The sequence below is a fragment of the Triticum aestivum genome, chromosome 5B, assembly GCF_018294505.1.
Source record: "Triticum aestivum cultivar Chinese Spring chromosome 5B, IWGSC CS RefSeq v2.1, whole genome shotgun sequence".
Lineage (NCBI taxonomy): Eukaryota > Viridiplantae > Streptophyta > Magnoliopsida > Poales > Poaceae > Triticum > Triticum aestivum.
In genome coordinates, this window is record NC_057807.1 from 626302399 (window position 1) to 626374487 (window position 72089).

At 42.8% G+C, this 72089-nt stretch overlaps 4 protein-coding genes across 5 annotated transcripts; all 4 read left to right on the forward strand.

Moving 5' to 3' along the window:
• The first annotated feature begins 17428 nt into the window (after positions 1-17428).
• Positions 17429-19940, forward strand: LOC123113736 (protein RTE1-HOMOLOG). Its single transcript, XM_044535043.1, has 3 exons — positions 17429-17612; positions 18980-19257; positions 19354-19940. The coding sequence occupies exons 2-3, from the start codon at positions 19024-19026 to the stop codon at positions 19732-19734; spliced, it is 615 nt and encodes a 204-aa protein (XP_044390978.1). The 5' UTR covers positions 17429-17612; positions 18980-19023; the 3' UTR covers positions 19735-19940.
• Positions 19941-24327: 4387 nt separating this feature from the next.
• On the forward strand, positions 24328-28577 carry LOC123113738 (chromatin remodeling protein EBS). 2 transcript variants are annotated; one of them, XM_044535045.1, is made up of 5 exons: positions 24328-24583; positions 25326-25674; positions 26403-26471; positions 27310-27463; positions 28291-28577. In XM_044535045.1, exons 1-5 carry the CDS (start codon positions 24496-24498, stop codon positions 28318-28320), a joined length of 690 nt encoding a protein of 229 aa, XP_044390980.1. In that variant the 5' UTR covers positions 24328-24495; the 3' UTR covers positions 28321-28577. The 2 variants fall into 2 exon arrangements, with proteins under 2 accessions (XP_044390980.1, XP_044390981.1); XM_044535046.1 differs by having other exon boundaries at positions 28294-28577.
• A 273-nt stretch (positions 28578-28850) lies between these two features.
• LOC123113737 (probable GTP-binding protein OBGC2) lies at positions 28851-34214 on the forward strand. Its single transcript, XM_044535044.1, has 9 exons — positions 28851-29539; positions 29649-29740; positions 30601-30684; positions 31551-31628; positions 31894-32094; positions 32204-32311; positions 32933-33007; positions 33148-33332; positions 33651-34214. The coding sequence occupies exons 1-9, from the start codon at positions 28900-28902 to the stop codon at positions 33733-33735; spliced, it is 1548 nt and encodes a 515-aa protein (XP_044390979.1). The 5' UTR covers positions 28851-28899; the 3' UTR covers positions 33736-34214.
• Positions 34215-36012: 1798 nt separating this feature from the next.
• LOC123115134 (uncharacterized) lies at positions 36013-36790 on the forward strand. Its single transcript, XM_044536384.1, has 4 exons — positions 36013-36056; positions 36176-36229; positions 36322-36468; positions 36589-36790. The coding sequence occupies exons 1-4, from the start codon at positions 36028-36030 to the stop codon at positions 36788-36790; spliced, it is 432 nt and encodes a 143-aa protein (XP_044392319.1). The 5' UTR covers positions 36013-36027.
• The last annotated feature ends 35299 nt before the right edge of the window (positions 36791-72089 follow it).

Below are 72089 nucleotides of genomic sequence, written 5' to 3' on the forward strand. Positions count from 1 at the left end.
TGCAAATGCTAAGGAACAAAACCGAAGCAAGAGGAGATAACTCTCTAACCTTCTCCGCAAAACTCTCTGAAACTTCTCCCCCATTGGCATCGATTGCTAAAATGGGCGAAAAGCTAAGAAGCCCAATATAAATTGTGGTCCTCCATAAATTGTGTATTTCTCAACAAGAGAGTGGAATGCAATACACATATCCAAAGGTAAATACTTGGAGGAACACAAACTATATTGAGGCACAAAGATTGCTAAAGAATGATATGCCATAAAGACATAACAAAGAGAGACACAAGCAATAAAGCAGTCAAAAGATACCAATTGAAGTAAGCAATCAAAGGATATCAATTGAACCAACTAGACCAAAGATCCTACGATCCACAAGAATAAAAGATATTATGATATGAGCATAGAAGTGTTCTAAAGAAACTAGAGAAGCTCCCCATGATTTGTGCATAAATAAGAATATTTGTATTTGAATACAACGGGCACAAAATAGGATCATCACTCCCCCAAAATCAATAGAAACTCACAACAAATGCAAGTGAGCATATAGGAAACAGAGCCTAGTACTTGCAACAAACAGATGGTTGAGCAACATGCAAAATAGGCAACTTAAGAAAAGGCTCAACCAAAATGATGTGTGTGAGTCATGACAAAGCACTTGAGAAGACTAATATAAGGATGAGCATAGAGCATCAACATAGTCTTGGATAAATGAGATACACGGTGCATGACATGTCCTCCCCACATACATCCAACAAGCAAATATGGGTTCACAAGCTCACTAAAATGTGAGGTAACAACACGGCTTGCGACCACCCATGGTGAAGAAATAAAAAGAAAGCCTTATCAAGATGAGGGATACCAATTAAGATGGCAAAGCCTCGTAAAGACAAGCATGAGGAAAAATAATCTTCACCACACAAGAGTGCATCAAGATGCAACAAGATATAAGATCCGCACTCAAGACAAAAGCTTTCATGGAGCCACCAAAGAAATAACATAAGAAAGACAAGGTGGACGTGAAAGGAAGGGCATCATCTAGAGATGTAATTTCTCTCAGGTGTATAAGGTTCTAGATAGACGAAATCATGATGATATATGTCTACAAAGAAGGATGTATACCCGACATAGTTACAACACGAAGGAACAAGATATCCAAAAGGAAGTCATACATATACCAATAAGATATTTGCTTGGAAGCATAGCACATGGCTAGATAAGGTCTTATTGTATATAAATGAATTCCTAACACACAACCATCAAAGACATCACAACTAGCAACATGAGATCATCGTTGAGATGCTTTGAGAAAGGAAACAAGTATCACACGAAAGAATGAATTACATGCCATGATACAACCTACACAAGGTTGATGCAAGAAATGTGTGAAGTAGATGGTGATACTTGTTACCGAGATACCATTGGAAGGATGTAGTAGATACCAATTGAAGGTAGATAGTAGTTCATTGATCATCCTAGCTTGACTCCAATAAGCACATGGTGACAACACCTTCCTTGTGAGTGAGCCAAGCATCCAATGCATCTCCAAAGGTTCCTAGAAGAACACACAAACTAAACGGTACCCAAACTCATTGGGACCAAAGAGTTAGAAACACCAATACATAGGACAAACTCCACATAAATATGTGCATATAGATATGAAAATAAATATCATGCACATCTCATCCAATTTGAGACTTGGCAGAGTTTCTCTTATATATTGGGTCAAAGAAAGAAAGCATGCCAAATAAAATACATGAAGTAAATATGCATGATCGAAACTTTCAAGAACCGAAACCAAATGAAAATGAAATGCCAAGTGAAAAGGGATACCAAATGGAGAAATCATCACGTGGAATATATCATTAAAGATACATCAAGGAATGAGATATACATTGATACACACTAAATTAAAGATGTCAAACTCCCAAATATAGGATGGTTCCAAACAAACCGAGCTCTCAACAAAGTTTCATGATGGCACAAGGTACCAAAAAGAAAACGGCTTACCTTCCACCAACACACACTTGATAAGGATCACAAGATGAGCATTTTATAGAAGATAGGATAGCTCCCCCGCGAGTTGTGCATTATAGAGAATTTGCATTTGAATACAAAATGCACAAATTGGGATCACCACTTTCACTATATCTAGAAACACTAGACAAGAACAAGAAATTAACAAGATCCACAAGTGGTATGGAGACAATGGGAGCTGACACAATCCTTGGCAAGAGAAAAGGCAAATAAAAACAAAAACCAATGTAAAGATGATCAATAGATTTTACCACACATAAGTGAAGACTAATTGTCAAAAGACAAGAAGTATTTGGAAATCATTCCCGGTGGTAGATAACAAACATATCCAACATCATCTTCACAACAAACACAAGCAAGCTGCAACTTGTAGAGCTAACATGTCACGTAGGAACAATATAATTACAATATCAACTCTAAGTGACAATATCTCAAATGTACACATTTTCTAGGCTTATAATATGCCCGTAGCATATTACTCCCCCATAATGTGATACCAAAGAAAACTTAACAAGAGGCAATAAGAGGATCCAACGAGAGATAATCAATGGACTTTTAGAATTTGAATTTCTCATGAGAGATATACCACCTAGCGACTAGATAATCTTGTAATATCAATACTAGATGGTATTCCTCATGTACACACATTTATAGGATTGTGAGGTGCACAAAGCACATCACTCCCCCAAAATGTGATGTTCCATTAATCTCTCACACGAGCCAACTAGGATACAAACAAGAAGCATAAAGGCTCAACGCACGACACACGCGTACATGATGTTCAACCCAACACACACATACTTGATTGCTCAAGATAAGCAAGTTGGAAGCACAACATATACAAACACATGCAAGGAACAAAACCAAAACATGCAAGGGGCAAGTAACTTTCAATGTAATTAAGTACAAGTTACCGCAAGGAGGCACATTGGATATAAGATAGAAACTTGATAATCAAATTGACTTGGCTTGAGACAATAAGAATGATGAAGTCCCCTTAATTCTTCATAATGTAGCCAAGTCTCCAATGCCCTCCAACAACACCTATTGATCAAGTTTGGGCTTGGTGGCCCCAACCAAGTTGGGTCCTAAGAGGTTAGTCACAATAGGCTTCGCTAGCCAAATGGTTCTTTTCTTGACACCACTTTGAGTACCAACAAACTTCAAACACATTGCCAACCTTATCGTTCCCAAGAGAATAGATTGTTGGAGAACGTAGCAGAAATTCAAAATTTTCCTACGTGTCACCAAGATCTATCTATGGAGAGACTAGCAACGAGGGGAAGGAGAGTGCATCTACATACCCTTGTAGATCGCTAAGCGGAAGCGTTCAAGTGAACGGGGTTGATGGAGTCGTACTCGTCGTGATTCAGATCACCGATGATCCTAGTGCCGAACGGACGGCACCTCCGCGTTCAACACACGTACAGCTCGACGATGTCTCCCACGCCTTGATCCAGCAAGGAGAGAGGGAGAGGTTGAGGAAGACTCCATCCAGCAGCAGCACAACGGCGCGGTGGTGATGGAGGAGCGTGGCAATCCTGCAGGGCTTCGCCAAGCACCTACGGGAGAGGAGGAGGTGTCACGGGAGGGAGGGAGGCGCCAAGGGCTCAGGTATGGATGCCCTCCCTCCCCTCCACTATATATAGGGGCAGGGGAGAGGGGGGAGGCGCAGCCTTGCCCCTTCCTCCAAGGAAGGGGTGCGGCTAAGAGGGGGGGAGGAGTCCATCCTCCCCAAGGCACCTCGGAGGTGCCTTCCCCCTTTAGGACTCTCCCCTTTTTCCTATATCTTGGCGCATGGGCCTCTAGGGGCTGGTGCCCTTGGCCCATGTAGGCCAAGGCGCACCCCCTACATCCCATGTGGCCCCCCGGGGCAGGTGGCCCCACCCGGTGGGCCCCCGGGACCCTTCCGGTGGTCCCGGTACAATACCGATGACCCCGAAACTTGTCCCGATGGCCGAAACAGGACTTCCTATATATAAATCTTTACCTCCGGACCATTCCGGAACTCCTCGTGACGTCCGGGATCTCATCCGGGACTCCGAACAACATTCGGTAACCACATACAAACTTCCTTTATAACCCTAGCGTCATCGAACCTTAAGTGTGTAGACCCTACGGGTTCGGGAGACATGTAGTCATGACCGAGATGTTCTCCGGTCAATAACCAACAGCGGGATCTGGATACCCATGTTGGCTCCCACATCTTCCACGATGATCTCATCAGATGAACCACGATGTCAAGGACTCAATCAATCCCGTATACAATTCCCTTTGTCTAGCGGTATGGTACTTGCCCGAGATTCGATCGTCGGTATACCGATACCTTGTTCAATCTCGTTACCGGCAAGTCTCTTTACTCGTTCCGTAACACATCATCCCGTGATCAACCCCTTGGTCACATTGTGCACATTATGATGATGTCCTACCGAGTGGGCCCAGAGATACCTCTCCGTTTACACGGAGTGACAAAATCCCAATCTCGATTCGTGCCAACCCAACAGACACTTTCAGAGATACCCGTAGTGTACCTTTATAGCCACCCAGTTACGTTGTGACGTTTGGCACACCCAAAGCACTCCTACGGTATCCGGGAGTTGCACAATCTCATGGTCTAAGGAAATGATACTTGACATTAGAAAAGCTTTAGCATATGAACTACATGATCTTGTGCTAGGCTTAGGATTGGGTCTTGTCCATCACATCATTCTCCTAATGATGTGATCCCGTTATCAACGACATCCAATGTCCATGGTCAGGAAACCGTAACCATCTATTGATTAACGAGCTAGTCAACTAGAGGCTTACTAGGGACATGGTGTTGTCTATGTATCCACACATGTATCTGAGTTTCCTATCAATACAATTCTAGCATGGATAATAAACGATTATCATGAACAAGGAAATATAATAATAATCAATTTATTATTGCCTCTAGGGCATATTTCCAACAGTCTCCCACTTGCACTAGAGTCAATAATCTAGTTCACATCGATATGTGATTAACACTCAAGGTCACATCCCTATGTGACTAACACCCAAAGAGTTTACTAGAGTCAATAATCTAGTTCACATTTACCATGTGATTAACACTCGATGAGTTCTGGGTTTGATCATGTTATGCTTGTGAGAGAGGTTATAGTCAACGGGTCTGAACCTTTCAGATCCGTGTGTGCTTTACAAATCTCTATGTCATCTCCTAGATGCAGCTACCACGTTCTATTTGGAGCTATTCCAAATAACTGTTCTACTTGGAGCTATTCTAAATTGTTGCTCCATTATACGTGTCCAGTATCTCTACTCAGAGCTATCCGGATAGGTGTTAAGCTTGCATCGACGTAACCCTTTACGACGAACTCTTTTACCACCTCCATAATTGAGAAAATTCCTTAGTCCACTAGTTACTAAGGATAACTTTGACCACTGTCCTGTGATCCATTCTTGGATCACTCTTGTACCCCTTGACTGACTCATGGTAAAGCACACTTCAGGTGTGGTACACAGCATAGCATACTGTAGAGCCTATGTCTTAAGCATAGGGGACGACCTTCGTTCCTTTCTCTCTATTCTGCCATGGTCGAGCTTTAAGTCTTAACTTCATACCTTACAACTCAGGCAAGAACTCCTTCTTTGACTGATCCATCTTGAACACCTTCAAGATCACGTCAAGGCATGTGCTCATTTGAAAGTACTATTAAGCATTTTGATCTATCCTTATAGATCTTGATGCTCAATGTTCAAGTAGCTTAATCCAGGTTTTCCATTGAAAACACTTTCCAAATAACCCTATATGCTTTCCAGAAATTCTACGTCATTTCTGATCATTAATATGTCAACAACATATACTCATCAGAAATTCTATAGTGCTCCCACTCACTTCTTTGGAAATACAAGTTTCTCATAAACTTTGTATACACCCAAAATCTTTGATCATCATCAAAGCATACATTCCAACTCCGAGATGCTCACTCCAGTCCTCAGAAGGATTGCTGGAGCTTTGCATACTTATTAGCATATTTCAGGATAGACAAAACCTTCCGGTTGTATCACATACAACCTTTCCTCAAGAATCGTCGAGGAAACAATGTTTGACATCCTATCTGCAAGATTTCATAAATAATGCAGTAATTGCTAATATAATTCCAACAGACTCTTAGCATCGCTACGAGTGAGAAAGTCTCATCGTAGTCAACTCCTTGAACTTGTCGAAAAACATCTTAACGACAAGTCGAGCTTTCTCAATGCTGACACTTACCATCATTGTCTGTCTTCCTTTCAAAATCCATATGTACCTAACAGCCTTACGACCATCAAGTAGTTCTTCCAAAGTCTACACTTTGTTTTCATACATGGATCCTCTCTCGGGTTTTATGGCCTTGAGCCATTTATCGGAATCCGGGCCCACCATCGCTTCTCCATAGCTCGTAGGTTCATTGTTGTCCAGCAACATGACTTCCAAGACAGAATTACGTACCACTCTGAAGTAGTACGCATCCTTGTCATCCCACGAGGTACGGTAGTGACTTGATCCGAAGTTTCATGATCACTATCATAAGCTTCTACTTCAATTGGTGTAGGTGCCACAGGAACAACTCCCTGTGCCCTGTCACACACTAGTTGAAGAGACGGTTCAATAACCTCATCAAGTCTCCACCATCCTCCCACTCAATTCTTTCGAGAGAAACTTTTCCTCGAGAAAGGACCCGATTAAAGAAAAACAATCCATATTGCTTTCGGACCTGAATTAGGAGGTATACCCAACTGTTTTGGGTGTCCTATGAAGATGCATTTTATCCGCTTTGGGTTCGAGCTTAATCCTGAAACTTCTTCACATAAGCGTCGCAGCCCCAAACCTTTAAGAAACGACAACTTAGGTTTCTCTAAACCATAATTCATACGGTGTCATCTCATCGGAATTACGTGGTGCCCTATTTAAAGTGAATGTGGTTGTCTCTAATGCCTAACCCATGAACGATAGTGGTAATTCGATAAGAGACATCATGGTACGCACCATATCCAATAGGGTGCAACTATGACGTTTGGACACACCATCACACTATGGTGTTCCAGGCTGTATCAGTTGTGAAACAATTTCCACAATGTCTTAATTCTGTGCCAAACTCGTGATTCAGATATTCATCTCTATGATCATATCATAGATCTTTTATCCTCTTGTCACGACGATCTTTCAACTTCACACTGAAATTACTTGAACCTTTCAATAATTCAAACTCGTGATTCATCAAGTAAATATACTCAACATCTACTCGAATCATCTGTGAAGTAAGAACATAACGATATTCACTGCATGCCTCAGCACTCATTGGACTGCACACATCAAAATGTGTTACTTCCAACAAGTTGCTATCTTGTTCCATCTTACTGAAAACGAGGCTTTTCAGTCATCTTGCCCATGTGGTATGATTTGCATGTCCCAAGTGATTCAAAATCAAGTGAGTCAAAACGGTCCATTTGCATGGAGTTTCTTCATGCATATACACCAATAGACATGGTTCGCATGTCTCAAACTTTTCAAAAACGAGTGAGCCCAAAGATCCATCAATATGGAGCTTCTTCATGCGTTTTATACCGATATGACTTATGTGGCAGTGCCACAAGTAGGTGGTACTATCATTACTATCTTTTGGCATGAACATGTGTATCACTATGATCGAGATTTAATAAACCATTCATTTTAGGTGTAAGACCATTGAAGGTATTATTCAAATAAACAGAGTAACCATTATTCTCCTTAAATGAATAACCGTATTGTGATAGACGTAATCCAATCATGTCTATGCTCAACGCAAACACCAAATAACAATTATTTAGGTTTAACACCAATCTCTTTGGTAGAGGGAGCATGCGATGCTTGATCATATCAAGCTTGGAAAAACTTCCAACACATATCGTCAGCTCACCTTTAGCTAGTCTCCGTTTATTCCGTAGCCTTTTGTTTCGAGTTACTAACACTTAGCAACCGAACCGGTATCTAATACCCTGGTGCTACTAGGAGTACTAGCAAAGTACACATTAACACAATGTATATCCAATATACTTTTATCGACCTTGCCAGCCTTCTTATCTACCAAGTATCTAGGGTAATTCTGCTCTAGTGGTTGTTCCCCTTATTACAGAAGCACTTAGTCTCGGGTTTGGGTTTTACCTTGGGTTTCTTCACTAGAGCAGCAGCTGATTTGCCGTTTCATGAAGTATCCCTTTGTTCCCTTGCCCTTCTTGAAACTAGTGGTTTCACCAACCATCAACAATTGATGCTCCTTCTTGATTTCTACTTTCGCGGTGTCAAACATCACGAATATTTCAAGGATCATCATATATGCCCCCGATATATTATAGTTCATCACGAAGCTCTAGCAGCTTGGTGGTAATGACTTTGGAGAACCATCACTGTCTTATCTGGAAGATCAACTCCCACTCGATTCAAATGATTGTTGTACTCAGACAATCTGAGCACAAGCTCAACAATTGAGCTTTTCTCCTTAGTTTGCAGGTTAAGAAAGTCATCGGAGGTCTTATACCTCTTGACATGGGCACGAGCCTGAAATCCCAATTTCAGCCCTCAAAACATCTCATATGTTTCGCGATGTTTCAAAAATGTCTTTGGTGCCTCAACTCTAAACCGTTTAACTGAACTATCACGTAGTTATCAAAACGTGTATGTCAGATGTTCGCAACAACCACAGACAACGTTCGAGGTTCAGCACACTGAGCGGTGCATTAAGGACATAAGCCTTCTATGAAGCAATGAGGACAATCCTCAGTTTACAGACCTAGTCCGCGTAATTGATACTATCAACTTTCAACTAATTTTTCTCTAGGAACATATCTAAACAGTAGAACTATAGCGTGAGCTACGACATAATTTGCAAAAACCTTTTGACTATGTTCAGGATAATTAAGTTCATCTTATGAACTCCCACTCAGATAGACATCCCTCTAGTCATCTAAGTGATTACATGATCCGAGTCAAACTAGGCCGTGTCCGATCATCACGTGAGACGGACTAGTCATCATCGGTGAACATCTTCATGTTGATCGTATCTTCTATACGACTCATGTTCGACCTTTCGGTCTCCGTGTTCCGAGGCCATGTCTGTACATGCTAGGCTCGTCAAGTTAACCCTAAGTGTTTCGCATGTGTAAATCTGTCTTACACCCGTTGTATGTGAACGTTAGAATCTAACACCCGATCATCACGTGGTGCTTCGAAACACGAACTGTTGCAACGGTGCACAGTTAGGGGAGAACACTTCTTGAAATTGTTGTAAGGGATCATCTTATTTACTACCGTCGTTCTAAGCAAATAAGATGTATAAACATGATAAACATCACATGCAATCAAATAGTGACATGATATGGCCATCATCACTTTGCTCCTTTTGATCTCCATCTTCGGGGCTCCATGATCATCATCGTCACCGGCATGACACCATGATCTCCATCATCATGATCTCCATCATCGTGTCTTCATGAAGTTGCCTCGCCAACTATTACTTCTACTACTATGGCTAACGGTTAGCAATAAAGTAAAGTAATTACATGACGTTTAAGTTGACACGCAGGTCACAAATAAATAAAGACAACTCCTATGGCTCCTGCCGGTTGTCATACTCATCGACGTGCAAGTCGTGATTCCTATTACAAGAACATGATCAATCTCATACATCACATATATCATTCATCACATCCTTTTTGGCCATATCACATCACATAGCATACCCTGCAAAAACAAGTTAGACGTCCTCTAATTGTTGTTTGCATGTTTTACATGGCTGCTATGGGTTTCTAGCAAGAACGTTTCTTACCTACGCATGAACCACAACGTGATATGCCAATTGCTATTTACCCTTCATAAGGACCCTTTTCATCGAATCCGATCCGACTAAAGTGGGAGAGACAGACACCCGCCAGCCACCTTATGCAACTAGTGCATGTTTGTCGGTGGAACCGGTCTCACGTAAGCGTACGTGTAAGGTTGGTCCGGGCCGCTTCATCCCACGATGCCGCCGAATCAAGATAAGACTAGTAACGGCAAGCATATTGAACAATATCGACGCCCACAACTACTTTGTGTTCTACTCGTGCAAAGAATCTACGCAATAGACCTAGCTCATGATGCCACTGTTGGAGAACGTAGCAGAAATTCAAAATTTTCCTACGTGTCACCAAGATCTATCTATGGAGAGACTAGCAACGAGGGGAAGGAGAGTGCATCTACATACCCTTGTAGATCGCTAAGCGGAAGCGTTCAAGTGAACGGGGTTGATGGAGTCGTACTCGTCGTGATTCAGATCACCGATGATCCTAGTGCCGAACGGACGGCACCTCCGCGTTCAACACACGTACAGCTCGACGATGTCTCCCACGCCTTGATCCAGCAAGGAGAGAGGGAGAGGTTGAGGAAGACTCCATCCAGCAGCAGCACAACGGCGCGGTGGTGATGGAGGAGCGTGGCAATCCTGCAGGGCTTCGCCAAGCACCTACGGGAGAGGAGGAGGTGTCACGGGAGGGAGGGAGGCGCCAAGGGCTCAGGTATGGATGCCCTCCCTCCCCTCCACTATATATAGGGGCAGGGGAGAGGGGGGAGGCGCAGCCTTGCCCCTTCCTCCAAGGAAGGGGTGCGGCTAAGAGGGGGGAGGAGTCCATCCTCCCCAAGGCACCTCGGAGGTGCCTTCCCCCTTTAGGACTCTCCCCTTTTTCCTATATCTTGGCGCATGGGCCTCTAGGGGCTGGTGCCCTTGGCCCATGTAGGCCAAGGCGCACCCCCTACATCCCATGTGGCCCCCCGGGGCAGGTGGCCCCACCCGGTGGGCCCCCGGGACCCTTCCGGTGGTCCCGGTACAATACCGATGACCCCGAAACTTGTCCCGATGGCCGAAACAGGACTTCCTATATATAAATCTTTACCTCCGGACCATTCCGGAACTCCTCGTGACGTCCGGGATCTCATCCGGGACTCCGAACAACATTCGGTAACCACATACAAACTTCCTTTATAACCCTAGCGTCATCGAACCTTAAGTGTGTAGACCCTACGGGTTCGGGAGACATGTAGTCATGACCGAGATGTTCTCCGGTCAATAACCAACAGCGGGATCTGGATACCCATGTTGGCTCCCACATGTTCCACGATGATCTCATCGGATGAACCACGATGTCAAGGACTCAATCAATCCCGTATACAATTCCCTTTGTCTAGCGGTATGGTACTTGCCCGAGATTCGATCGTCGGTATACTGATACCTTGTTCAATCTCGTTACCGGCAAGTCTCTTTACTCGTTCCATAACACATCATCCCGTGATCAACCCCTTGGTCACATTGTGCACATTATGATGATGTCCTACCGAGTGGGCCCAGAGATACCTCTCCGTTTACACGGAGTGACAAAATCCCAATCTCGATTCGTGCCAACCCAACAGACACTTTCAGAGATACCCGTAGTGTACCTTTATAGCCACCCAGTTACGTTGTGACGTTTGGCACACCCAAAGCACTCCTACGGTATCCGGGAGTTGCACAATCTCATGGTCTAAGGAAATGATACTTGACATTAGAAAAGCTTTAGCATACGAACTACGTGATCTTGTGCTAGGCTTAGGATTGGGTCTTGTCCATCACATCATTCTCCTAATGATGTGATCCCGTTATCAACGACATCCAATGTCCATGGTCAGGAAACCGTAACCATCTATTGATTAACGAGCTAGTCAACTAGAGGCTTACTAGGGACATGGTGTTGTCTATGTATCCACACATGTATCTGAGTTTCCTATCAATACAATTCTAGCATGGATAATAAACGATTATCATGAACAAGGAAATATAATAATAATCAATTTATTATTGCCTCTAGGGCATATTTCCAACATAGATATCATCAATAATAATTGGGTTGTATAAGTTACCACTAGTGCATGAAGAAGCAACGTGACCTTTCTCATGACATAAGTAGCAACGTCTACTCTTCACTTTCTTCTCACTTGATTTCTCAACAAGAGAAGCATTAGCTTGAGTTTTCTTGGGAAGAAGCCTTTCTTCAACTTGAGGTTGAGCATGAGAGTGAACTTTTGGCCGCTTCCCTTGTTGCTTGTCACTAATGGGCTTCTTCTTCAATGGGCAAGATCTAACATGATGCTCTTCTACTTTGCACTTGAAGCAAATAATCTTGGCTAAATTCTTGACTTGTTCTTGGCCCTTCTTCTTGTTTCTCTTGGACTTCTTCTTCTTATTGGAGTTGAATCCAAGTACACCTTTGTCATTGGGGGATTTTTGCACACTCAAGATATTGTTGAGTGTGGATTTCCCTTCACGACTCTTTTCCAAGTCTTTCTTCAAAGAAGTGACTTGGGCCTTGAGCTCTTTGATTTCCTCTACATGGTTAGTCTCAACACAAGTACTAGAGGAAGTATAAGCTTCATCGTTAGAGCAACAAGGCAAGGGAAGCAATTCATCACAAGATGTACCAATGTTATGCATGGAAGAATTACAAGGACTAGCACAAGGCAATATAGCATTTTGACTAAAAGTAGTGCTAGTATCCACATGAGGCTCACTTGATGTTACCTTAGCAATCATGGCCTCATGAGCTATCTTTAGCACATTATGGGATACTAGTAGATCATCATGAGAGCTTGAGAGCTTTTCATGGCTTTCTTCCAATTTCCCATAATTGCTAGATAGCAACTCAAGTTGAGCCCGTAGCTCAACATTCTCCTTCAAAATGGATGTTTCACAAGAAATAGAGTTAGTAGCACAAGCATCATCGTTGACAACAAGAGGAGAAGGCAACTTGGCAAGCTCTTTCAAATAGGAAGCTTTAAGTTGAGCATGAGACTAGGTGAGTTCGATGAGCTCACTCCTAATGACCCTAGAGCCATTTTCGAGGTGCTCAAAGTCCTCAAGGAGTCTAGCATGAGCAACTTCAAGCTTAGCATTTTTAGTTTTGAAATCATTGGCCACCTCAAGAGCTCTATCATGAGATTCCCTCACTCTAGATAATTCTAGAGCAAAAGTCTCCTCAAGAGATTTAGAGGTGGTTTGTTCATGTTCAAGAGCTTGAGATAGCTTCACGATCTCATTTGCGTAATCTCGCTCATGAGCTTCCATTTTCTCAATGGTGGCCTCATGCTCCTCTTGATGAGATTCCAACTCCTCAATGTATTTCTTGCCTTCAATGGCAATGGACATTATTTCCATGAAGTTGGAATGAGCAATTTTATTTTTATGAAGAGCTTTAAAAATCATTTCCCCCTTCATTTTTAAGGAGGCAACATTATCATTCTCTTCATCATTATCCTCATCATCATTAGCATCAACATCATCATCAAGAGACATATAGGGGTTCAAGGTAGGAGATACCTTTGAAGCCTTAGCCATGAGGCAAAAAGCAATAGATGATAATGTAGGATCCCTTGAAGCACCATTAAAAACCACATCTTGTTCCATGGAATGTTGGGTTTCCTCTACATTGTTAGCACAACATTTCGAGGAAATAGATGTATTTTTATCATGTCAACAAGACATAACAAGCATATCATCATGAGATTTAGTCAAGCAATTTCTACATGATATGAAAGAACTATCAACACAAGCATGTGAAACATTTGGAGTGCTCGAAGTGTTAAAGCCCAAAGAAGGAGCATTGCAATAAGATAGTGAAGAAGGATCATCCACAATAAGCATACTATCATCATTGCAATGACCAACACTACTCACCATATCATTACCTTGTGGAAAACCACATGTAGGTGAAGTAGAAGAAGTTGAGAAGACTATACGACCGAAGATGGAGGGAGAACAAACATCCACACAAATATTGGACATACCATATTTATCTTTAAGCTTCGTCCACAACTCATGAGCATCCCGGAATGGCATGAGTTGAAATATAACTACATTGCTCAAAGCATCGAAAAGCACATTAGAAGCTTGAGCATTGAGATAAGAGTTTTTCTCATCCTCTAAAGGTAATCTTTGGGGATCTTTTGGAGGAGAAAAACCCATATCTACAATTCGCTCTAAATTTGGGTCCATGACCCTAAAGAGATTAAGCATGCAAATTGCCCAAACATCAAAATTTGTGCCATCGAAACTAAGAGTGTCAGAGAATCCTAAACCCCTAGTCGACATCATTACTCTCTAGGCGGTAAAGCCTAAAAAAGAGAGACGAGGCTCTGATACCAATTGAAAGATCGTGGATGTCACCTAGAGGGGGGGGGGGTGAATAGGCACTTTAAAATAATTATGGTTTAGGCTTGAACAAATGCGGAATAAACCTATCGGTTAATTTGTCAAGCACAAAACCTACAACAACTAGGCTCACCTATGTGCACCAACAACTTATGCTAAGCAAGATATATGACAAGAAACAATATGGCTATCACAGAGAAAAGTGCATAAGTAAAGGGCTCGGGTAAAAGATAACCGAGGCACGCGGAGACGATAATGTATCCCGAAGTTCACACCCTTGCGGATGCTAATCACCATTTGGAGAGGTGTGGAGGCACAATGCTCCCCAAGAAGCCACTAGGGCCACCGTAATCTCCTCACGCCCTCGCACAATGCAAGATTTCGTGATTCCACTAAGGGACCCTTGAGGGCGGTCACCGAACCCCTACAAATGGCAACCCTTGGGGGCAGTCACCAAACCCGTATACTTTGGCAACCCTTGGGGGCGGTCACCGGAACCCGTCAAATTGCTCGGGGAGATCTGCACAACCTAATTGGAGACCCCGACGCTTGCCCGGAGCTTTACACCACAATGATTGAGCTCCGAACACCACCAACCGTCTAGGCCGCCCAAGCACCCAAGAGTAATAACCTTCTCAACTTGAAACTTCCATGTATCACCGTGGAGAACTCAAACTGATGCACGAAATGCAATGGCAAGGGCACACGGAGTGCCCAAGTCCTTCTCTCCCAAATCCCACCGAAGCAACTAATGCTAGGGAGGAAAATGAGATGAAGAACAATAAGGAGAACACCAAGAACTCCAAGATCTAGATCCAAGGGGTTCCCCGCACATAGAGGAGAAAGTGATTGGTGGAAATGTGGATCTAGATCTCCTCTCTCTTTTCCCTCAAAAACTAGCAAGAATCCATGGAGGGATTGAGAGTTAGCAAGCTCGAAGAAGGTCAACAATGGGGGAAGAACACGAGCTAAAGAGATAAGGTTCATTGGGGAAGAAGACCCCTTTTTATAGGTGGGAAAAAAATCCAACCGTTATCCTTACAGCCCGCACAGAGCGGTACTACCGCCGGAGTGGTACTACCGCTCGTCCTCACGGTACTACCGCTAGGGATCGCGGTACTACCGTAAAGGGTAGCGGTACTACTGCTTGCAAGCGGTACTAAAAAAACATCTGTGCCTACCACCGCATGACTTGGGACGAGTTTTTGGTCCGGAGCAGTACTACCGCTGTAGGAGCCGCGGTAGTACCGCTCTGGAGCGGTAGTAAAAAATTACATCCGCTCCAATTCGCGGTAGTACCGCTGCAGCCTTTTCAGAACACCAAAACCGCCACAACTTCTGCAAACGGACTCCGAATTCAACGAAACCAAGTTTGTTGGAAAGCTAGCGACAAGGCCTAACACAATCTTGATAGAAATAACAATAAGAAGCAAATTAGAAAAGGACCAAAAGAAAATGGTGAGAACCCTTCCTCGAATAGGACCGGTAAAACCTCCAACACCGAAAACGCAATAGAAGAAGCATGTGAACTCTGTTTTCAATGAACTCGAGCTTGTCAAGAAGATGACCACAAGCTCTAAAACCTCAAAATAAAATACAAATAAGAATCAAGAAAGATGATGCAAGGATGCAATGGTTTGAGCTCTCGATGAACGATACTATCAAGCTAGTCACTTGAGAGCCCCCCTTGATAGTTCGGCTATCGATCCTATAACCCGGTCTCCAAACTATCACCATGAGACCAGTAAAATATAAAACCTATCAAGGGCAAACCTTTGCCTTGCACGAAGTCCACTTAAGCTAGATAATGATGATCTTGACTCCCTCAAGTTGGCCCACCTTTCTTGATTGCGCTCGCTCAACGAAGACTAGTTGATTGCTCCCCCATACTCCACTATGAGTGATCCACTCTTTGGCACATCTTCACAAGTCAATTGACACCAAAATGTATGGCAAGATTCAAGCACTTGATCTCTTCGTGATGCTCCACTTGAACTTGCACACGACAATCTTGATGACGATCACCATTTGATGTCATCCTATCCATGGGTTGAGTGATATATTCCTCTTGATGCAAGCCCATGAACACGTACCTAACCCCACATAGAACTCTCACATAGACCATGGGTTAGTACACAAAGCACAATGGACAATGCTTACCATACCATGGGATCACTTGATCCCTCTCGGTACATCTTCTACGCTTTTTGAGTTGATCAATTTGATTCACTCTTGACTTAGTATTGATCAACCTTGAAACTTTCCAACTCTCTTCATTTGGATGATGTCTTGAAGGTAAACATGAATGATCACACAATCTTCTTCTTCAAGACATGCTTGCAATAAGCTCAACACTCGCATGACCAATCTTTGAATAATTCCTTAATAGCACCTTGGTCAACACATAAACTCCTTGAAACCAACACATGGACTTCAAGAAAAGCCTATGGACAAATCCTTCCAATATAACTCAATGCAACCATTAATCTATAGAGAATTTCATCAATTACCAAAACCACGCATGGGGGCACCGCATGTCCTTTCAAACATTGTATCGTGCACTCTTAGATGTTAGTGGGTAAATCCTCGCAGCGGGGCGACCGACTGAGCGCAATGCTAGTTGCTTGCGACTCGTTTGATTGTGGGCGATCCGCGATCGAACGCTCCTCCCTTTGCCCATGTTTCATGAAACCTCTCTGCCACGTGTCGCACGACTGGTGGGTCCTAGCGACCACTTTTTTTTTACTTCATCCTCTCCTTTATCTCTATTCTCGGCCTTACATGTTCATCTCTCCCCTTTCTTTCATCTCTCGTTTATTTGAGAACGCCCTCCCGTCTGAACACATACCTTTTACTCCCCATCTGCCCTCTTACCCCTCTCTCCATATCTGCGACCATGGCCGCGGTGAGTTGTAACGACGGTGCGATGAGCTGGAAAAGGAAAACAGACCATAGGATGCTGCAATTGTGACCGCGGCTTGCTGGACCAAACCCCGACGAGTAGCGATGGTCGCCGTGGCGAGCTGAAACCACGATCGCAGTTTGCAAGTGAGTTTATTTTTTTGGAACCTTTTTTTTTTGACAAACTAATAGACAAGTGGTTTTTTTTTCCAGATGGAATAGAAGTGAGTTGATCCCTATGGCTTCCACACATCGGACGCACCACATTGTCTAGGAGCACGGTAGCATGGCATGGCTCGTATCACAGGTTATTTTCCCCACCGCACCCATCTCCAAGGACGAGTTCTCCCCAACCCCGACCGCTGCATCTCCTAGCACTAGCAGGCCCCGTCGCCGCCGCCGCCGCCGCCTGTCCTCGCCGAGGAGAAGGCGTCAGGTCGATCTCCGCGAGGACTTCCTCTCTCTGTAAGTCCAATCGGCAGAAGATAGCGGAACCGGAATCATACCTACCTTTTCTGCTCGTGAACCGGACGGACGAACCCTACCTATGATCCCCCCCCCCCCCCCCCCCCCCCCCCCCCCAATTAGGTTTCGTAATGATTTCCTCCAGTTTTTCCTGAATCCCAGAGTAAGCTCCGTATCGGAGATGTTCTTGGCTGTCTCGAATGTACTGGTTCAGTTAGGGATTTGGGGTTTCCTTGGTTCTCTTGGATCGGCGAAACAGCCAATGGACCAGGTCCTTTGTTGGTCTTGGATTTGGCGAATAGGCATTATCCTGTGTCCCGTCTCCTGTGGGACTGGATGTGCGGGAGCAGAATTGGAATTCAAATCAGATAGAAATTGTGTTGAGGTATGCTGGTTTTTCCAGAATGTGCCTCCCAATCATGTTAAATCTCCTTAACCACAGTGGGTTTCCGTCTTCGTTGATTCCAAATATTAGAGTAGTTTAGATACACCCGCAAAAAAAAAAGTAGATTAGATATGTGGAAGAAAGCTTCGTGAGGGATCACCTAGGTGGATCCGTGTGCAAAATGACATGATTTAAGGCCTAATATGTTTCTTGAGTGATTGACTGTTATAGTAATCTTGACAAAAACAAGTGTGTTAAAAAGCCTAATTAGAGAATTACACAGAATATCTGACCTTATTACTGTGATAAATTTTGGTTCAGTCATAAAGAGGATTGTAGAAATCACTTTGGGATGACAATGCAGGGAGAAACATTATGACTGAACTCGCGCTTCTTCAGAAAACAGGAGCATCCTTTTGTCTTACACTGCATAGCGATAGGAAATAGTATGGTAATTTCCTTATGTGGTTTAGGTGCATTTTTGGCACCAGCCTGTCAGTATCAGCAATCAAGTTAGTCCGCAACATTTTTGCTTGGCAGTTCTCCTCAACTTAATAGATATCTAGAGTAGAATAGATTTACTGCAACTGTGCTGTGTTTGTGTTGTTTGTGTTATTATTTCAGCATCTTAAGTATTCCCTTCTATTTTATATTGGTACATCACACTTGCAGTAACCATTTGGTCTAAAGGTGCTATTATTCTTATGGTTCATTTGAGACAACATTTGACCATTAAAATACAAAGGTAGATTTATTTCTCAAAATAAGAACATCTGCCTGCCTAAATGCTGCTTGTGGATTTAAGTTCTTGCACTTGCTTTATGCTCCTTGTTGAATAGAACTTCTTCAATTCTGCATGTGCAGGCCATTATAAATGTCAAGTACTTCGCATCCATTTCATGTGTTTTTCTTGTATTCCTGACAGCACGAATGTGCATTCTTCTTCTGATGCTATTTTTTCTGCAACATTGCTCTGGTGCAGTTCTCCCTTGCATCTGGACCAGCAGCTTGAACTGGAGTGAGCTGATGGAAGCTGAAAGAAGCCAGCTTAGTCCAATCGACCCAAGAAGAGCTCGGTTTCCTTGTTGCATAGTGTGGACTCCCATACCCTTCATCACATGGCTGATGCCATTTATCGGTCACATTGGCATTTGCAGAGAAGATGGTGTAATCTTGGACTTTGCCGGTCCAAATTTCGTGTCAGTTGACAACTTTGCCTTTGGAGCTGTTACACGCTACATCCAATTAAATGGTGATGAGGTCTGTACTTTGTGGTTTATATACTAATATTTACGCAGCATTCAAATCTCAAATCATACTATTACTCACAAGCCGTTAATCTCTTGTCACACGCAGTGCTATAAACTTCTTGACACCGGCGCAGAGACGACATGGGATGGTGCTCTGAGGAAAGGCGTGCAGGAGTTTCAGAACAGGAACTACAACCTGTTCACCTGCAACTGCCACTCCTTCGTCGCCAACAACCTGAACCGGCTCTTCTACGCCGGCCACGACAAGTGGAACGTGGTGAGCCTGGCCGCGGTGATGTTCCTTCGGGGCCGCTGGGTGAGCGCGGGAGCCGTGGTGAAGACCCTGGCGCCGTTCGTTGTGGTGCTCGCCCTTGGCGTTCTCCTCGGCGGCACGACGTTCTTGCTCGGTCTCCTCGCCTTCGCAGCCGTCATGGCCGGGTGGTTCCTCGTGGGCACCTACTGCATCAAGGGCCTTGTGGAGCTGTAGCTGCAGCACACCGGGCTTGAGTTTGGATTGGGGACTTGGGGGGTCTCCTTGTGATTCCTTGTGCCTTAACCTTGTCTTTAACTTGTGCATCTTCTCATAACCTTGTACATCTAACAGTAATCGTGCTGCAATTAGTGTTGAATCCAAGATTAATTGCAATTAATGTTGTTTCCAAATCAGGATTAATGTAATTAATGTTGTTTCCAGATTGTCGGTGGTGTGAGGAACATATCAGGTACGGAGTGTGCTTTCTTATAAGCAAGTACTCCCTCCGTCCCACAATGAGCGGGAGTAGTTCTTTGATTGAAGTCAAACTTATAGTAACATTATGAACATTTACAGTAACAAATTTATATGATGTGAAAGTAGTTGCAATGATGAATCCAATGATATTATATTTGATGGTGTACATGTTAATATATTTTTCTACAAACTTGTTGAAAGTATATAAAGTTTGACTATAGACAAACTTAATATGTGGAGTAAATAAAAATGAAGGAGTACTAGATAGATGAGCGATAATGGTATTTTTGCCTGTCTTAGAAACTACTCTCTCCATCCCATAATATAAGAGAAGGAGGGAGTAGTTGCCAAATCTAGACGGCCTCAGCGCGTTAATTGGGACCGGATTGTGTCCAAATTTACTTTAGTTATATATAGATTTTCTAGGTCATCCTATATAGATAAATAGTTTTTTGCTAATAGAATATGGGAAAAGCTTGTGAACAGCCCGTTGATCCAACACCGCGCGTCCGCCGCCTTGAGTGTGTGACGCGTGTCCCATGCGTGGCCCGCAACTACATCTTTACTGTAATTTTTCTACAATAACATCTGTGTTGCAAAAGTATCTTCCGCAACAACACCGGTGTTGCAAAAAAGTGGATACGGAAAAAAAAATATGCAACAAGACGCGTGTTGCAAAAAATATATGCAACAAGACCTCTGTTGCAAAAAAAAAAACCACAAGACCTCTCCTGCAAAAAATATTTTTGCAACACTAACCTCGTTGCAAATATTTTTGCAACAAGACTTGTGTTGCAAAAGGAAACTTGCAACACACTCTCTGTTTCAGAAATGAGGACAACACTAAGCCATGAGATACAATGGATCTGACGACTTGCAACAGAAAGCACATGTTCGCTGGTACGACACGTGCCCCACGTGACATGTGCCCCTGACTCCTCGTGACCCTTCTCTAATTTTTCTGCAACAAGTCCAATGCTGCAGAAGTTTCTCCTGTAACATAATATATGTTACAAAAAAGTGAAGACAATTTTTTCAACAAACCTCAGTTATAAAAAAAACTGAAACAAGACTTCAATTGCAAAAAAAACAACTGCAACACAGACTATGTGTTTCAGAAAAGTAAATAGCGGTTCCGACGTTTTGCAACAAGCATCCTGTTGCAGGACTTGTTCCGCAACACCGCCCTTGTTGCAAAAGGGAGGTGGCGCTTGTATGTGGGTTAATAGGATGGACATCCCCGCATCCATCCGACGGCCAGCAAAGCGGTGGATGTTTTCTAGCTATCTGTCGGCGGACGCGTAGCGTGACCCATCGAATCTTACATTCTTAAAAGGTTGGTCCCAATTCTCTCAACATGCAAAGTGTCCACTTCATCATCCCACTAAGCAATGAATTTAAGTCTTCTCTCCCACTAAGCCATGCAAAATCTGCCACATAAGCGAGTCATGCATTTAACTTATAAATTACATTTTTTTGCATTAGTCTATTCATGTAATGCGGTCACATCATATATTCATGTTAGTCATCATTAACATGTTTGTTCGAAATGACATATTTAATTGTAATCAAATCTTACATTCTTAAAAGGTTGGTCCCAATTCTCTCAACATGCAAAGTGTCCACTTCATCATCCCACTAAGCAATGAATTTAAGTCTTCTCTCCCACTAAGCCATGCAAAATCTGCCACATAAGCGAGTCATGCATTTAACTTATAAATTACAATTTTTTTGCATTAGTCTAATGCTGCCACATCATATATTCATGTAATGCTGCCACATCATATATTCATGTTAGTCATCACTTAGTCATCATATATTCTATTTTAGACATTTTCTTTTATTGACTTTCAAGCTTATACTTTCTTTTCATTAGATTTAGTTATTTTTGTCAACTACTTACACATTTTTTAACAAAGTTACCGCAGCAACGTGCGGGGAGAGAGTCATCCTCACTACTCTATTTCAGAATTACACATTAAATCCAATTCATCTTCTGCTGCAAAATAGTTCTTATTTTTATTTTCTTACTCTTTTTCTCCTTTCACCCCTCTCTTTCAAATTGTTTATTACGCTACCATCCCGCTGCAATGTGCGTGGTATTGTCTAGTATAGATAAATAGTTGATCTTACTATCTATGATAACGTTTGTAAGTGCATCTAGTGCATCTTAGTGATTTTGGTGTATTGAAGACTTATAGATTAAGGGACTAATATGTTTGTGAGTGTACACAGACTCTATAAGTCGATGAGGAGTTTGATATTTACGATCAAAGTTGACCCCTAAAAATGAATGTCTTCAGCTGAAGACTTTGGTCTCCTGAAGATTTTGAAAGTGAAGAATGGTGTGACCTTGAATACTTGAATATTCATGCGAGGATTATGGAGCGTGAAGACTTTTGTTTTAGTAGTTTCATTTTCTCCTTCTTGAGTCATAGGAAACACTGTACTATTAAAGGGGGTCGAGGTAATACTAAGAAAACTGATTTCCAAGTGATGCTTATCTCAAAATCCTACACCTACCCAATCCTTTCGAGTGAAGCCATTGAAAATCTCATATCAGTTCAAAATCCTACACCTACCCAATCCTTTCGAGTGAAGCCATTGAAAATCTCATATCAGTCCAGTCAATTTCTTCAGTGATAGAGACGTAGATCTTCTGGTCTCTAAGGAATTTGTTCTGACTGAGGAATTAGGAATTTGTCAGTGCGGATTGCCTACACAGTGAGGAACATGATAGTCCTAAGGAATTTGAACCTCATATTTCTGACTGTTGCTGTGCTATGCGCCAGCTGTCCAAAATATCTACCCACCTAACGGTCATATCATTAAAGAGCATTTATGTCTTATCATGTCGAGCTGCTCCGTAGGCTATAAATAGTCATCCCCCTGCAATCACTAGCTGGTTGGCTGCTCCGAGAGAAACTGATATTTGTCATTGAGAGCATCCCATCCTCCAAGGACTTTGAGCAAAAATCATCAAGTGAGGAAAAACCCAAAACTCAAACCCAAACACCTACAAACCCAAAGTGATTGAGCATCACTGAAAAGATTGTTCCTGTGTGGAACCGACACTTGTTACCTTTGAGGACTGTGCATCCTCCAAACGGTTAGGCGTCATGGTCTGAACATCCAAGAGAAATTGTGGATCGCCGAGTGTCCAAGTCTGTGAAGGTTTGGAAGTCACCTGAAGACTTACCACGGGTGACTGGGCGAGGTCTGCGTGACTTTAGCTCAAGGAGAATATAGTAAGGACTGTGTGTCTTCGAGTTTAAATACTCAGCCACTCCAACCAGACATACTGTCACAACAGTTGGAACTGGTCTACCGAATCATTGTCTTCACCAAGCCAACTGGTTTTATTTTCTCAACCCTTTCATTTCCTCATTCATGTGTTGATGAACCTGATCATTACTGTTTGAAGACTTTGACTGACGACTTTCTCTAATTCCTCAATCATATTTCTCCAGTCTCAAAGTCTTCAGCCTGCTTATCCCGTTTTCATGCTACCTGTACTCTGTGCTTGTTTTTATTTCATCATGATGACTATACTGTTGCTCTGTTATGTTTATACCTGAGTAATTATTCCGCTGCTAGTGTGTCGTTGCTTAGGAACTTCTTCATCTAGGAATTCCTCAGTGATGAATTTGTAAGAATCGCCTATTCACCCCTCTCTAGTCGATATAACGCGCTTTCAATTGCACGCAAAAGGCTCCTTTGTAGGTTTGGGAGGTTCTCACTCCAGTCAGTTTGCCTTCAGCACACAAATGCGACGCGCTAGTTAGATTAATATTCAACAGTCTTTCTTTCTTTTTCTTCCAGCTTTGGTCCTCAAACCGCCCCCCTCCCCACCCACACACACATAATCAACTTAGCCAAATTGCAAATTCAGCCAACTTGCATATATTATCTCCAACCCAAATTATTCGCTTTAGATTTTTGTAGACAACGATGTATCTAACGGTAAAACATGCCTAGATACAGATGTTTAACAACTGATTCTTCATACGCCTCTACTAAAAATGCGCCATGTCCATCGCTAAAGGCCCTGTTTGGAACACAGGAAGCTTGTCCAAACCAGAGAAAACCGAATTCACGGTGAAATATATCCGTTCAAAAGTTGGACTTTTGGTTTTGTTCAAATGAAACAGATCATTTAGTGATCTAAATGATCTAAATTCCCAGCAGGTCACCATCGACTACTGACCGCCGTCCGATGGCGACAATGGGGGGCCCCACCCCCCGGATCGGACGGCGGAGGAGCGCCGGTGGCCGGCCGCGACGCATGGTGGAGCCCTGTTGGAGTCCAGGGAGACCGAAAGAGGACGAGAGCGAGAGACACACACGCGCACAGTCACACGCAGAGAGGGAGAAAATAAAGGGGGCTCGTCGGGCTCGCGCAGGGCCGAGAGAGAGAGAAAAAAAAGAGAGAGCTCGCTCATTCCCATTCCCATCCCCCCACCCCCTCCCCTCGTCGGAGCTGCGCCGCCGCCGCCTCCCAATCCGCCGCCGCCGCCCATGTCAAAGACGCCGGGGAAGACGCCGCGGACGCCCAGGCGGATCCTGGAGTCCTACACCATCAAGGGATCCGACGGCGTCATCCGCCGTGAGCCCTCCCCTCCCTCCCCTCCCCTCCCCCCGATTTCTCCGTTCGTGATTCCAGTCCGGTCCGGTCTAGTTTGCTTCCGAGATTTTTTCGGCGGATTTTCGGGTGCCCGGGCGGGATTGCTCCGATTTCGACGGGTTTGGGGGGCCGGGGTCATGCCAGATGCAGAATCTGCACTCCCCCCCTGGGAAAAATATATCTGGTGCTAGCATGCCGTACATCCTGAAATGGTCCGAGCATGCTGTAAATCCTGGTGTCTTCTTTAATTTTACCGCTTTGGTTTCTTAATCTACTTACCCTTGAACATTCGGGGAAGGCACTGTCAGTCCAGAACTGGGGTTAAGCTGGATTTGGGCTTTAGCAGGGTTAGTTAGTGTCTTCTTTATATCATTCGGATTAACACTCACTCCCGAGTATGCACATGGAGCTGGAGGACTTAAGAGTAGCTCTGTCGGCTGAAACCCTAAAAGCTTATCTTTGGGTACAATGTAAGTCCTTTTGCTAACCGAGCCAAAAGGATTATGATGGGAGGTTATGTGGAGGCTGATCCTAGGCTGCACACCTTGTATTTCTTGTGCTGAAATTCCTCAGTTCAGGATGTCGGCGGCAATAGTTCGCCGTAAAGTGTGATAACCTTGTGCCATATCAGTTCTGGGGCAATTAAACATCGCTATCCTAGTCTTGTTAGTACCACTTTCCAGTTTTAGCTTAGCATTTAAGCCCATGGTGTGTTTTGTTTCAGCTGGGGACTCTGTGCTGATGAAGGCGCCCGACACATCAAAGCCTCCGTATGTGGCCAAGATTGAGGAAATCGAGGCAGCAGGACCTCGGGGCGCAAATGTCAAGGTTAAAGTGCGCTGGTACTACCGACCGGAGGAGTCCATTGGTGGGCGCAGGCCATTCCATGGCGAAAAGGAGGTGTTCCTCTCTGACCACCAAGATGTGCAGAGTGCTGACACCATAGAGTGCAAGTGCAACGTCTACAGCTTCCGGGACTACACCAAGCTTTCTGCTGTCAATCCTGAGGACTATTTTTGCCGCTTCGAGTACAAGTCAATCACAGGCAGCTTTGTGCCTGATCGCATTGCTGTGTAAGAATTTAAGCGAACCTCTGTTTTTCTATATCATATCTTACTACTTCATAAATTTCAATATTTTGCTAGCATCTTTAGACAATTAGTTTGATACTGAAGGCAGTTGAGCAAAGTAGTCATTTCATTTGATGGCGTTGAGTGAGTCATTGTTTCTTACTCCCTCCGTCCGGAAATACTTGTCGAAGAAACGGATGAAAATGGGTGTATCTAAAACTAAATTGTGTCTAGATACATCCATTCTTCCGACAAGTATTTCCGGACGGAGGGAGTACTTATGGTTTTCCTCCATGAATCAACCTATTGTTTTTTCCCTCCAAAACCTTTGGCTTTGTGCTCCCATGGTTGATAATTTATAATTTGTTCTCTCGTTACCATGATTCCATGAGAGATGAGTTTATAGGAGATACTCTCTACTGTAACCCTATTAGTCCTTTTGGGACATGATTCACTGTGTGTTGGCTATGTTCTGTTGTGCCAGATTGAACTAGGTACATGATTTACCAGTACTGTTGCTGCAACGTCTGAGTCTCAGGGAAGCCTTTATAAGACCTGTCTTGTTGATTTTGGCCAAACTATATCTTTGCTCTCTTATAGTGCTCTTTTTGACTAGCATGCATATTACCTTTTGGGATACATTGTATCTCTCTTTTATGACAGACAAAACATGTTTAGTTTTTTTATTGAAATAATTAACTGCCTTCCATCTCTTGTTGTAACAATACCAGGTTTTGTAAGTGTGAGATGCCATACAACCCTGACGATCTTATGATCCAGTGTGAGGAATGCTCTGATTGGTAAGTTTCAGGTTATGCATTCATTTAATTTCTCTATATCAGAACGGTAGTAACACGGAGGCTGTCTTGCATTTGTGTCATTCAATGAAGTCAAGATGTTGAGCATCCTATTACCTTCGTAAAAGCATGGTCCTCACTAGCAGCGAAGCAACTAAATTTCACAGGGGCAAACTACACAACTGATAAAGAAGGCTCTTAGTAGGCTAATAAGTTAATCTACCACTGGTTACTGCAATTTGATAGTCTGATACTGAACATCAGAGAAAATTTGAGTACTAATGGTTCATTTTGGGCTGTAGTGTTGCATAGTCTAATTCCTGGCTTTTTGATCGAAATAGATAGCGATTCCATTTTTTGTGATATCCACCTGAGTGAGTTGCGCTTTTGAGTTCTTGACTTTCCATAGATTGTACATTCTTCACATGCATTTATTGTCTGCAAGTAAAAAGTTGATTACTCCTTTTCACAGAATTTTAAGTAACCATTGCTTAATGATATTTATAAACAGCAGTGCTACACGTACGACAACTTTCCATCCGATGCCGTACGACACTAGTCAGTCACCCTTGGATCAAGTCATTACTTTAGGAACAGACGCAGGATCACCATGCCGTACGCAAATACGATAAAGTTAGTCGTACGCAAAGCAAATTCGATTTATAAATTCCAATAAGATAGTGAGTTGAGAACATTATAAAGTCTTCACATACATCATCCATTTTCATGTATCAGCCTCTCTGTAGCACTTTCAGCTTTTTGAGAATTTTGGCAAACTCGTATCTTTCAACAGCAGTTTCAGAATATCTTGTCGATGCCCTGAAACATTGTGCCCTCCCAGGTTTCACCCTGCTTGTATTGGAAAGACAATCAAAGAAGCAAAGAAACTTGAGAATTTTACATGCGAAGGTTGTGTTGCTGAAAATGGAAATGGAAATGGAAATGGAGTCAAGAATGAAAATTCGCATGAATCTACAGGCGAATCAGATGAGAAGGTAATTAATCTGATGCTTTGATTGATTAAATTGTTGCTGCGTCGGTTCTTCATTTGTATCACAAACAAAACCAGCGGTTCAAAGGTTATTCTAGTTTAGTGGAAGTAGGCAGAGATGATCTTGCATTTCCCAACAGTCTGCAATTCCATTTCCCAACAGTCTGTAGTGTTGCATTTCCCAGCTGCCTTGTATTTTCTTTCTTTTTGAGATATCCGTCATGTATTGTTGCCTTGTTGGAGGTACATATAACTGCTTTAAAGAAGGATGGACCTGGCGTAGTGGTGAAGTACTCCCCACTTGTGCCAAGAGCCCAAGAGGTCCTGGGTTCGGCCTCTCTGCATTGCACTGTGCAGGGGTAAGGCTTGCCTGGTATAATCCTTGCCCAGACCCCACATGGCGTGGGACCTTCTAGCACCGGGTCTGTCCTTTTTACATATAATAACTGCTTAAGAGTAGGGGCCCATTGGCCGTTGGGACCCAACACATGGAAATACATGAGTAGAAGAAACACATGAATTATACTACTCCCTTTGTTCCTAAATATACGTCCTTTTAGAGATTCCAATAAAAGACTACATACGAAGCAAAATGAGTGAATCTACACTCTAAAATATGTCCATATACATCCGTATGTAGTCTCTTATTGAAATGTCTAAAAAGACTTGTATTTAGGAATAGAGGTACTAGTATATAGGAATGACATCGAAACTCGATGTAATTGAAAACAACCGCTGGCATGATGTTTCCGTCGACATGTCCGTTATATGTGTGTGTGTGTGTGTGTGTGTGTGTGTGTTGTGACTAATTGATCTCTGCACTACGTTCAGCAGGTGCAGTCGAAGCGGCGACGGCGGTGAAGGCGAAGGCGATCTGGGCGGAAGTCCTCCATCTCTTCACGCATGTGACGCGGTGGATGTACATTGCTGTTTCCAGTTTGATGTAGAACGAACCTGTATTGAGAGTCTCTTCTAGAGTCTGGCATTCGGCCAGTTTGCGACTTTGCATATCCATGTGGACCTACCTGTTAGAGGGAGTAATTTTTCTCTCTTCTTTTTTCCTTCCCCCTTCGTGTTGACATGGACATTTGTGAGTGAGCTTAAATGCCCTTTCTTCATTGACTAGACAAACAGGATACCATGTTTTTTTCTTTTTTTTGGGGGGAAGAAAGAAAGAAAAGAAACAGGGTTTCAAGTGAATTCCCTTCGACTAGGAAAAAAGCTCAAACTGTTTTTTTTGACGAAAAACAACTCAAACTAAGGCCCATCGTACGAGCACCGACGTCGTCGCATATTGGCCCGGTACGAGCCCATCTTACATGCCGGGCCGCACCTCAATCACCGGCCCATAACTAAACCCCGCGGCTTATCCCCACCCCCGGCGCTGCACTGATTGACACCACCACCAGTGGCAGCAGCAGCAGCAGCAGCAGCACCGCAATGGCGACGCTTCTCCTCCCCTCCCACGCGGCCAGCCACCACCGCCGCGCCGTCTTCTCCGGCGGCGCGCACCATCACCCGCTTCTCCAGCCGGACCTCCTCGGGGACGCCCTGCACGCCGCGGCGAGCAGGAGGCGCAGGCCCATCGCGGTGGCGTGCCGGGCGGCGTCAGCCGCGGCCAGGGCCAAGGCGCCCCCGACCGCGAACGCGGGCCCGCCGCCGCAGGCGCTGGCCAAGGAGGCGCACAAGTACTTCGACCACGCCGTCGTCAGCGTGCGCGCGGGGGACGGCGGCCACGGCGCCGTCCTCAACATGCCGCCGGGCCCCTCCGCGGACGCGGCCCCCGCCAAGACCCGCGGCGGCGGCGGCAGAGCCGCCGACAAGGGCAAGGCCAAGAAGGGCAGCGGGAAGAAGGTGTCGTTCAAGCGGAACTACGATGGGTCGGTGTCGCTGCCCGTGGGCGGGCACGGCGGCGACGTGGTGCTCTACGCCGACGAGGCGGAGGAGTCGCTGCTGGGGTTCCACGCCAAGGCCCGGCACTGCGCCAAGAGGGGCGGCAACGTCGGGGCCACCGGCACCCTCAGCTCCCGGATGCACAACGGCTTCGCCGGGGAGACGCTCAGGATACCCGTGCCTGTAGGTTTGTAGCCCTGGTGCTGTGAACGCGGAGCATTATTATTATTTTTGCTCTGTCGCTCTGTGAGGTTAGGTGTTCGACTCTGATGCCTTGCCTGCTCACTGAATTGCAGGTACAGTTGTGAGGCGCAAGAAAGGGTCTGTTCTTGCCGATTTGGCTCATCCTGGTGATGAGGTGCTCGTCGCTAGGGGTGGACAGGGCGGGGTGAGTTGGTAGATGTTATGCTATATTGTCGTGTTAGAATGTTAACACAGAATGACTGAATTTCTGTCTCCAAACGCGTACGACACTTAGCAAACATTTCGACAACTATGCTAGGAGCCATGGGTTTTGCTTTAGCAATAGCAGACCAAAGTTATTCCTTATGGACAGCACAGATACTAAAGAGCTTAGTAACCATTTCATGATGATGCTCTGGTTTATGGCACTTGCAGGAAAACTGTGTAAAGTGCTTGCTAAGTATCGTAGTTAACCAATTTTAACATGTCAAGATGCATTTGTGTAGTTTCAACTCATTCAAGTTGAATCGTTCAACCCCTGAACCTGTATCGGATATTATACTCAAAGTTCATTCTGAGGTCTGTATCGGAGTCTATAACTAGATTGTTACCGGGTAAGATTGTGTTACCAACGGATGGCATTTAGGACAGTAAAATTGAGCCCAATCCCAGCCCTCGCACGCCTCCTTCATTTTTGGCCATCCGTTTTAGTGATGAGGCGGTTATGTCCGTCGGATCTGCTGTTTCTTACGACCTCCAATGCACGTTAAAATCCCTGGCCCAATTGTCCTAAAGGGCTGCTGCTCCGAGAGAAAAATCTGAGCTTGTATATGACCAGGTGGGTATGGAGACAATTGCACATATCCGTCACTGTGACTAATTGAGATGATGATAACCATGCCTATTCCTCTGAAACAGATTCCAGTGTAGCTGAGTATGTGATTACCTCATGTAAAACAGTGTAGTGGACACTTTTCATTGTTTTCTGATATTCTTTTTCATTTGGTATGATACATATGCTTGCTAATATTATTATGGTTTTACATATTTACTTCACTTCTGCAGATTAGCTTGATTGATGCGCCTGATTACAAAAGGGGGAAAGCCATGGCTTTATCGCCTAATGTCATGCGTGATGTTACTGATAAGGTAAGTTGTTACCTATGAAATAATCCTGGATTTGATGTTATAGATTCGATGCTGTTTTTACTAATAAGTTGTCTTATTGGGGTTGTTAAATTGGGGAAGGATTGATTGGAATAAATGCTCTGTGTTTCTTATAGTGCACTGCTTGTTAAGTGTTTATTTTTATTTTTGAGAAAATGCAAAAGTTTTGTGGCTCATTGTATTGAAAAGGTAGGAACAAACTTCCCGTCAAAAAAAAAAAGGTAGGAACAAACTTAGTTAGTAATTACACACCCAAACTTAAGTACTCCCTCCGTTCACTTTTGTAAGTCGTTTCAGACAACTCAAAATAGGCTGTTTTGCACATTGTCTGAAATGTCTTCAAGGTCTTATAAAAGTGAACAGAGGGAGTAGTAATTATACATACCCACTGGCTACACTAATACCACACGAACAAACTTGTGCATCAGAGAGCATAGTGTAATCTAGTTCTCTGCCTTCACTCGAAGTTCACACATGTCCAGCAATACTCTAGCTGTTTGCATGTATCCAATTGTTGTTCTGCCTATCGCAAATTACCAATTGAGCGGTAAACAACAGATGCTCAGCCACTAATGCCAATGAGTACGTGCGGACTCTTGAACCACTGAACAGGTGCTATTCGTTGTTGTTTGGTTCTATACTTCTATCAGTATGGTGTAGGATTATCCAAAGATTTCAAATAACGACATCTTTATTTGCTGCTTCATTGTTGTTTGGCTCTGTACTTCTATCAGTATGGTGTAGGATTATCCAAAGATTTCAAATGACATCTTTATTTGGTGGCTACTATTCTCCATTTTCACCTCCATTTTTTTTTGGTGATTTTGTATCATCTCTTGTTTCTGTAGGTATTAACTCATGGCCAGCCTGGTGAGGAAATAAGCTTGGAGTTAATCTTAAGGGTGGTTGCAGATGTTGGCCTTGTGGTAAGAGTGTTGCACTACTACGTACATCTCATGTGTATTTGCTTTTGTTTTTCGTTTTAAGGAAAAAAAGTGTTCAGATCATTTTCTATATCCAAGAGTCGAGATATCAGATGGCTCTGCTTTAGAAGGGTTGCAATTGCTAGGAGTCCTTTCCGTTTCACTTTTAGGGTTCAATGTTGGATTATCAGGTTTTCACGGCTTGCTTCAGATCTATTTCTTTGGCATATCACAATGTTGGCCTAATCGTCTTCATTTGCATTTTCAGGGACTTCCAAATGCTGGAAAATCAACACTTCTATCAGCTATAACACTTGCAAGACCAGACATTGCTGATTATCCGTTCACTACATTGATGCCAAATCTTGGCCGGCTTGGTGGAGATCCCACTTTAGGGGCTATGCAGTTTTCCTCTGGAGCAACATTGGCAGATTTGCCAGGTCTTATTGAGGGCGCTCATCTGGGCAAGGTACTGCTTTCTTTTGTGTTATTTGCAAAATATTTGTTTGAAGATAAGGTCTTGTTGCTTCCCGTGGTTGGCCTCTGTGGATTCATCATGTGGTTTAATTACACTGCAGGGTCTTGGTCGCAATTTCTTGAGACATTTGAGGAGAACGAGGGTAATTGTCCATGTCGTTGATGCTGCTGCTGATGACCCTGTGAACGATTATAAGATTGTCAGAGATGTAATTTCTAATTGCTTTCATCATTCCTAAGTCATATTCTGTTTTGAAAATTGCGATCACATTCATTATATAGTCTGTCCATAGTTATAGCCCTGAACCTGGAAGCTGTTGTTACACTAACGTCAGTAGTGAGACAGTTTGACATGTTTGTTTATCATGTGTTGGGGGCATAATCTTATTGCCAATTGTATATAGGAAGTTTAATCAATAGAACTAAAGGGAAGGGATTGAAGTAGCGGAACTTGCACCAACAATTCTGTTGGCTGTTAAGTGTTAAGTACTACTCCCTCCGTTCCTAAATATTTGTCTTTTTAGAGATTTCAAATGACTACCACATACGGATGTATATAGAAATATTTTAGAGTATAGATTCACTAATTTTGCTCCGTATGTAGTCACTTTTTAAAATCACTAGAAAGACAAATATTTAGGAACGGAGGGAGTAGATCCCAGTTGGCAACTTGGCAGGATTTGTAGGATAATAGTTGCTTTGCTAAGGGAGTGCAAAATCTTATATTTTGAATGCAAGTCTTGTGAAAAACTGAATCATATGTCTATGTTTGTTTCTTAAGTATTATAGCTTTTGTGTTGAATGATCATCTAACAACCATCTCTGTACAGGAATTAAGGATGTATAACCCCAAATACCTGGAGCGGCCTTATGTTGTGGTCCTGAACAAGATTGATCTTCCTAAGGTGCAATTTCATACTTAATTTGAATCAAACTATGGTTTCCCTAGTTTTTAGCCTTTACTTTTCTATTTCAACCAATCTCCTGAAAGTTTGATCTTTCTTGGCATTGGTTGGAGTCCTAACAATTGTTTTCCTCCTTGTAGGCCCAAGATAGGTTATCTTCATTAGCACTTGAAATATCTTCAGTAGGCTGTGAAGAATGCCACGACAACAATACCAGCAAAGAAAAGCTAAATGAAAATTTCAACAGACACCATATGTCAGAAGACGATGATAAGGAACTTGGGGACTATCCAAGACCTCAAGCTGTAATCGGTGCAAGCGTACTGTAAGTCTCCTCACCTGACCAACTAAACACATGTTGTACCGTGTTCTTAAACAGCTCATAATATTGGATATTTGGTTAACCTGTGCACAATGACACAAGCGTACTGCAAGTATACTTAATCTGTTGTTCCTGTTTAATGTTTGCTTAAGTTTGTGCTTGCATTGCTGTTCATACCACAAGTTTTTTCGAACAGTGCTTCAACTGTCCTCAAGTTGTACAAATTGAACATTTTTCACTTTAGATTCCTCGGTGTTGCAAGAAGCTGTTCTTTTCTGCCGCTGTAAGATCTCATTTCCATTGTTTTCCCACCCTTTGCAGGAGGCACATCGGGATCGACGAGATGCTGAAGGAAATCAGGACAGCCCTGGGAAAATGCTCCGATCACATGTCACCAGGACCATGAATCTGAAAGCCTGCATGCTGGAGCCCTAACATGAGTCCAACACCTGGAAAGGATCGAGCCGGATTGAATGGTTCTTCGACAACAGCGTCAGTTGAGTCTGTCCTTGGCTCATGACGCCGTTGGCAATTCCTGGAGGACAAAAACTACCAGTCTGATTGTCCAAAATCCTGACACGGAGCGCTTCGGTGTCTGCCACGTTAGCTCGAGCACGAGCAGTTGCAGATATCCAGGCTACACCTCCATCTGTATTCAGTGCTAGAGATAGAAATAAATCAGTTGTGTGAAATATTGAAAAACTAATGGGGACTCATATATATTCGTGTGCACGTATTAGTGAAGATTTGAGAATCATATCTTCCGTACTAAAGGACTAGTAGAAATTGTCTATATGGACTCATTAATTGTTCTCTCTGCTTTACTTATATAGCTGAGTAACTGACAAAGCTTTGGCCTTTACCAAATAGTTTGCTTAATGTTCATATTTGTTCTTCATTTACACATTGTCCATATCTATATGTATGTTGTGCTATATATTGAAAACTAGTGTCAACAAAAATGTGCACATTTTGTGAAGGTTTGTTTGATATCCACATTTCTTTTAATGAATTGCTAATAGAAAATGATCAACATAAACAACTCATCCCTTGTAAATATCCGGTCTTGGCTAATTTTAGTAAAAATATCACATTTTTTTTATTTTTAATGCTCATATTTATTATCTTTCATTTGCACCTTGTCATATGTATTCAGCGCTAGAGATACAGTGAGATATTGAAAAAACTAATGCGTACACATATACATTTATGTGTACATATTTGTGAAGATTTGTGATGCACATTTTCCATGGAACCAGAACGTAAACGTGTTCTGCAGATATACATGCATGGACGTTTTCAAAATTGTACTAAGGCAGCGACAGTTAATTTGGATCGGAGAGGATACGTTCTTTCATATCTTCTGAAATGAGTGGCTAGCAGAAGACCAGACTCGTCCTTTTCATTTACATTAGACCAGACTTGTCCTTTGTTGTTATTTGATCTCCGGATAATATAGCAAGATAAAGTATTCACATTCATAAATATTTCGTTTTAATGTTCGCATTTATTAACTTTCATTTACATCTCGTCCATATGTATTCAATAATAAAGATGTGAAGATATAAGTTGTACCCACTTTATTTGCGAGATTTGAAACTCACTCTTCCCTGATAAATGGCCACCAGAAATTCATCTATATAAAGGACTCATCCCTTGTAATTCTCTTGCATCTCATCATGTCTAAACTTAATCTAGGATTACATATTCTTGCCATATATGCTGTTTTCGTTGCTCACCAAATCCATGGAGGTGGATTGCATCCAACCAACCAAAAGGTAAGCGTGTTGTTCCTACAAATTTGAGTAATTAGTAGTTCGAACCAAGGGGTGATATAGCAGCGAAAATAGAAAGGATTGTTCATTCTATAGAAAAAAAATATTCCTTACCAAAAGAAGGTGAAAATAGAGAAATGCAACTATGTGATGAACTACAACCATTTCTCTCATAGCGAAGGTGTAGGAATTTGGAGTATAGGAGTTGTTGGGGTTATTCGAACTGGATTTTCTTTTAATTTCCTAATTTTCATCTTTGTACTATGTATGAGTGGTTTTTTTATATGAATGGCAAATCTGCATGGTTTGATTGCCACAAAGGCATGGGGATAGGGCTGGTGCCTCTTAGATTCGATGCATGGTACATGATTGGCTGATTTTACACATTATAGTTTGTTTTCTAGTCTTTAAAATGTATATTTTGTACTCTACATGTTTCATTTTAAGCTATGCGTATTTAGTTCTACCTTTAAAATGTATATTTTGTGCACAGAAGGTTTTTTAGTCACCCGCTATAACTATTTAAGCTATGCATATTTAGTTTTTCCTTTAAAATGTATATTTTGTTCTCCACATGTTTTATTTTTTTTAAAGCAACAAAAGCCGAACAAGCAATATCTGGATTGCATACTCACTCTGAAGCCTTACAGGCATGGTATGCACATGCTTCTCCATCAAAAAAGTTCCAATGACATCGTTTATGTGAGTCACTCTATCCTGGAACTTTTAACAAGCCAATGTTTTCTTACCGTCACTTTCAAAGTTTTTAACTTTCTGCCTTCTACAGTTTGCGACACATAGGACACATCCCGGTAGCTACTATGGACTTGCTGCTACAATGGATGTGTACGGACACAATATCAGTGCTGGTCATATCATAACATCTATTTGGATTGCTAACATGGAGGGTGATCCAAAGACAGATGAGAATGCAATTTGGGTCGGGTGGCAAGTAAGTCGTAATTTACATATATTATGATTTTTACAGATTGTAGCCATCTTACCATCATTAATTTGGACGTACTCGATGCCATTTATAATGCTCTTAATGTCTCTTCAGTTTCTTCCCAGGTTGACCCAAAAAAATATGGGGACTCACATACTCACTTCTTCACGAGTTGGACGGTATGTTTCTGCCTTTTCACTCAAACTATGTTCCTCAACTGTAGCACACAAAGCTAGAATATCTAGTGACCATATAACTTTGTGTGAAACAGAGAGACACATATCATACAGGGTGCTATGACATGGACTGCCCTGGTTTCCAGCTTGTTAAGGGGTCAAAAATCGCTCCGGGTGGCACAATACAACCAGTCTCTCATGTTCATGGTGTACGTCAAAAGATTACAATTAAAGTGTTTAGGGTAATTAACTATATCTTGCTTGTATACTTTCCAATTGTAAGCATATTGATCATAATGATCTAATCACATGTTGCTGAATTTGTGGCATACATTACTCAAATTGCTTCTATTACATGGCAGGAAAAATCCACGGGAAATTGGTGGATACACTACGGCTTCAATAAGGCCCCAACACCGGTGGGCTATTACCCAGCAAAATTGTTTGACAAGTTATCGAAGAAGGCGACCCAAATTTCAATTGGTAGCATTGTTGGGGGGAGTCCGTCTATCCCATCCCCTCCAATGGGTAGTGGATTCTTGCCTTCTGATAAAGCTGCATTAATCACAAATATTTCACTCATTGGGGAAGATGGCAGGATGACACCTTTTACTGTGAATACAGACAGGTTACAGAGTAAGAGTAGTTGTTACTCTATCTCACCTATCCAAGGTGCAAAATGTTCCTATGGAGGTCCAGGAGGTTGCTCCGCCTAGCTTAAGTAGATTTTACTCATAAATTCCTTGCCCTTTTGTCTAAATGGTTTAATACTTGGAGCCCTACCATGCTCTGCCTTTCCTTGGGAAAGTTATACTTAAATACTTTGGTATAAACACCTTTCCTTTCCATTGGTCCGATTATCATAATAATCCCATTTTCCTTTCCATTGTTTTGTTTCACATTTCTTGTAATCTAACTTGTCTGAGCAGAGGTAAATCCCTGCTTAGGTAAGCACCTCGGTGTACAACTTTTGTCAGTAAGACCCTGTTACTATTGTTGATGACATTCCGATAACCACCGATGGACGAGAACTTTGCCTATTGGTCCGCCTTATCTTACGAGCAGGAAAATGGTTCTCTTTGTCCCTCGCCCTTGGTACCAACGTTGTTGGCGACATAACTGACAGGCTATCCCCTGACATGCCTTTCCCTCATGACCGTGCAAGATGTCACCATTCTTCCTACCTTTAACGCACATTGTGTGGCCATAACCCACAGTTTCACAAGATCGAAACCCGACTCTCCTGCACACCCTTGTTTCTAAGGTTATTTCTCACGCTTGGCTTCATATGAAAATCCTGAGCCGCCTTCCGAGAGGCGATCTATTCTGGTATCAGACGCAATACTTATTCCCATTACTCTAAACCCTTTTCACCCCCTTGTTTCAGGCAACAAACGATTGTCTACCAGGTTGAAGCTTCTTATTGCACCTCACCTTGCTCTCGATGACTTTCTTGACTTTCAACTCGAGAGATGCCTCTATGCCACGTTCACTGACATAGTCCCCACGTACCTATCTTGTGTTGAGCTCCGTCCTTCCCGAGTCTTTCTCCTTACTCCACCTCTTAAATCTCGGGACGAGATTTCTTGTAGTGGAGGAGATTTGTAACAACCCCAGTGTCATGCTACAGTAACCCTCTGTGATTAAGCTAATCATTTTTTCCAAACAGTGCTTAATCAGCTTTGATTCAAATCTCATTTGAAATTCCACTTTGGAATCAAATTCAATTTGCAAGTGAATTTTGAAGTTGCACAAAAGTTGCTGCAAAATAGTCCATCATTTAGTAAAAATTCCATAACAAATGATTGTTAAGGAAAACAACATCACCTCCAAGCTAAGATGGACTATAGCAAATTAAAACAGTGCCAACTCAGCAAATTAATTTCTTTTCCAAATTCCATCTAATTCAAACTTCTTCCAAACTTTTTGTGGCTGTGTCAAACATTGCATTGTATTTATGTGGACAATTCCCATGTTTTACAAAAAACATTTTGGCACCCCCAAATATTATAAAACCCTTTCTGTAAAGAAAAACAAAAAAAGGAAAAGAAAAAGGAAAACAAAGGGGTGGGAGAGCCCCTGGCCTTCCCATGGGCCTCGTCCCACTCCAGCTGGCCAGCCCACTCCCCCTCCCCGGTCGATTCTCTGTGCCCCTGACCCCGTCGCTGCAGGAGGCTGGTCGCCGCCGAACCACCTCGCCGGCAATGCCCCCCGCGAGAGGATAAGGCTCCCCTCGATGCCTCAGGCCTCCTCCCCCACCTACCTCCACCCACTCCCAGATTGCCCTCGCCCTCTCCGCCTGCTCGTCGCCTCTCCCCCTTGTTCCCCATCCATCTCCGAGCGCCATTGCCGTCGCGTCTTCGTCATCTCCGCGGCCACCGTGCCTTCGACGCAGCCTGGCCATACTCGTCGGCATCGCCATGGACTGCCGCGTCCTCTGGAGCCACGGGAAGGAGTCGAGGAGCTCTGCATCGCCGAACACGTCGTCATCTTCCTCGGGTCGCCGGCGATCCCCTTCGTCCCCGGCGATGTTCTGCTGCTCCTAATCTCCCAAGGGCCATCTTGCGTGCCGCACGGTGAGCTTCTCCGTCTCCTGCTCCCCTCCGTTAGCCTCTTCACATGCCTGCTACGTCTTGAGCTTGCGGTTGGTTTTCCTTGAAGAGGAAAGGGTGATGCAACAATAGTAGCGTAAGTATTTCCCTCAATTTTGAGAACCAAGGTATCAATCCAGTAGGAGGCTCCTCAAAAGTCCCACGCACCTACACAAACAAACAAAGAACTCACAACCAACGCAATAAAGGGGTTGTCAATCCCTTCACGGCCACTTGCGAAAGTGAGATCTGATAGAGATAGTATGATAAGATAAATATATTTTTGGTATCATATTTTATGATATAGATTGGAAAAGTAAAGATGCAAATAAAAGTAGATTGAAAGCTTATATGATAAGAGATAGACCCGGCCCCCATAGATTTCACTAGTGGCTTTTCTGAAAATAGCATAAGTATTACGGTGGGTGAACAAATTACTGTCGAGCAATTGATAGAAAAGCGAATAATTATGAGATTATCTAGGCATGATCATGTATATAGGCATCACGTCCGTGACAAGTAGACCGACTCCTGCCTGCATCTACTACTATTACTCCACACATCGACCGCTATCCAGCATGCATCTAGAGTATTAAGTTCATAAGAACAGAGTAACACATTAAGAAAGATGACATGATGTAGAGGGATAAACTCATGCAATATGATACAAATCCCATATTTTTATCCTCAATGACAACAATACAATACGTGCCTTGCTGCCCCTGCTGTCACTGGGAAAGGACACCGCAAGATTGAACCCAAAGCTAAGCACTTCTCCCATGGCAAGAAAGATCAATCTAGTAGGCCAAACCAAACTGATAATTCGAAGAGACTTGCAAAGATAACTCAATCATACATAAAAGAATTCAGAGGAGATTCAAATATTTCTCATAGATAAACTTGATCATAAACCCACAATTCATCGGATCTCGACAAACACACCTCAAAAAGAGTTACATCGAATAGATCTCCACAAGAGAGGGGGAGAACATGGTATTGAGAACCAAAAAGAGAGAAGAAGCCATCTAGCTAATAACTATGGACCCGAAGGTCTGTGGTAAACTACTCACAACTCATCGGAAGGGCTATGGTGTTGATGTAGAAGCCCTCCGTGGTCGAATCCCCCTCCGGCGGAGCGCCGATGAAGGCTCCAAGATGGGATCTCGCGGATGCAGAAGGTTACGGCGGTGGAAATTGTGTTTCGGTGGCTCCCTGAATGTTTTCTGGGTACGAGGGTATATATAGGAGGAAGAAGTATGTCGGTGGCCGCTCGAGGGGCCCACGAGATAGAGGGCGCGCCCAGGGGGGTGGGCGCGCCCTCCACCCTCGTGGCCTCCTCGATTGTTCCTTGACTTGCACTCCAAGTCCTCTGGATCACGTTCGTTCCAAAAATCACGCTCCCGAAGTTTTCATTCCGTTTGGACTCCGTTTGATATTCCTTTTCTTCGAAATACTAAAATAGGCAAAAAAAAAACAGCAATACGGGCTGGGCCTCCGGTTAGTAGGTTAGTCCCAAAAATGATATAAATGTGTAAAATAAAGCCCATAAACATCCAAAAGGGCAATATAACATCATGGAACAATAAAAAATTATAGATACGTTGGAGACGTATCAAGCATCCCCAAGCTTAATTCCTGCTCGTCCTCGAGTAGGTAAATGATAAAAACAGAATTTTTGATGTGGAATGCTACCTAGCATAATTCTCAATGTAATTTTCTTTATCGTGGCATGATTGTTCAGATCCAAATGATTCAAGATAAAAGCTTATAAAACATAAAAATAATAATACTTCGAAACATACTAACAAATAATCATGTCCTATCAAAATAGCATAGCCAAAGAAAGCTTATCCCTACAAAATCATATAGTTAGGCCATGCTTCATTTTCATTACACAAAATACTCCCATCATGTACAACCCCGATGACGAGCCGACCAATTGGTTCATACTTTTTAACGTGCTCCAGCTATTTTTCAACTCTTACACAATACATGAGCGCAAGCCATGGACATAGCACTATGGTGGTATATGGTGGTGGTTGTTAGGACAAAAAGGGAGAAGATAGTCTCACATCAACTAGGCGTATCAACGGGCTATGGAGATGCCCATTAATAGATATCAATGTGAGTGAGTAGGGATTTCCATGCGACGGATGCACTTGAGCTATAAATGTATGAAAGCTCAACAAAAGAAACTAAGTGGGTGTGCAGCCAACTTGCTTGCTCACGAAGACCTAGGGCATTTTGAGGAAGCTCATCATTGGAATATACAAGCCAAGTTCTATAATGAAAAATTCCCACTAGTATATGAAAGTGACAACATAGGAGACTCTCTATCATAAAGATCATGGTGCTACTTTGAAGCACAAGTGTGGAAAAGAGATGGTAACATTGTCCCTTCTCTCTTTTTCTCTCATTTTTTTTCTTTTTTTCTTCTTTCTTTTTTTTTCTTTTCTTTTTCTTTTTATTTGGTGGGCCTCTTTGCCCTCTTTTTTATGGGCTTCTTTGGCCTCTTTTATTTTTATAAAGTCCGAAGTCTCATCCCGACTTGTGGGGGAATCATAGTCTTCATCATCCTTTCCTCACTGGGACAATGCTCTAATAATGAAGATCATCACACTTTTATTGATTTACAACTCAAGAATTACAACTCAAAGCTAGAACAAGATATGACTCCATATGAATGCCTCCGGCGGTGTACCAGGATATGCAATGAATCAAGAGCGACATGTATGGAAATTATGAAGGTGGCTTTGCCACAAATACGATGTCAACTACATGATCATTCAAAGAGCAATATGAGAATGATGGAGCGTGTCATAATAAACGGAACGGTGGAAAGTTGCATGGCAATATATCTCGGAATGGCTATGGAAATGCCATAATAGGTAGGTATGGTGGCTGTTTTGAGGAAGGTAAATAATGAGTGCATGATACGGGCGAAAGTTGCGCGGAATAATAGAGGCTAGCTAAATGGAAGGATGAGTGTGCGTATATCCATGGACTCACATTAGTTGTAAAGAACTCATATACTTATTGCAAAAGTCTACTTAGCCCTCGAAGCAAAGTACTACTACGCATGCCCCTAGAGGGATAGATTGGTAGGAAAAGACCATCGCTCGTCCCCGACTGCCACTCATAAGGAAGATAATCAAAAGAGCACCTCATGCAACAAATTTGTCACACAACTTTTACCATACATGCATGCTACGGGACTTGCCAACTTCAACACAAGTATTTCTCAATTTCATAATTACTCACTAGCATGAATCTAACATTACTACCTTTATATATCAAAACAATTATCAAGCATCAAACTGATCCTAGTGTTTAATGCACTTTCTATGATAGTTTTTATTGTACCCAACTTGGATGCTCATCATTCTAGGACCAAATACATAACCATAGCAAATACCATGCTGTTCTAAGAGACTCTAAAAATAATATAAGTGAAGCATGAGAGACTAGCAATTTCTACAAAATTAAGCCATCGCCGTGCTCTAAAAGATATAAGTGAAGCACTAGAGCAAAAACTATCTAGTTCAAAAGATATAAGTGAAGCACATAGAGTATTCTCATAAATTCTAATCAAGTAGGCTTCTCCCAAAAGGTGTGTACAGCAAGGATGATTGTGGTAAACTAAAAAGCAAATACTAATATCATACATGACGCTCCAAGAAAAACATATATCATGTGGCGAATAAAAATATAGCTCCAAGTAAAGTTACCAATGAACAAAGACGAAAGAGGGGATGCCTTCCGGGGGCGTCCCTAAGCTTAGGCTTTTGGATATTCTTGAATATCTTGGGGTGCCATGGGCATCCCCAATCTTAGGCTTTTGCCACTCCTTATTCCATAGTCCATCAAATCTTTACCCAAAACTTGAAAACTTCACAACACAAAACTCAACAGGAAATCTCATAAGCTCCATTAGTGAAAGAAAGCAAAACCACCACATAAGGTACTATAATGAACTCATTCTTTATTTATATTGGTGTTAAACCTACTGTATTCCAAGTTCTCCATGGTTCATACCACTTAATATGATAGAGGCAGAGGTGTCCCGATCTTTCGATGAGATGATAACTATCGATTTGGTGAAGATGACTTTCACGATCCGACTACAAACGTGCATGACGTTGCGCCTTCGCAATAGCTAAACCAATTTTGAGAGGTTATTGACCACGCCGGAGCACGATCAACCTGACCACAAAGGTCTATTCCTGCAAGCAATCAAAGAACAAACAAGAATATGATAAAAGTAATCTGAATATTGCGAGTATATATGAAGTATTGATAAAGGTGGGGATCCGTAAGCGGTCTTGGTTTGGTCGTTGGACACAAACAAAGTACACGAAGTTGCAATGGCTAATTTTTAACTAAACAAATCCCAAGGCAAAAGCTACTAGATGGATCTACTTATATAGGAGCAAGGGGTGGCGGCCAAGGAGGAGGGAGGACGTCCCAAGGCAGCCTAAAACTAACCCTAGGTCGTACAAGGCCAATGGGCCCAAGTGGAGGTGATGTAACACCTTTGGACTTGTAGTTTGACTCGGATTCTGCTGCAGCATCAGATTGTTTCGTCCATAACTCAACGCTCTGGATGAATTTGAAGGTGAATCCAATTGGGTTGGAAAGTGCACGAAATCTAGTTTCCAACAAAAAAGAATCACCAAATTCGGAGTCCGTATGAAAAAGTTGTTGGCGTTTTGAGTCAGGTATGTCTGTGCAGTCCGAATCTGAATCCAGAATGTGAGAGACTTGGACTCTATCTTCTCTTGGCCCAAAAGTGACATGAGAGGACTTTTTGAGCAGAACCTAAACTTCTCTTTTTCCCTTATCTTCATATGTGGATTGTACAAATGTCCCATACACCTGCAATTAGACAAAACATAAAAGTGTGTGAAGTATTTTTGTTCTGGATATCATAAATAGATCATTGAATAGTTTGCACTAGAAATCACCTGACAAATATGCATGTATGCAATATTTTTGGTCTTATCCAAGGTAGTCATGTCCTCATCATAATACTAGCCATAGATGCATCAAAATAAGCAAATAACACACGAAAAACAGAATCTGTCAAAAACAGAACAGTCTGTAGCAATTTGTAACTAACGCAAACTTCTGGAACTCTAAAAATCCTACCAAAATAGGAAGTCCTGGAAAATTTGTTTATTGATCAGCAGCAAAAAGAATCAATGCAAAAGCACGTTTCTGTGATTTATTGAATTGTTTCTCGTGACCGCAAAGTTTCTGTTTTTCAGCAGAATCAAAGTAACTATCATCATAGGTTATCCTATAGGTTCTACTTGGCATAAACACTAATTAAAGAATGAAAACACATATAAACAGAAGGTAGATGCAAAATTTATTACTAAACAGGAACAAAAACAAAGAACACAAAGAAAATTGGGTTGCCTCCCAACTAGCACTATCGTTTAACGCCCCTAGCTAGGCATAAAAGCGAAGATAGATCTAAGTAGTGCCATCTTGGGCACTTGACTCCTCAATAGAGCACTTATAATCTTTAGGGGTTTCTCCCCTTTTAGTAATAACAAAACCTTTAGGCAAAAATTCAAGAAATTCATTTGTAGCAAAAGGTTCCTTAATGATAGAGAGACAATTGGGATGAACACTTATTGATTTGAGATCCGCGTCTCCCTTACTAGAAGATTCACCCTTATTTTTAGAAACATAAATAAATTTGGCTGTTTTGGTAGGAGGTTTTGGAGTGTTTTTCATGGAAGAAAACGCCGAACCTAAGTTGGTAATGATATCCTCAAGTTTACCGATTCTTGCAGAATCTAGATCTATTTTTTCATTAACTATAGGTTCTTTCTCTTTAAGATTTTTCAAAGTAACTCCAACCCTAGATCCGTATTGGGTAATCTGATTATGAATCTTTTTATCCAAATTTTCAATCAACTCAACATTAGCAATTTTATTTTCAATACTCTTGAGCCGTTGCATCACATGTTCTAAAGTTAAAACAGTTCCATTAACCAAAAGAGGTGGTGGGCCAAACAAATCTAACATAGCATTATAAGCATCAAATGTATGGCTACTCAAGAAATCCCCTCCGGTAACGGTATCAAGAACGCATCTATTCCAAGGAGTAATGCCTACATAAAAATTGCAAAGAAGAACGGAAGTGGAAAGCTTCCTAGTAGATTTATTTTGAGCATTGCAAATTCTATGCCAAGCATCTTTTAAATTTTCTCCCTCCCTTTGCTTAAAATTGAGAATTTCATGTTCAGGAGTAATAACAAGGATAGGGGGACTATCCATAATGACAATGTAAACAATCTAAAACACGAGCAAACGGAAAAAGGCAAGCAAAAAGAGAGAGGAGAAGATTGGGAAAGAGATGGCGAATAAAACGGCAAGGGTGAAGTGGGGGAGAGGAAAACGAGAGGCAAATGACAGATAATGTAAGTGCGAGGGAGATGAGTTTGTGATGGGTACTTGGTATGTCTTGACTTGAGCGAAGACCTCCCCAGCAACGGAGCTAGAAATCCTTCTTGCTACATCTTGATCTTGCGTTGGTTTTCCTTGAAGAGGAAAGGGTGATGCAACAATAGTAGCGTAAGTATTTCCCTCAGTTTTTGAGAACCAAGGTATCAATCCAGTAGGAGGCTCCTCAAAAGTCCCACACACCTACACAAACAAACAAAGAACTCGCAACCAACGCAATAAAGGGGTTGTCAATCCCTTCACGGCCACTTGCGAAAGTGAGATCTGATAGAGATAGTATGATAAGATAAATATTTTTTTGGTATTTTATGATATAGATTGGAAAAGTAAAGATGCAAATAAAAGTAGATTGAAAGCTTATATGATAAGAGATAGACCCGGGGGCCATAGATTTCACTAGTGGCTTTTCTCAAAATAGCATAAGTATTACGGTGGGTGAACAAATTACTGTCGAGCAATTGATAGAAAAGCAAATAATTATGAGATTATCTAGGCATGATCATGTATATAGGCATCACGTCCGCGACAAGTAGACCGACTCCTGCCTGCATCTACTACTATTACTCCACACATCGACCGCTATCCAGCATGCATCTAGAGTATTAAGTTCATAAGAACAGAGTAACACATTAAGAAAGATGACATGATGTAGAGGGATAAACTCATGCAATATGATATATGATACGTCTCCAACGTATCTATAATTTTTGATTGTTCCATGCTATTATATTACCTCTTTTGGATGTTTATGGGCTTTATTTTACACATTTATATCATTTTTGGGACTAACCTATTAACCAGAGGCCCAGCCCATATTCCTGTTTTATTGCATGTTTCAGTATTTCGAAGAAAAGGAATATCAAACGCAGTCCAAATGGAATGAAACCTTCGGGAGCGTGATTTTTAGGAAGAATATGATCCGGGAGACTTGGAGTTCACGTTAGAAGATCCTCGAGGAGGCCACAAGATAGGGGGGCGCGCCCACCCCCCTGGGTGCGCCCTACCCTCTCATGGGCCCCTCGAGGCTCCCCCGACGGACTTCTTTCACCTATATAAGCCTACGTACCATAAAAACATCGAATATCAAGATAGATCGGGAGTTCCGCCGCCGCAAGCCTATGTAGCCACCAAAAACCTCTTGGGAGCCTGTTCTGGCACCCTGCCGGAGGGGGAACCCACCACCGGTGGCCATCTTCATCATCCTGGCGCTATCCATGACGAGGAGGGAGTAGTTCACCCTCGGGGCTGAGGGTATGTACCAGTAACTATGTATTTGATCTCTCTCTCTCTCTCGTGTTCTCTCTATGGCACGATCTTGATGTATCGTGAGCTTTGCTATTATAGTTGGATCTTATGATGTTTCTCCCCCTCTACTCTCTTGTAATGGATTGAGTTTTCCCTTTGAAGTTATCTTGTCGGATTGAGTCTTTAAGGATTTGAGAACACTTGATGTATGTCTTGCCGTGCTTATCTGTGGTGACAGTGGGATATTCACGTGATCCACTTGATGTATGTTTTGGTGATCAACTTGCGGGTTCCGTGACCTTGGGAATCTATGCATAGGGGTTGGCACACGTTTTCGTCTTGACTCTCTGGTAGAAACTTTGGGGCACTCTTTGAAGTACTTTGTGTTGGTTGAATAGATGAATCCGAGATTGTGTGATGCATATCGTATAATCATGCCCACGGATACTTGAGGTGAAAATGGAGTATCTTGGTGACATTAGGGTTTTGGTTGATTTGTGTCTTAAGGTGTTATTCTAGTATGAACTCTATGATAGATTGAGCGGAAAGAATAGCTTCATGTTATTTTACTACGAACTCTTGAATAGATAGAACAGAAAGGATAACTTTGAGGTGGTTTCGTACCCTACCATAATCTCTTCGTTTGTTCTCCGCTATTAGTGGCTTTGGAGTGACTCTTTGTTGCATGTTGAGGGATTGTTATATGATCTATCTATGTTATTATTGTTGAGAGAACTTGCACTAGTGAAAGTATGAACCTTAGGCCTTGTTTCCTATCATCGCAATACCGTTTACACTCACTTTTACCACTTGTTACCTTGCTGTTTTTATAATTTCAGATTACAAATACCTTTATCTACCATCCATATTGCACTTGTATCACCATCTCTTAGCCGAACTAGTACACCTATACAATTTACCATTGTATTGGGTGTGTTGGGGACACAAGAGACTCTTTGTTATTTGGTTGCAGGGTTGTTTGAGAGAGACCATCTTCATCCTACGCCTCCTACGGATTGATAAACCTTAGGTCATCCACTTGAGGGAAATTTGCTACTGTCCTACAAACCTGTGCACTTGCAGGCCCAACAACGTCTACAAGAAGAAGGTTGTGTAGTAGACATCAAGCTCTTTTCTGGCGCCGTTGCCGGGGAGGTGAGTGCTTGAAGGTATATCTTTAGATCTTGCAATCGAATCTTTTTGTTTCTTGTTTTATCACTAGTTTAGTTTATAAAAGAAAACTTCAAAAAATGGAATTGAGTTTGTCTCATACGCCTTCATCTTTTTAATATCTTTCGTGAGTATGATGAAAAGGAAAATTGTGCTCAAGTGCTAGAAGAAGAAATCTATAGAATGTTTGACACTAAATCTTTGTATGATGAGCATGATTGCAATGTTGTTAGTATGAATTCCTTGAATATCCATGATGCTAATGATATGCAAAGCCACAAGCTTGGGGAAGCTATGTTTGATGAAGATGATATTTTTAGTCCCCCAAGTTTTGATGAGAATATTTATTATGATGAAAGCATGCCTCCTATTTATGATGATTATATTGATGAAAGTGGGTTTGGAAGAGTGTCAACTTTAGGAAGTAGTGATCCCACTATTTTGAAGGATGTTGAATCTTATTGTGATGAACATGAAAGTGGATTTGGAAGAGTGTCAACTTTATTTAGTGATGATTCCACTATTTCGGAAGAGGTTCCAATTGATTATGAGAACAAAGTTGCTATCTATGATGATTATTGTGATGACTTGTATGCTATTAGGAATAATGATAACCATGAAACTTGTCATCATGATTTTAGTTTTCAATTGGATTATGCCTCACATGATAATTATTTTGTTGAGTTTGCTCCCACTACTATTCATGAGAAGAATTTGCTTATGTGGAGAGTAGTAAATTTTCTATGCAAGTAGATCATGAAAAGAATGCTTTAGGTGCTGGTTATATTGTTGAATTCATTCATGATGCTACTGAAAATTATTATGAGGGAGGAACATATGCTTGTAGAAATTACAATAATATCAAGTTTCCTCTCTATGTGCTTAAAGTTTTGAAGCTATGCTTGTTTTGCCTTCCTATGCTAGTTGATTATTGTTCCCATAAGTTGTTTGCTCAAAAAATCCCTATGCATAGGAAGTGGGTTAGACTTAAATGTGCTAGTCATATGCTTCATGATGCTCTCTTTATGTTTCAATTCTTATCTTTTATGTGAGCATCATTGCCATCATCATGCCTAGCTAAAGGCATTAAAGAAAAGCACTTGTTGGGAGACAACCCAATATTTATCCTTACTGTTTTTGTGTGTCCACATAATTATTCTACTGTAGTAATCATGTTTTATAGCTTTTGTTTCAATAAAGTGCCAAGTAGAACCTTTGGGAAGACTTGGGTGAAGTTTATGTGATCTTGCTGTAAAAAACAGAAACTTTTGCGCTCACGAGATTAGCTGCCATTTTTTACTGGAGAGTGCTTTTAGGTTGATTATTTTTGAAGATGATTAATAGACAAATTCCTCAGGTCCACCAATTTATTTCAGAATTTTTGAGTTCCAGAAGTATTTATTGATACAGATTACTACAGACTGTTCTGTTTTTGACAGATTCTGTTTTCATTGTGTTGTTTGCTTATTTTGATGAATCTATGAGTAGTATCGGAGGGTATGAACCATAGAGAAGTTAGAATACAGTAGATATTACACCAATATGAATTTAGAATGAGTTCATTACAGTACCTAAGTGGTGGTTTTATTTTCTTATACTAACGGAGTATACGAGTTTTGTTTTGAGTTTTGTGTGGTTGAAGTTTTCAAGTTTTGGGTAAAGATTCGATGGACTATGGAATAAGGAGTGGAAAGAGCCTAAGATTGGGGATTCCCAAGGCACCCCAAGGTAATATTCAAGGACAACCAAGAGCCTAAGCTTGGGGATGCCCCGGATGGCATCCCCTCTTTCGTCTTCGTTCATCGGTAACTTTACTTGGAGCTATATTTTTATTCACCACACGATATGTGTTTTGCTTGGAGCATCATTTTATTTTGTTAGTATTTGCTTTCTGTTATTTATATTAATGTTTTGCATCTATATTTTCAATAAAAATGTCAAGGATAGCCTTTGCCATACTTATTTTGCTAGTATACATGTTGCTGTTTGAAAACAGAAAGTTTACCGCTGTTGCAAAAATTCCCTAGAAAAGTCAGAGCATGGTATAATGTTAAATCTTTTTGCATATTGAGATCTGATAAATCTTCTACAGCGTACTACTTTTCTCATAATTTTTGGAGTTAGGGAAGTATTGATACTCTTGCATTCTTTACAGACTGTACTGTTTTGGCAGATTGCTGTTATGTTTGCATTGTTTGCATATGCTTGCTTGTTTAATGATTCTATTTGAGGATAGGAGTATTAAAGATGCAGAGACATTTAGTATACAATGTTGAATAATAATTTTAGTGATTTGTTACAGTAGAAAATGATAAGGTTTTGCATTGGTTTATATTAACCTATCTCACGAGTTCTTGTTGAGTTTGGTTTTGATGAAGCTTTTGATAAAAACAGAAACCATGATATGAGAGGAATTAAGGAGACACCGAAGTTCAAGCTTGGGGATGCCCAAGGCACCCCAAGATAATATTTCAAGAAGTCTCAGTCATCTAAGCTTGGGGATGCCCCGGTAGGCATCCCACCTTTCTTCTTCAACAACTATCGGTTAGTATCGGTTGAGCCTAAGTTTTTGCTTCTTCACATGAGTCGTGCTATCCTTGCAATGTTATTTTATTTTCTTTTGCTTGATGCTTGAATACAATACCAAGATCTGAAATTCTTAAATGTTAGAGAGTCTTCACATAGTTGCACAATTATTTGACTACTCATTGATCTTCACTTATATCTTTCTGAGTAGTTTGTCATTTGCTCTAGTGCTTCACTTATATTCCTGTTTTATTGCATGTTTCAGTATTTCGAAGAAAAGGAATATCAAACGCAGTCCAAATGGAATGAAACCTTCGGGAGCGTGATTTTTAGGAAGAATATGATCCGGGAGACTTGGAGTTCATGTTAGAAGATCCTCGAGGAGGCCACAAGATAGGGGGGCGCGCCCACCCCCCTGGGTGCGCCCTACCCTCTCATGGGCCCCTCGAGGCTCCCCCGACGGACTTCTTTCACCTATATAAGCCTACGTACCATAAAAACATCGAATATCAAGATAGATCGGGAGTTCCGCCGCCGCAAGCCTATGTAGCCACCAAAAACCTCTTGGGAGCCTGTTCTGGCACCCTGCCGGAGGGGGAACCCACCACCGGTGGCCATCTTCATCATCCTGGCGCTATCCATGACGAGGAGGGAGTAGTTCACCCTCGGGGCTGAGGGTATGTACCAGTAACTATGTATTTGATCTCTCTCTCTCTCTCGTGTTCTCTCTATGGCACGATCTTGATGTATCGTGAGCTTTGCTATTATAGTTGGATCTTATGATGTTTCTCCCCCTCTACTCTCTTGTAATGGATTGAGTTTTCCCTTTGAAGTTATCTTGTCGGATTGAGTCTTTAAGGATTTGAGAACACTTGATGTATGTCTTGCCGTGCTTATCTGTGGTGACAGTGGGATATTCACGTGATCCACTTGATGTATGTTTTGGTGATCAACTTGCGGGTTCCGTGACCTTGGGAATCTATGCATAGGGGTTGGCACACGTTTTCGTCTTGACTCTCTGGTAGAAACTTTGGGGCACTCTTTGAAGTACTTTGTGTTGGTTGAATAGATGAATCCGAGATTGTGTGATGCATATCGTATAATCATGCCCACGGATACTTGAGGTGAAAATGGAGTATCTTGGTGACATTAGGGTTTTGGTTGATTTGTGTCTTAAGGTGTTATTCTAGTATGAACTCTATGATAGATTGAGCGGAAAGAATAGCTTCATGTTATTTTACTACGAACTCTTGAATAGATAGAACAGAAAGGATAACTTTGAGGTGGTTTCGTACCCTACCATAATCTCTTCGTTTGTTCTCCGCTATTAGTGGCTTTGGAGTGACTCTTTGTTGCATGTTGAGGGATTGTTATATGATCTATCTATGTTATTATTGTTGAGAGAACTTGCACTAGTGAAAGTATGAACCTTAGGCCTTGTTTCCTATCATCGCAATACCGTTTACACTCACTTTTACCACTTGTTACCTTGCTGTTTTTATAATTTCAGATTACAAATACCTTTATCTACCATCCATATTGCACTTGTATCACCATCTCTTAGCCGAACTAGTACACCTATACAATTTGCCATTGTATTGGGTGTGTTGGGGACACAAGAGACTCTTTGTTATTTGGTTGCAGGGTTGTTTGAGAGAGACCATCTTCACCCTACGCCTCCTACGGATTGATAAACCTTAGGTCATCCACTTGAGGGAAATTTGCTACTGTCCTACAAACCTGTGCACTTGCAGGCCCAACAACGTCTACAAGAAGAAGGTTGTGTAGTAGACATCAAGCTCTTTTCTGGTGCCATTGCCGGGGAGGTGAGTGCTTGAAGGTATATCTTTAGATCTTGCAATCAAATCTTTTTGTTTCTTGTTTTATCACTAGTTTAGTTTATAAAATAAAACTACAAAAATGGAGTTGAGTTTGTCTCATACGCTTCATCTTTTTAATATCTTTCGTGAGTATGATGAAAAGGAAAATTGTGCTCAAGTGCTAGAAGAAGATATCTATAGAATGTTTGACACTAAATCTTTGAATGATGAGCATGATTGCAATGTTGTTAGTATGAATTCCGTGAATATCCATGATGCTAATGATATGCAAAGCCACAAGCTCGGGGAAGCTATGTTTGCTGAATATGATATTTTTAGTCCCCCAAGCTTTGATGAGAATATTTATTATGATGAAGGCATGCCTCCTATTTATGATGATTATATTGATGAAAGTGGGTTTGGAAGAGTGTCAACTTTAGGAAGTAGTGATCCCACTATTTTGAAGGATGTTGAATCTTATTGTGATGAACATGAAAGTGGATTTGGAAGAGTGTCAACTTTATTTAGTGATGATTCCACTATTTCGGAAGAGGTTCCAATTGATTATGAGAACAAAGTTGCTATCTATGATGATTATTGTGATGACTTGTATGCTATTAGGAATAATGATAACCATGAAACTTCTCATCATGATTTTAGTTTTCAATTGGATTATGCCTCACATGATAATTATTTTGTTGAGTTTGCTCCCACTACTATTCATGAGAAGAAATTTGCTTATGTGGAGAGTAGTAAATTTTCTATGCAAGTAGATCATGAAAAGAATGCTTTAGGTGCTGGTTATATTGTTGAATTCATTCATGATGCTACTGAAAATTATTATGAGGGAGGAACATATGCTTGTAGAAATTACAATAATATCAAGTTTCCTCTCTATGTGCTTAAAGTTTTGAAGCTATGCTTGTTTTGCCTTCCTATGCTAGTTGATTATTGTTCCCATAAGTTGTTTGCTCAAAAAATCCCTATGCATAGGAAGTGGGTTAGACTTAAATGTGCTAGTCATATGCTTCATGATGCTCTCTTTATGTTTCAATTCTTATCTTTTATGTGAGCATCATTGCCATCATCATGCCTAGCTAAAGGCATTAAAGAAAAGCACTTGTTGGGAGACAACCCAATATTTATCCTTACTGTTTTTGTGTGTCCACATGATTATTCTACTGTAGTAATCATGTTTTATAGCTTTTGTTTCAATAAAGTGCCAAGTAGAACCTTTGGGAAGACTTGGGTGAAGTTTATGTGATCTTGCTGTAAAAAACAGAAACTTTTGCGCTCATGAGATTAGCTGCCATCTTTTACTGGAGAGTGATTTTAGGTTGATTATTTTTGAAGATGATTAATAGACAAATTCCTAAGGTCCATCAATTTATTTCAGAATTTTTGGAGTTACAGAAGTATTTTAATTATACAGATTACTACAGACTGTTCTGTTTTTGACAGATTCTGTTTTCATTGTGTTGTTTGCTTATTTTGATGAATCTATGAGTAGTATCGGAGGGTATGAACCATAGAGAAGTTAGAATACAGTAGATATTACACCAATATGAATTTAGAATGAGTTCATTACAGTACCTAAGTGGTGGTTTTATTTTCTTATACTAACGGAGTATACGAGTTTTGTTTTGAGTTTTGTGTGGTTGAAGTTTTCAAGTTTTGGGTAAAGATTCGATGGACTATGGAATAAGGAGTGGAAAGAGCCTAAGATTGGGGATTCCCAAGGCACCCCAAGGTAATATTCAAGGACAACCAAGAGCCTAAGCTTGGGGATGCCCCGGATGGCATCCCCTCTTTCGTCTTCGTTCATCGGTAACTTTACTTGGAGCTATATTTTTATTCACCACACGATATGTGTTTTGCTTGGAGCATCATTTTATTTTGTTAGTATTTGCTTTCTGTTATTTATATTAATGTTTTGCATCTATATTTTCAATAAAAATGTCAAGGATAGCCTTTGCCATACTTATTTTGCTAGTATACATGTTGCTGTTTGAAAACAGAAAGTTTACTGCTGTTGCAAAAATTCCCTAGAAAAGTCAGAGCATGGTATAATGTTAAATCTTTTTGCATATTGAGATCTGATAAATCTTCTACAGCGTACTACTTTTCTCATAATTTTTGGAGTTAGGGAAGTATTGATACTCTTGCATTCTTTACAGACTGTACTGTTTTGGCAGATTGCTGTTATGTTTGCATTGTTTGCATATGCTTGCTTGTTTAATGATTCTATTTGAGGATAGGAGTATTAAAGATGCAGAGACATTTAGTATACAATGTTGAATAATAATTTTAGTGATTTGTTACAGTAGAAAATGATAAGGTTTTGCATTGGTTTATATTAACCTATCTCACGAGTTCTTGTTGAGTTTGGTTTTGATGAAGCTTTTGATAAAAACAGAAACCATGATATGAGAGGAATTAAGGAGACACCGAAGTTCAAGCTTGGGGATGCCCAAGGCACCCCAAGATAATATTTCAAGAAGTCTCAGTCATCTAAGCTTGGGGATGCCCCGGTAGGCATCCCACCTTTCTTCTTCAACAACTATCGGTTAGTATCGGTTGAGCCTAAGTTTTTGCTTCTTCACATGAGTCGTGCTATCCTTGCAATGTTATTTTATTTTCTTTTGCTTGATGCTTGAATACAATACCAAGATCTGAAATTCTTAAATGTTAGAGAGTCTTCACATAGTTGCACAATTATTTGACTACTCATTGATCTTCACTTATATCTTTCTGAGTAGTTTGTCATTTGCTCTAGTGCTTCACTTATATCTTTTAGAGCACGGCGGTGGTTATATTTTGAAGAAATTGCTAGTCTCTCATGCTTCACTTATATTATTTTGAGAGTCTTTTAGAAAGGCATGGTATTTGCTATGGTTACAAATTTGGTCCTAGAATGATGAGCATCCTAGTTGGGTATAATAAAAACTATCATAGGAAGTGAATTGGATGCTATGATCAATTTGTTGCTTGATAATTGTTTTGAGATATAAAGGTAGTAATGTTAGGGTCATGCTAGTGGATAATTATGAAATTGAGAAATACTTTTGTTAAAGTTATCAATTCCCGTAGCATGCACGTATGGTAAAAGTTGTGTGACAAATTTGTTGCATGAGGTGCTCTTTTGATTGTCTTCCTTATGAGTGGCAGTCGGGGACGAGCGATGGTCTTTTCCTACCAATCTATCCCTCTTGGGGCATGCGTAGTAGTACTTTGCTTCAAGGGCTAAGTAGCCTTTTGCAATAAGTATATGAGTTCTTTATGACTAATGTGAGTCCATGGATATACACACACTCATCCTTCTACTTTGCTAGCCTCTCTTATTACCACGCAACTTTCGCCGGTATTGAACCCATTATTTACCTTCCTCAAAACAGCCACCATACCTACCTATTATGGCACTTCCATAGCCATTCTGAGATATATTGCCATGCAACTTTCCACCATTCCGTTTATTATGACACGTTTCATCATTGTCATATTGCTCTTTGCATGATCATGTAGTTGACATCTTATTTGTGGCAAGGCCACCTTCATAATTTTCATACATGTCGCTCTTGATTCATTGCATATCCCAGTACACCGCCGGAGGCATTCATATAGAGTCATATCTTGTTCTAGCTTTGAGTTGTAATTCTTGAGTTGTAAATCCATAAAAGTGTGATGATCTTCATTATTAGAGCATTGTCTCAGTGAGGAAAGGATGATGAAGACTATGATTCCCCCACAAGTCGGGATGAGACTTCGGACTTAAAAAAAAGAGAAAAAAAAGAGGAGGACAAAAAAAAGAAAAAAAAGGCCAAAGAAAAAAAATAAAATAAAAAAAGGGAAAAAGAAAAAAAAATAAAATGAGAGAAAAAGAGAGAAGGGACAATGCTACTATCTCTTTTTCCACACTTGTGCTTCAAAATAGCACCATGATCTTCATGATAGAGAGTCTCTTGTGTTGTCACTTTCATATACTAGTGGGAATTTTTCATTATAGAACTTTGCTTGTATATTCCAGTGATGGGCTTCCTCAAAATGCCCTAGGTCTTCATGAGCAAGCAAGTTGGATGCACACCCACTTAGTTCTTTTTGTTAAGCTTTCATATATTTATAGCTCTAGTGCATCCGTTGCATGGCAATCCCTACTCACTCACGTTGATATCTATTGATGGGCATCTCCATAGCCCGTTGATACGCCTAGTTGATGTGAGACTATCTTCTCCCTCTTTTTGTCCTCACAACCACCATCTTTTACCACCTTAGTGCTATGTCCATGGCTTACGCTCATGTATTGCGTAAGAGTTGAAAAAAGCTGAAGCGCGTTAAAAAGTATGAAACAATTGCTCGGCTCGTCATCGGGGTTGTGCATGATGGGAGTATTTTGTGTAATGAAAATGAAGCATGACCTAACTATATGATTTTGTAGGGATAATCTTTCATTGGCTATGCTATTTCGATAGGACATGATTATTTGTTAGTATGCTTTGAAGCATTATTTTTTTATGTTTTATAAGCTTTTATCTTGAATCATTTGGGTCTGAACATTCATGCCACAATAAAGAAAATTACATTTAGAATTATGCTAGGTAGCATTCCGCATCAAAAATTCTCTTTTTATCATTTACCTACTCGAGGACGAGCAGGAATAAATCTTGGGGATGCTTGATACGTCTCCAACGTATCTATAATTTTTGATTGTTCCATGCTATTATATTACCTCTTTTGGATGTTTATGGGCTTTATTTTACACATTTATATCATTTTTGGGACTAACCTATTAACCGGAGGCCCAACCCATATTGCTATTTTATTGCCTGTTTCAGTATTTCGAAGAAAATGAATATCAAAGGGAGTCCAAACGGAATGAAACCTTCGGGAGCGTGATTTTTAGGAAGAATATGATCCGAGAGACTTGGAGTTCACGTCAGAAGATTCTCAAGGAGGCCATGAGATAGGTGTTGGAAATATGCCCTAGAGGCAATAATAAAAGGATTATTATTATATTTCCTTGTTCATGATAATTGTTTTTATTCATGCTATAATTGTATTATCCGGAAATCGTAATACACGTGTGAATACATAGACCAGAATACGTCCCTAGTAAGCCTCTAGTTGACTAGCTCATTGGTCAACAGATAGTCATGGTTTCCTGACTATGGACATTGGATGTCGTTGACAACGGGATCACATCATTAGGAGAATGATGTGATGGACAAGACCCAATCCCAAGCATAGCACAAGATCGTGTAGTTCGTTTTGCTAGAGCTTTTCCAATGTCAAGTATCTCTTCCTTAGACCATGAGATCGTGTAACTCCCGGATACCGTAGGAGTGCTTTGGGTGTACCAAACGTCACAACGTAACTGGGTGATTATAAAGGTGCACTACAGGTATCTCCGAAAGTGTCTGTTGGGTTGACACGGATCGAGACTGGGATTTGTCACTCCGGATAACGGAGAGGTATCACTGGGCCCACTCGGTAGTGCATCATGATAATGAGCTCAAAGTGACCAAGTGTCTGGTCACGGGATCATGCATTACGGTACGAGTAAAGTGACTTGCCGGTAACGAGACTGAACGAGGTATTGGGATACCGACGATCGAGTCTCGGGCAAGTAACATACCGTCTGACAAAGGGAATAGTATACGAGGTTGCTTGAACCCTCGACATCGTGGTTCATCCGATGAGATCATCGAGGAGTATGTGGGAGCCAACATGGGTATCCAGATCCCGCTGTTGGTTATTGACCGGAGAGCCGTCTCGGTCATGTCTACATGTCTCCCGAACCCGTAGGGTCTACACACTTAAGGTTCGGTGATGCTACGGTTGTATGAAGATGAGTATGCAGCAAACCAAATGTTGTTCGGAGTCCTGGATGAGATCCCGGACGTCACGAGGAGTTCCGAAATGGTCCATAGGTAAAGAAAACTATATAGGAAGTGCTGTTTCGGCCATCGGGAAAGTTTCGGGGTCACCCGGTATTGTACCGGGACCACCAAAAGGGTCCCGGGGGTCCACCGGGTGGGGCCACCTATCCCGGAGGGCCCCGTGGGCTGAAGTGGGAGGGGAACCAGCCCCTAGTGGGCTGGTGCGCCCCCCCTTGGCCCCCCCTGCGCCTAGGGTTGGAAACCCTAGGTGGGGGGGGGGGCGCACCACTTGCCTTGGGGGGCACTCCATCCCCCTTGGCCGCCGCCCCCCCTGGGGGCCTATATAAAGGAGGGCGGGGGGGGGGGGGGGGAGGGCAGCCGCACCCTTGTGTCTTGGCGCCTCCCCCCTTGCTACACCTCGTCCTTCTCCCGCAGCAGCTTGGCGAAGCCCTGCCGGAGTTCTGCTGCATCCACCACCACGCCGTCGTGCTGCTGGATCGTCATCAACCTCTCCTTCCCCCCTGCTGGATCAAGACGGAGGAGACGTCACGCTGACCGTATGTGTGTTGAACGCGGAGGTGCCGTCCGTTCGGCGCTAGGATCTCCGGTGATAGGATCACGACGAGAACGACTACCTCAACCCCGTTCTTTTGAACGCTTCCGCTCGCGATCTACAAAGTGGTATGTAGATGCATCTCCCCTTTCACTCATTGCTTAGATGAACTCATAGATGGATCTTGGTGAAACCGTAGGAAATTTTTTATTTTCTGCAACGTTCCCCAACAGTGGCATCATGAGCTAGGTCTATGCGTAGTTCTCTATTGCACGAGTAGAACACAATTTTGTTGTGGGCGTAGATCTTGTCAACTTGCTTGCCGCTACTAGTCTTTTCTTGCTTCAGCGGTATTGTGGGATGAAGCGGCCCGGACCGACCTTACACGTACGCTTACGTGAGACAGGTTCCACCGACTGACATGCACTAGTTGCATAAGGTGGCTAGCGGGTGTCTGTCTCTCCTACTTTAGTTGGAGCGGATTAGATGAAAAGGGTCCTTATGAAGGGTAAATAGAAGTTGACAAAATCACGTTGTGGTTATTCGTAGGTAAGAAAACGTTCTTGCTAGAACCCAATTGCAGCCACGTAAAAGATGCAACAACAATTAGAGGACGTCTAACTTGTTTTTCAGCAATTGTCATGTGATGTGATATGGCCAGAAGTTGTGATGAATTATGAATGATATATTGTGATGTATGAGATCATGTTCTTGTAATAGGAATCACGACTTGCATGTCGATGAGTATGACAACCGGCAGGAGCCATAGGAGTTGTCTTTATTTTTGTATGACCTGCGTGTCATTGAAGAACGCCATGTAAATTACTTTACTTTATTGCTAAATGTGTTAGCCATAGAAGTAGAAGTAGTCGTTGGCGTGACAACTTCATGAAGACACAATGATGGAGATCATGATGATGGAGATCATGGTGTCATGCCGGTGACAAAGATGATCACGGAGCCCCGAAAATGGAGATCGAAGGAGCTATATGATATTGGCCATATCATGTCACTACTATATAATTGCATGTGATGTTTATTATGTTTTATGCATCTTGTTTACTTAGAACGACGGTAGTAAATAAGATGATCCCTTATAATAATTTCAAGAAAGTGTTCCCCCTAACTGTGCACCGTTGCTAAAGTTCGTCGTTTCGAAGCACCACGTGATGATCGGGTGTGATAGATCCTTACGTTCACATACAACGGGTGTAAGACAGATTTACACATGCAGAACACTTAGGGTTAACTTGACGAGCCTAGCATGTACAGACATGGCCTCGGAACACAGAGACCGAAAGGTCGAACATGAGTCGTATGGAAGATACGATCAACATGGAGATGTTCACCGATGATGACTAGTCCGTCTCACGTGATGATCGGACATAGCCTAGTCGACTCGGATCGTGTAGCACTTAGATGACTAGAGGGATGTCTAATCTGGGTGGGAGTTCATTAAATAATTTGATTAGATGAACTTAATTATCATGAACTTAGTCTAAAACTTTTGCAAAATATGTCTTGTAGATCAAATGGCCAACACTCATGTCAACATGAACTTCAACGCGTTCCTAGAGAAAACCAAGCTGAAAGATGATGGCAGCAACTATTTGGACTGGGTCCGGAACCTGAGGATCATCCTCATAGCAGTCAAGAAAGACTATGTCCTAGATGCACCGCTAGGTGAAGCACTCATCCTAGAGAACCAAGAAGTTATGAACACTTGGCAATCACGTGCTGATGATTACTCCCTTGTTCAGTGCGGCATGCTTTACAGCTTAGAACCGGGGCTCCAAAAGCGTTTTGAGAAGCACGGAGCATATGAGATGTTCGAGGAGCTGAAAATGGTTTTCCAAGCTCATGCCCGGGTCGAGAGATATGAAGTCTCCGACAAGTTCTATAGTTGTAAGATGGAGGAAAACAGTTCTGTCAGTGAGCACATACTCAAAATGTCTGGGTTGCACAACCGCCTGTCCCAGTTGGAGATCAACCTCCCGGAAGAGGCGGTCGACAGAATCCTTCAGTCGCTCCCACCGAGCTACAAGAGCTTTGTGTTGAACTACAATATGCAGGGGATGGTGAAGACCATTCCTGAAGTATTCTCAATGCTGAAGTCAGCAGAGGTTGAAATCAAGAAAGAACATCAAGTGTTGATGGTCAATAAGACCACTAAGTTTAAGAAGGGCAAGGGTAAGAAGAACTTCAAGAAGGACGGCAAAGATGTTGCCGCGCCCGGTAAGCCAGTTGCCGGGAAGAAGTCAAAGAATGGACCCAAGCCTGAGACTGAGTGCTTTTATTGCAAGGGGAAGGGTCACTGGAAGTGGAACTGCCCCAAATACTTAGCGGACAAGAAGGCCGGCAACACTAAATGTATATTTGATATACATGTAATTGATGTGTACCTTACCAGTACTCGTAGTAACTCCTGGGTATTTGATACCGGTGCCGTTGCTCACATTTGTAACTCACAGCAGGAGCTGCGGAATAAGCGGAGACTGGCAAAGGACGAGGTGATGATGCGTGTCGGGAATGGTTCCAAGGTCGATGTGATCGCCGTCGGCACGCTACCTCTACATTTACCCACGGGATTAGTTATGAACCTCAATAATTGTTATTTAGTGCCAAGCTTGAGCATGAACATTGTATCTGGATCTCGTTTGATACGAGATGGCTACTCATTTAAATCCGAAAATAATGGTTGTTCTATTTATATGAGAGATATGTTTTATGGTCATGCCCCGATGGTCAATGGTTTATTCTTAATGAATCTCGAACGTAATGTTACACATATTCATAGTGTGAATACCAAAAGATGTAAAGTTGATAACGATAGTCCCACATACTTGTGGCACTACCGCCTTGGTCACATTGGTGTCAAGCGCATGAAGAAGCTCCATGCTGATGGACTTTTAGAGTCTCTAGATTATGAATCATTTGACACATGCGAACCATGCCTCATGGGCAAAATGACCAAGACCCTGTTCTCCGGAACAATGGAGCGAGCAACCAACTTATTGGAAATCATACATACTGATGTGTGTGGTCCAATGAGCGTTGAGGCTCGCGGAGGATATCGTTATGTTCTCACTCTCCCTGATGACTTGAGTAGATATGGGTATGTCTACTTGATGAAACACAAGTCTGAGACCTTTGAAAAGTTCAAGGAATTTCAGAATGAAGTAGAGAATCAACGTGACCGAAAGATAAAGTTCTTACGATCGGATCGTGGAGGAGAATATTTAAGTCACGAATTTGGTACACACTTAAGAAAATGTGGAATCGTTTCACAATTCACGCCGCCTGGAACACCTCAGCGTAACGGTGTGTCCGAACATCGTAATCGCACTCTATTGGATATGGTGCGATCTATGATGTCTCTTACCGATTTACCGCTATCATTTTGGGGATACGCTCTAGAGACAGCTACATTCACTTTAAATAGGGCACCATCTAAATCCGTTGAGACGACACCGTATGAATTATGGTTTGGGAAGAAACCTAAGCTGTCGTTTCTAAAAGTTTGGGGATGCGATGCTTATGTCAAGAAACTTCAACCTGAAAAGCTCAAACCCAAGTCGGAAAAATGCGTCTTCATAGGATACCCTAAGGAAACCATTGGGTATACCTTCTACTTAAGATCCGAGGGCAAGATCTTTGTTGCCAAGAACGGATCCTTTCTGGAAAAAGAGTTTCTCTCGAAAGGAGTAAGTGGGAGGAAAGTAGAACTCGATGAAGTACTACCTCTTGAACCGGAAAGTAGTGCAGCTCAGGAAAACGTTCCTGTGGTGCCTACACCGACTGGAGAGGAAATTAATGATGATGATCAAGGTACTTCTGATCAAGTTGCTACTGAACTTCGTAGGTCCACAAGGACACGTTCCACACCAGAGTGGTATGGCAACCCTGTCCTGGAAATCATGTTGTTAGACAACCGTGAACCTTCCAACTATGAAGAAGCGATGGCGGGCCCAGATTCCAACAAATGGCTAGAAGCCATGAAATCCGAGATAGAATCCATGTATGAAAACAAAGTATGGACTTTGACTGACTTGCCCGATGATCGGCGAGCGATAGAAAACAAATGGATCTTTAAGAAGAAGACGGACGCGGATGGTAATGTCACCATCTATAAAGCTCGACTTGTCGCTAAGGGTTATCGGCAAGTTCAAGGGATTGACTACGATGAGACTTTCTCTCCCGTAGCAAAGCTTAAGTCCGTCCGAATCATGTTAACAATTGCCGCATACTATGATTATGAGATATGGCAGATGGACGTCAAAACGGCATTCCTTAACGGGCATCTTAAGGAAGAACTGTATATGATGCAGCCGGAGGGTTTTGTCGATCCTAAGAATGCTAACAAAGTATGCAAGCTCCAGCGATCCATTTATGGGCTGGTGCAAGCATCTCGGAGTTGGAACATTCGCTTTGATGAGATGATCAAAGCGTTTGGGTTTATGCAGACTTATGGAGAAGCCTGCGTTTACAAGAAAGTGAGTGGGAGCTCTGTAGCATTTCTCATATTATATGTAGAATTCTTGGACAACATTAAGGCCTACTTGAATAAGTGTTTTTCAATGAAGGACCTTGGAGAAGGTGCTTACATATTAGGCATCAAGATCTATAGGGATAGATCGAGACGCCTCATAGGTCTTTCACAAAGCACATACCTTGATAAGATTTTGAAGAAGTTCAAAATGGATCAGTCCAAGAAAGGGTTCTTGCCTGTACTGCAAGGTGTGAGATTGAGCTCGACTCAATGCCCGACCACGGCAAAAGATAAAGAAGAGATGAGTGTCATCCCCTATGCCTCAGCCATAGGATCTATTATGTATGCCATCCTGTGTACCAGACATGATGTAAACCTTGCCGTAAGTTTGGTAGGAAGGTACCAAAGTAATCCCGGCAAGGAACACTGGACAGCGGTCAAGAATATCCTGAAGTACCTGAAAAGGACAAAGGACATGTTTCTCGTTTATGGAGGTGACGAAGAGCTCGTCGTAAAGGGTTACGTCGACGCTAGCTTCGACACAGATCTGGATGACTCTAAGTCACAAACCGGATACGTGTATATGTTGAATGGTGGAGCAGTAAGCTGGTGCAGCTGCAAGCAGAGCGTCGTGGCGGGATCTACATGTGAAGCGGAATACATGGCAGCCTCGGAGGCAGCGCATGAAGCAATTTGGGTGAAGGAGTTCATCACCGACCTAGGAGTCATACCCAATGCGTCGGGGCCGATCAAACTCTTCTGTGACAACACTGGAGCTATTGCCCTTGCCAAGGAGCTCAGGTTTCACAAGAAGACCAGGCACATCAAGCGTCGCTTCAACTCCATCCGTGAAAATGTTCAAGATGGAGACATAGATATTTGCAAAGTACATATGGATCTGAATGTCGCAGATCCGTTGACTAAACCTCTCTCATGAGCAAAACATGATCAACACCAGAACTCTATGGGTGTTCGATTCATCACAATGTAACTAGATTATTGACTCTAGTGCAAGTGGGAGACTGTTGGAAATATGCCCTAGAGGCAATAATAAAAGGATTATTATTATATTTCCTTGTTCATGATAATTGTCTTTTATTCATGCTATAATTGTATTATCCGGAAATCGTAATACACGTGTGAATACATAGACCACAATACGTCCCTAGTAAGCCTCTAGTTGACTAGCTCGTTGGTCAACAGATAGTCATGGTTTCCTGACTATGGACATTGGATGTCGTTGACAACGGGATCACATCATTAGGAGAATGATGTGATGGACAAGACCCAATCCCAAGCATAGCACAAGATCGTGTAGTTCGTTTTGCTAGAGCTTTTCCAATGTCAAGTATCTCTTCCTTAGACCATGAGATCGTGTAACTCCCGGATAACGTAGGAGTGCTTTGGGTGTACCAAACGTCACAACGTAACTGGGTGATTATAAAGGTGCACTACAGGTATCTCCGAAAGTGTCTGTTGGGTTGACACGGATCGAGACTGGGATTTGTCACTCTGGATAACTGAGAGGTATCACTGGGCCCACTCGGTAGTGCATCATCATAATGAGCTCAAAGTGACCAAGTGTCTGGTTACGGGATCATGCATTACGGTACGAGTAAAGTGACTTGCCGGTAACGAGACTGAACGAGGTATTGGGATACCGACGACCGAGTCTCGGGCAAGTAACATACCGTCTGACAAAGGGAATAGTATACGGGGTTGCTTGAACCCTCGACATCGTGGTTCATCCGATGAGATCATCGAGGAGTATGTGGGAGCCAACATGAGTATCCAGATCCCGCTGTTGGTTATTGACCGGAGAGCCGTCTCGGTCATGTCTACATGTCTCCCGAACCCGTAGGGTCTACACACTTAAGGTTCGGTGACGCTAGGGTTGTATGAATATGAGTATGCAGCAAACCGAATGTTGTTCGGAGTCCCGGATGAGATCCCGGACGTCACGAGGAGTTCCGGAATGGTCCGGAGGTAAAGAAAACTATATAGGAAGTGCTGTTTCGGCCATCGGGAAAGTTTCGGGGTCACCCGGTATTGTACCGGGACCACCGGAAGGGTCCCGGGGGTCCACCGGGTGGGGCCACCTATCCCGGGGGGCCCTGTGGGCTGAAGTGGGAGGGGAACCAGCCCCTAGTGGGCTGGTGCGCCCCCCCTTGGCCCCCCCTACGCCTAGGGTTGGAAACCCTAGGTGGGGGGGGGGCACCACTTGCCTTGGGGGGCACTCCACCCCCCTTGGCTGCCGCCCCCTTGGGAGATTACATCTCCTAGGGCCGGCGACCCCCTGGGGGCCCATATAAAGGAGGGCGGGGGGGGGGGGGGAGGGCAGCCGCACCCTTGTGTCTTGGTGCCTCCCCCCTTGCTACTCCTCGTCCTTCTCCCGCAGCAGCTTGGCGAAGCCCTGCCGGAGTTCTGCTGCATCCACCACCACACCGTCGTGCTGCTGGATCGTCATCAACCTCTCCTTCCCCCTTGCTGGATCAAGACGGAGGAGACGTCATGCTGACCGTACGTGTGTTGAACGCGGAGGTGCCGTCCGTTCGGCGCTAGGATCTCCGGTGATAGGATCACGACGAGAATGACTACCTCAACCCCGTTCTTTTGAACACTTCCGCTCACGATCTACAAAGTGGTATGTAGATGCATCTCCCCTTTCACTCGTTTCTTAGATGAACTCATAGATGGATCTTGGTGAAACCGTAGGAAATTTTTTATTTTCTGCAACGTTCCCCAACAATAGGGGGGCGCGCCCACCCCCCTGGGCGCGCCCTACCCTCTCGTGGGCCCCTTGAGGCTCCCCCGACCGACTTCTTTCACCTATATAAGCCTACGTACCATGAAAACATCAAATATCAAGATAGATCGGGAGTTCCGCCGGGTGCAAGCCTCTGTAGCCACCAAAAACCTCTCGGGAGCCCGTTCCGGCACCCTGCCAGAGGGGAAACCCATCACCTATGGCCATCTTCATCATCCCGACGCTATCCATGACGAGGAGGGAGTAGTTCACCCTCGGGGCTGAGGGTATGTACCAGTAGCTATGTGTTTGATCTCTCTCTCTCTCTCTCTCTCGTGTTCTCTCTCGTGTTCTCTCTATGGCACGATCTTGATGTATCGTGAGCTTTGCTATTATAGTTGGATCTTATGATGTTTCTCCCCCTCTACTCTCTTGTAATGGATTGAGTTTTCCCTTTGAAGTTATCTTGTCGGATTGAGTCTTTAAGGATTTGAGAACACTTGATGTATGTCTTGCCGTGCTTATCTGTGGTGACAATGGGATATTCACGTGATCCACTTGATGTATGTTTGGTGATCAACTTGCGGGTTCCGTGACCTTGGGAATCTATGCATAGGGGTTGGCACACGTTTTCGTCTTGACTCTCCGGTAGAAACTTTGGGGCACTCTTTGAAGTACTTTGTGTTGGTTGAATAGATGAATCCGAGATTGTGTGATGCATATCGTATAATCATGCCCACGGATAGTTGAGGTGAAAATGGAGTATCTAGGTGACATTAGGGTTTTGGTTTATTTGTGTCTTAAGGTGTTATTCTAGTATGAACTCTATGATAGAATGAGCGGAAATAATAGCTTCATGTTATTTTACTACGAACTCTTGAATAGATAGAACAGAAAGGATAACTTTGAGGTGGTTTCGTACCCTACCATAATCTCTTTGTTTGTTCTCCGCTATTAGTGTCTTTGGAGTAACTCTTTGTTGCATGTTGAGGGATTATTATATGATCTATCTATGTTATTATTGTTGGGAGAACTTGCACTAGTGAAAGTATGAACCTTAGGCCTTGTTTCCTATCATCGCAATACCGTTTACGCTCACTTTTACCACTTGTTACCTTGCTGTTTTTATAATTTCAGATTACAAATACCTTTATCTACCATCCATATTGCACTTGTATCACCATCTCTTTACCGAACTAGTGCACCTATGCAATTTGCCATTGTATTGGGTGTGTTGGGGACACAAGAGACTCTTTGTTATTTGGTTACAGGGTTGTTTGAGAGAGACCATCTTCATCCTACACCTCCTACGGATTGATAAACCTTAGGTCATCCACTTGAGGGAAATTTGCTACTGTCCTACAAACCTGTGCACTTGCAGGCCCAACAACGTCTACAAGAAGAAGGTTGTGTAGTAGACATCAAGCTCTTTTCTGGCGCCGTTGCCGGGGAGGTGAGTGCTTGAAGGTATATCTTTAGATCTTGCAATCAAATATTTTTGTTTCTTGTTTTATCACTAGTTTAGTTTATAAAAGAAAACTACAAAAAATGGAGTTGAGTTTGTGTCATACGCTTCGTCTTTTTAATATCTTTCGTGAGTATGATGAAAAGGAAAATTGTGCTCAAGTGCTAGAAGAAGAAATCTATAGAATGTTTGACACTAAATCTTTGAATGATGAGCATGATTGCAATGTTGCTAGTATGAATTCCGTGAATATCCATGATGCTAATGATATGCAAAGCCACAAGCTTGGGGAAGCTATGTTTGATGAATATGATATTTTTAGTCTCCCAAGCTTGGGGAAGCTATATTTTTAGTCCGAGGGGGGGTGGGCGCGCCCTCCACCCTGGTGGCTGCCTCGATTGTTCCTTGACTTGCATTCCAAGTCCTCTGGATCACGTTCGTTCCAAAAATCACGCTCCTGAAGGTTTCATTCCGTTTGGACTCCGTTTGATATTCCCTTTCTTCGAAATACTGAAATAGGCAAAAAAACATCAAGTTAGTAGGTTAGTCCCAAAAATGATATAAATGTGTAAAATAAAGCCCATAAACATCCAAAAGGGGTAATATAATAGCATGGAACAATCAAAAATTATAGATACATTGGAGACGTATCAGTGCTGTAGCTATCTACCGTCGCGTCCGTGCTCGGCTCGCCACCGACGAGCTTGTGGCCGTCGCTGTGGTCGATATCACTGCCTCCTGAGGCTACAGTCGAACTCCTGGTGCTCCCAGGAGCCAACCGAGCATGAGCCCGTGCTTCTCCGTACCCCCTAGCGCTGGATCCCTCGACGCCCGAACTCCGGCGTCCGCTCCGCCGCTCGCCACCACTGTCTTCGGCCATTTCCGGTCAAGCCCTCCATAGTTCGACGCGCCTCGATGCGCTTGTCTGTTTGGACACAAACATGCATCGAACGGAGCCCCGTAGCATGATCCCCGTCCGCGCCGGAACTGCCTTCCACCGTGCTCATCACCGGCGTTGTTTCCAGCCACCCCCGCGCATTCTGACGCCGTGGATAGACGCGGGGCACTCCCCTCGTTCGAACGCAAGAAACGACGCTTGATTTGGTGTCCCGTATACGAATCCCGATGCTCGCCGACGTTCGGCTGTTGCGCGCGAGCTCGCCGAAGCTATTCCGGCGGCTCCGCTGAGCTGGCACACTTGGGGCCACCCCTGAGACGCTGCCAGCGGGCCCCATGGGCCCCCTTGACTGGGTTGACCTAGTCAACATGCTGACTGGGCAGCCCATGGCGCTGGCATGCAGGCCCCACCACATAATTATTTTACCTAAAACGTTTTTCTAATTAATATCAATTAGTTAGATGAATGAGGCACTAACAGGTGGGGTCCAATAGTTAATTAACTCTGTTTAGTTAAAATAAAACTCTACTAGCCCCTCTGTCTATGACAGGTGGGACCCACTGGTCAGTCTGACCAGTCAAAGGATATGTTGACCTGCTGATGTCATGCTGACACTCTGCTAACGTCATAATTCCTTTTCTGTTAATTTAAATAGTTTCTGAAAATGCTTTAATCTTTGAAAATTAATATAAAATAATCCGTAACTCGGATGAAAATGTTTTCTACATGAAAGTTTCTCAGAAAAACGAGACGAATCCAAATACACGGTCTTTTTACCTGTCAGATGCCTCTAACTACCTGAACATGGAGCATTCCCCCTCCGGTCATTTGTTTGACACAGGTCTGGAACCGGGAATACATTCCCGGTTGAATCCCCCCTCCATCTATTTCGTGCAGCGCTATGTTAGGTCGACCCTAGTTCTACATATTGTCTTGTCATGCTTAGTGTTGCATCTGGTTGCTTATATTTACTGTTTCTTCCCCCTTCTCTTCGGTAGACCCCAGGGCCGATGATGCCCCAATGATCGACTACGTCAACGACGACCCTTCTTCCCTTTCAACTGAGCTTCCAGGCAAGCCCCTCCTTTGATCATCTCGATACCACCCATTCCATTCTCTCATGCTTGCATTAGATTTTACTACTGTAATTGTTTGCTCCTATTCTGATGCATAGCCTGCTTTTGTATCTGCTTTTGTACCTTACCTGCTTATCCTAAACTGCTTAGTATAGGTTGGTTAGTGATCCATCAGTGACCCCCACCTTGTCCTTGTTGCCCTGCTTCATCATCAAAGACCCGATCAACGGGATCAAAGACTAGGCCTCGGCATCGCACATCACTTTCCCCTTAGTTTCTCGACACTACTGGGTTACTATCGAGTGCCGAGGGTGAGACCTCATCAGCACTTCTGATGTTAACCCTGTAGTGTAGCTATTTGGTCGTGGTCATCGAGGGTGATTCCGCCTTAACCACTTCCGATACGACTCTGTTGTGCAACGCCTCAAGTGTGAACCTCGAGGGTGGTTCCTCTTACATTCACCTTGATGATTACATCGAGTGGAATCCATCGAGGGTGGTTCCTCAGGTTCCCCTTGGCGTTAGACACACAGTTACTATGGTTACTATGACTTTACACTGAACCATGTTACTAAAGACGGGTTGGCCCTGAGGGGTACCCGCGCGAGCTTAATTGCGAGTGATGTGGAGTCGGGTTGACCTGGAAGGTGCCCGCGAGATAATTACAAGGCGTGTCCGGGAATTCTTAGCCCTTGCCACAAGTCCTCGAGACGGGGCGACGGGGTCACATCGATCATGAGTCTCTGCTCGTTACCGTGTGCTCCTAATCCACTACGATTTGGATATTTGATCCGAGGGCCCTCTGTCCTGATAGCACTAACCATCACGTGGGCATAGTATGGGCGTTCTGCGTCGTATGCATCAGCCGAAGCTTAATAGACGTCATGCGACTGAGCGGCACATGCCGGGTTGGACTGGTAAGCACCTGCCTTTTTAAGGAGGTAGCTAGCTCTGCTCACCGGCGACGTTCGCAACGTGCAGGAGTTCCCGGGCCGATGGCCCATGACCCCTGGGGGCATAGGTTTAGTCCGGCGTGCTTGACCTCTCTATTAAGCCTAGGTCGGGTTGCGGCGTATCGTTTGGACGAGGCCGGACATGACCCAGGAAAGTGTGTCTGGCCGGAGTTAATCGAGCGTGGTGGGTAAGTGGGTGCACCCATGCAAGGAAGAAAACATCTATCGATAGCCTGTCCTACGGTAACTGTCGTGGAATTGTCACGTCAGATGTCCTCGTGAAAGGACTTAGTTGTGGAGCCATTGCAACTAGGAAGCTTGAAGGGGTTAATCGGGACAAAGGACACGAGAAGTTTTATACTAGTTCGGCCCCTTATGGTGAAGGTAAGGCCTACGTCTAGTTGGGTTGGTATTGATGTTTCGATGACCAGGGAGCGAGATACACTATGCCTGGCTCTCGATGAGTTGTTTCTTGCCCTAAGCCGCCAGCGGGTCGTCCCCTTATATACAGGGGTGGACGCCCTGCGGCTTACAGAGTCCCGGCCGGCTTATAAAGAATGTCCGGCTCGGTGACTAATTAAGTCTACCTTATGATACAAGTAATATTACTATAGCGGTTTATTACAACGGGCCTTAAGTCGCCTGTGGGCCTTAAGCTCTCTATGAACCACCATCTTCATGCTTCGGTCTTGGGCTTCTATCTGGTGAATCCTCTTTGCGTAACCCGGCCCCTCCTGGGCGGCTTACACAAATAGTTATATCCCCAACATTAGGCCCCAGATTGATTTGAATCTGTTCATGTCAATCTTAAAATACCTTATGAACTGTCCTGCAGTCTTTTGTCTTGCGCGAAGAATTGTAACCCGCCGTGACGTCATCATCTGGATCCGGGTTAAATCACCATGACGTCATCTTCAATAAAACTTATTTTTATTCCGTCATATCTTCAACGGATCTTTGCCTTTACTGACCATCCCGAAAACCGAGGCGCCAAAGCCGCTGGATAATAAATGTTATCTCCTTGTTTTTCGCGCCCTCTCGGTCAGTCTTCTCTTATAAATAGGGCGACCTAGGTCTTTCCCTCTTCCTTCCTTCAGTCGTCTTCTTCCTCTTGCTTTCTCTCGAGCTCCGCCGCCGCCACTGTCGAACTCCTCGTCTTCCCCGACTCGGGCCGCTACATCAACCTGACTCTGAGCAGAGATCGACGGCGAACCTCCGCAGCTCATCCGCATATGTGAGTTCTTCTCCTTCCCTTTCTCAGATCTGCATTAGGACTCTGTCGAGTTCGTCGGCGTTCATCACCGCCCGACGCAAACCCTCTCCAGTTCTTTCCTCCAACGCCCCGTTTAGATCGTAAAAACTACGTAGAACTGCTGCGGTGCTTGTTTGTGTTGATCTTGCATAGAAATAGATCTCATTTCCCTTGTCTGGAAACCCTCTTCGAGTGTATGAACTTCTCTGCCCTGTTTTTAGGTCTAGAAAATTTTCTTTTCAGAGCAATATTTTGATCTAGAGTAATAACTGTCATCTGTAAAACTTGTTTTTATCACCCGGAAAACCTCTTCTGGTAAATGCCCTTAAACACAACTGTCGAGGTGTCCGACTTAAATAAATGACACATAACCTTAATTGCTCCTCATGACCCGGAAGAATTTTGAACTACACTTGATACTTGTAGCGGCTTAAATATTGTTGCACAATCATCCTTATATCATTAGGCCCCTCATTAAGCCACCACCTTGAATAATTAAGATCTTTCTCCCGGGTTAAAATTTAACCGGATCTTCTTGGTTTTTCATAGGCCAATTGTTGTTATGATTCCTAAGGCTACCAAGGCCCTTGTAACTTGCAATTGGGTTCCATCCATAGTTACCAATAGCAAACCGTCTGAGTTGGTGAAGTCTGGACATCTGCCAAAAAGGGAGGTCATGTCATATCGTGCCCCTGACCCATCTGAAGAAAAGCCTCACCCCAAGGCAGG

Coding starts and splice junctions, on each gene's coding strand:
- LOC123115134 (XM_044536384.1), top strand. CDS start 36,028: ATGAGAATGCAATTTGGGTCGGGTGGCAA. Junction 36,057..36,175: donor CAATTTGGGTCGGGTGGCAA/GTAAGTCGTAAT, acceptor GTTTCTTCCCAG/GTTGACCCAAAAAAATATGG. Junction 36,469..36,588: donor TTACAATTAAAGTGTTTAGG/GTAATTAACTAT, acceptor ATTACATGGCAG/GAAAAATCCACGGGAAATTG.
- LOC123113737 (XM_044535044.1), top strand. CDS start 28,900: ATGGCGACGCTTCTCCTCCCCTCCCACGCGGCCAGCCACCACCGCCGC. Junction 29,741..30,600: donor CTAGGGGTGGACAGGGCGGG/GTGAGTTGGTAG, acceptor TCACTTCTGCAG/ATTAGCTTGATTGATGCGCC. Junction 32,095..32,203: donor AGGGCGCTCATCTGGGCAAG/GTACTGCTTTCT, acceptor ATTACACTGCAG/GGTCTTGGTCGCAATTTCTT.
- LOC123113736 (XM_044535043.1), top strand. CDS start 19,024: ATGGAAGCTGAAAGAAGCCAGCTTAGTCCAATCGACCCAAGAAGAGCT. Junction 19,258..19,353: donor TCCAATTAAATGGTGATGAG/GTCTGTACTTTG, acceptor TGTCACACGCAG/TGCTATAAACTTCTTGACAC.
- LOC123113738 (XM_044535045.1), top strand. CDS start 24,496: ATGTCAAAGACGCCGGGGAAGACGCCGCGGACGCCCAGGCGGATCCTG. Junction 26,472..27,309: donor TGTGAGGAATGCTCTGATTG/GTAAGTTTCAGG, acceptor GTGCCCTCCCAG/GTTTCACCCTGCTTGTATTG. Junction 27,464..28,290: donor CAGGCGAATCAGATGAGAAG/GTAATTAATCTG, acceptor CACTACGTTCAG/CAGGTGCAGTCGAAGCGGCG.